The sequence below is a fragment of the Sylvia atricapilla genome, chromosome 2, assembly GCF_009819655.1.
Source record: "Sylvia atricapilla isolate bSylAtr1 chromosome 2, bSylAtr1.pri, whole genome shotgun sequence".
NCBI lineage: Eukaryota > Metazoa > Chordata > Aves > Passeriformes > Sylviidae > Sylvia > Sylvia atricapilla.
Genome location: NC_089141.1, coordinates 2,287,351 through 2,359,439, shown reverse-complemented (window position 1 = coordinate 2,359,439; position 72,089 = coordinate 2,287,351). Strand labels below are relative to the sequence as shown.

The 72,089-nt window shown below is 40.3% G+C and overlaps 1 protein-coding gene across 2 annotated transcripts; it reads left to right on the top strand.

The window, feature by feature from the left end:
* Positions 1–31,958: 31,958 nt before the first annotated feature.
* Positions 31,959–66,776, top strand: LOC136375258 (SAM domain-containing protein SAMSN-1-like). Of its 2 annotated transcripts, none has more exons than XM_066340659.1 (8): positions 31,959–32,146; positions 48,271–48,342; positions 48,932–49,087; positions 51,103–51,223; positions 52,439–52,590; positions 55,137–55,343; positions 56,874–57,024; positions 65,497–66,776. In XM_066340659.1, exons 1-8 carry the CDS (start codon positions 32,090–32,092, stop codon positions 65,700–65,702), a joined length of 1,122 nt encoding a protein of 373 aa, XP_066196756.1. In that variant the 5' UTR covers positions 31,959–32,089; the 3' UTR covers positions 65,703–66,776. The 2 variants fall into 2 exon arrangements, with proteins under 2 accessions (XP_066196756.1, XP_066196757.1); XM_066340660.1 differs by lacking the exon at positions 31,959–32,146 and adding an exon at positions 45,879–45,897.
* The last annotated feature ends 5,313 nt before the right edge of the window (positions 66,777–72,089 follow it).

Genomic DNA, 72,089 nt, shown 5'->3' with positions numbered 1-72,089 from the left:
AGGGTTTTTTCGGTTTTTTTTTTTTTTTCCTGTTTATGTTTTTAATCCAAGTTAAAAATTCGTTTGCAAAATGATTTGGATAAAGCAGGTCAGGCATAATTTTATGAATATTTTTTTGTGATGGCAGCATGTATTGATTCCATTCATGAAGACAGTGCTATGGTTTGGGCTGATGATCAATATTTCTTAGCAAGCAGAGTAATTTATTTTGAAAATTCCTTTTTTTTTTGGCTTCATGTTGAAGGTTATTTCATTACTGAAGTGGACCCCTTCAAATGAGATCTGAAATCCTGCCTAATGGAAAGATACAGACAGATCTTATCTGTCTGCTGTGACAGACATGAAAATCCCTGGAGGTTTTGTTGATTTTTGTTTTTTTTTTTCATTTGAAGGTGGGGCTCCACTAAATTAAGAACATCAATGTTACCTCTGTTGCTAAAATTCTCAAAATGGGTAAAGATTTCTAAGAAAATGAAGAGACATGAGCACTCACCTGTGAGATCTCAACTCTGTGTCACCACTCAGGGCTCTGTGAAACTCTGCCCAAAATTTCATTAATTAAAATATAGACGTAACTCTATTGCTCATGGATTCCTCATCATTCTTTTTCATTTTAAAAGAAGTCAAACTACTGTGTAGGCCTTACCAAATTCTACCAAATATGATGAAATTACCTGGATGCCTTAAAGTGTTCTGCTCAAATCAGAACCAAATCTGCCCCAGAAAAAAAAAATAGCAGTCTGTAGCAAAAATGTCAAATTTTACAATGCCAATAAAACTATTCTCTTTGTAACCACCTCATCCTATTCTAAAAAATTATCAGAATTTAGATGCATTGCTGATATCATTTGACTGATCAATTAGAAAAAAAAAAAGTGAGCTGGAAGAAAAGAGTTTGAATCAACATGAAAAAATTTTGTATTGAAAATTATTTCATCATCTCTACCTATCACTATCCTGGCATGGCATTGCCAGTAGAATTCCCAGATAATGTGGAAATTTTCCCATTGACCTTTCATGTAGATATGGATGAAGTGAATGAGCAATTAATCATTCTCTGTTCCCAACAATGAAACACCAAATTATATGGAGTAGCAGAAATGACATAAGTGTTCCTTGTTTAGACAATAAAATCTTTATTCAAAGATTTTTTTTTCCTCTGTTAAGTTAGACTATTCTTCAAGTTGTCCTCTGTGAACTACTGGCCCCAGATGGAAGCATGAATTAGGACTAATCCTGGATGTAAATGTGCAAAAAGCTCCAGTTTTATTTGGGCAATAAAATGTCACTCAGGGTCCCTGGGATGGAATGTTCATGTGTAGCTCTTTGGTTCAATCCATCACCACGTCACCAAACTTAAGGCAATGGTTCTGAAAGTCACAGGACACTCCAGACCATGTCTAAAGGAAAGTATCTCTTCTTTTTTCCTGATGAGTTCCCCAGATTCCAGCAGGAATTCTTCATTTCAGAGAGAAACTTGCAGGATGGAATCTCAGATGTTTTGGAGCTTTTTGTGGCGTGTGGGAGCAGATGATTGGGTGAATGAGACAAGTAACTCCAATTAAAACCAGTGGCAATAACACAGCTAAATCCCTGTGCCCTGCTTGGAAGAATTAGTTTGAAAATACCCATATTTGATTAAAGCACGCTTTAATTTTTCTCTTTCTGACTTTCAGCTAACGTTAAATTCTTTTAATTCTTTTAGATCCATCCAGAAGTCCATGTCTGAAAATGAAGCATTTGGTTAGTAGCTGCTTAAATTATTTGCTGTTTACTTGCTAATCTCAGAGACCCAACTTTAATTAAGGGTCTGATTTGTTTTACAGCTGTTGGAGCAAATGCAAAGGAAAGGAAAAAAAATAGAATGAAGCTTTCAATATAATCTCCCCTCTTCCTTGCTTTCCACACATGCTTTTGTAGCTAGATATTGAAAACAAATTAATTAAATATAGAAACCACATTGAGATGAAGAACCTGTTATGGGACAACATTAGAAATATCCAGCAAGTCCAGCATTTCTTTTAATCATTTCAATAAAACCATGAAATGTCTCTGATCTAAGAAAATTTAGGTCCCTTCCCTTTCCCATTTTAAACTACTTTGTGAGAATTTTCACGGACATGTTCACCAGAAAGGAAATTCAGGGGTTTTGTTAAACCCACCCTGACACTGTATTGTTATCTGCAATTGTGTTTCAATGGGTTCTGTCTTGTAAATACTCTATAGGAAATAATCATCAGCTTATTAAAAGTAAAATTTCTTGGATTTTTTTTTTTTTCAGTGAGGGCTTCCTGCTGTCCTGCTTTCATTAATTCTTTGGAGTTTTGCTTTAGTTGTTGTATCCAGTCCTTGCTGAGTATAAAGGGGATTGAATGTGGCTGCAATGATGTGGCTCCATTTCACAACCTGCTTCAGAGAGATGAAAGCTCCTCTGTGTTAAGGCTTCACTCTGCAGCCCTGCACTGGGAACATTTTCCTGCAGGACGCTGTCATTTGCTCTGCAGCAAACAGGCTGTAATGAATTCCCAGTAACCTGACAGCATCAACAACAGCTTTCACAAAGAAAAATGTTCTGAGTGAAACCTGGCATGAAATAAAACTCAACAAAATGAAACCAAACAAACGCAGAAAGCACAAACCCTGAATAGTTATCTACATGTTGTGAAGCACAAGGTCTTTGAAGAGCACTGAGGGAGCAGGAGAATGGCCCATCTCCTTCTCAAAGCCAACTTCAGCCATCCAGACTGAGACAGTCCAAGCCTTGGAGTCCATGAGGAATCCTCTGGGAATCTATTGGTGCTATTCCTTGCAAATACTCGAGTTCAGTAAGGGCAGCCTTCAAAAAACCTCTAAAACCCAAAATAATAATAATAATAATAATAATAATAATAATAATCCAATTCCTAGAGGCAAAACAAAGGTACAAATGTTCTATGGGATCCTAGGTCTTAAATCCAGGGTCAAGATAACAATCATTCTAATCGTGTGTTAACAGTGTTAAATGAGGTGTTAGAGCACAACAAAAGGTAATAAAGTGGAAGTCTGGTAATAATAATAAATATTATCCATCCATCCATCCATCCATCCATCCATCCATCCATGCATCCATCCCAATTCCCATACTGCAAAATCATGGGTTCATGTCCATGTCTGAGCAGATGCTCCAGTGTTCTGCCACCTTGTTTGATTTGCATTCTGATGCTATTTTTTATATAATTTCCTGTTATTTCCCAGGTCTGCTATGAATTCAGGTGACTGCTCTCTGTGCTTTTACTTTAGACAGGAAAAATGGGACTGGCGCACTTGGGCAGGGCTCCAGGAAGCCGGAGAACGATTCGTACATCAGAAGGCACTGCCAGCTTGAAGGTAATTGCTAAACATATTTCAGCTGATTTTGCATTTTCAACAAAGTGTTTAAGAGGGCACCTAGGAAAATTTTTTCGTTTTTCACCAGTAATCCAGCTAACTAATTTGTCAGGTCTTTTAGAGATTTATTTTGTCCTCAGGGCGGGTAAAAGTAGTTAAAATAAAGCTCATCTTAAAACTAGGAAGCTAAGGACACACTCCATGGCAAATTCACTCTGCAGTCCACGGGCCAAAGGAAACTTTCCCTACAGTAAATTGCCATAATTGTGTTGTGTAGGGCTTGCCAGCTGTAGTAATCCATGTTTCCTGGATATTTTACACAGACATCCAACATGGAAAAGGTGCAACTTTACTCAGAGGGAACTTTTTGTAGCAGGTGCAAAAGAGAGTTGGCACAATTTTAGATGCAAATTGTCTGATTCTCTTTCTAAACCTGTTCTGACTAAATTTATTAAAACAACTTCACAATTAATGCATGGGAAGTCACTAATGACACTGCCTAATAGTGTACCAGTATAAATTCATTAAAATAACACTGAGTATTAAGAAGTGAGCAGTCACCTTACCTATTTAAGCACAAACTGGACTTCAAAAATCAAAAGGCTTTGGTGATCAGCTTGATGCTGCTTCCAGGAATGGCATTTATATATTTGTACTTTTCAAAGTTGAGGTAGATCTCTTACTGTTGCTTAATCAACAAACAGAAAAGTTCGTTAAAAAACCAAAAAAAAAAAAAAAAAAAAAAAAGAATTCAGCAAAAAGAACAAACCAGACAAAGCTCAGCAGAATCAGAAACCAAGATATGTGAGATTAACATGGAAGTATGTCTTGTTCTCAATTTAAACCAAAAAAAGTGGGAATATCTCCTGCACAAATGGTCTAGAGATCATCCACTGATAGGAGATTCCACTGTAAGCTGGATATGTCAAAGAAAGCAAAGGACAGGGCACCAACTTTTCTTCTGGATTTCCTTCAGTTCATCACTTGAAGTTAAACTCTTAGGTGTTTGGAAACAGATCTGAAAATGTATACATATGGCATTTGCCCATCTATGGGCAAAGTTGGTTTCTTGAACCAGAACCAGACAAAAAAAAAAAAAGAGAAGACAGGAAGATTTAGAGGAATTCTTGTACTGAAGTAGTGAGGGAAAAAGGGAACTTCAGTGTCATTGGAATGCAAGGAACAGGTTCTAATGGTAGGTGAAAGAAATATTAGGCATTTCTCTCCTGACAAGTCAGACTTTTAACCAAAACCATTCTGGAATGATTCTTCCAATGATAATCCAGAGGTTGCCAAATTGGAGGTGGGAAGAGGCTGAATGAGAAAGCAGAACTTTTTGACCTTCCTCCAAAGTCTTTTCTACTCCAGGCATTTTTTTACCCTTTTAAATATCCAAAGCATGCAAAAGAAGCTGTGCACATTTTAAAAGCTGACAAGTGTTGTAATTGAAGGGCAGGGGCCCAGAGGGAACAGGAAGCAAAGCTGGCAGCTAAATAAAAATCTCCCTTTCCCCTCCTGCAGTAAAATAATTTCAAGGGAAGTCCCCTTCACACACAGTGGTGAGAACCTTTGCAAGGAGATTTACAGTGTATCACTATCGATCAAGATAATTCGTCACTATTGATCAAACTTTTCTCTTAGCAGAGATAATCCTTCAAGGTCTGCAGGTCTTTTTGCATAAACTGAATTTCTGTTAGATTTAAAAAGCCGTGTGTGGTGGTCACCACAGACTTCTCTGCTTACTTCTGAGCTGTACCCACAGACAAATCTCCCTGAAATGTTCACAGAGACATCCACAGACACTGGTGGCCTTTGGAGGAAGCCCTGGATGACAGCATGGGTATTATTACATCTACAACCCCAAGTTTTCCAGGGTGAAAATGCAGGGAACACACAGAGATAGATCCCACAGGCACAATAGAGGCTTTTGCTCATGAATCCAAACCCAAATCATCAGCATGAGACCTGCCAGCCTCAATCCCCACTGTGGAAAAAGTTGACTGTGGATGTTAGACCACTGGGCTTCCATGAAAGATTCTGGAGACAAACAGGGAAGAGCTGACATCCCAGTGGATGGAATTCTCCACTGCTCATTCCACAGGAGGGTGGCTGGTACCTGTTGCCAGACTAGGAAGACAAGAACACTTCAGCTCTAGTTGAAGTTCATTTATGTCTTTTGCATAGGTTTTTTTTTGTTGGTTGGTTTTTTGTTTTGGTGTTTTTTGTTTTGGTGGGGTTTTGGGGGGGTTTTTTGTGTGGTTTTTTTTTGTTTGTTTGTTTTTTGGGGGGGTGTTTTTATTCTGTTGGGTTTTTTGTTGTTGTTGTTTTTTGTTTTGTTTTGGGGTTTTTTGGTTTGTTTTGGTTTTGTTTTTTGTTAGTTTGTTTTGGGGGTTTTTTGGTTTGGTTGGTTGTTGTTGTTGGGTTGTTTTCTACATAAATACCCTATTCCATAATTCAGTGGGGCTGGAGGAGCTGATCTAAGCAGGGTGTAAGAGCACTGTTGGTGCAGGTGATGATGGCTAACATAAGACATTGTGGTTGGGCAGCACCACTAAGGTTGGCTTTAATAACTCGCAGTTTTAATTTGCTTTTGGACAGTATTATGTCAAAAGCAGTGTCACTGGATGCAGTTTTTAAGTTAACTTCCCCACAATCGTTTGTGATTCAGTTACAAACAGCTACTCAATATTTTGGATTAGCCTAGATTTTTGGATTTTGGGGTAAAGAGCAAGATTTAATTCCCAGAGTAAGCTCACAGAGTGTCAGGATGTGGTGTACAGGAGACGAAAACAAGTTATCCTGAGGACCAGAAAGAACCCGGTCCTGTTAATCTGCTGCTGCATGAGCACTGCTTGAGCTGTGACTTGAGTTGTGACATGAGTTGTGGTGCTCCTGGAAGTCCAGCTAGCTGTATAATGAAATAAAGAACCAGATTGTCAGACACCAGGCCCTCAGTGACTTCAGGCAGATTTGTAGGTGCTTAAGGCAAAATCTGGACCAGGATCTTATGTGCCTCTTTGAACATAAATTGTAATGCTCACGTTCAGACACTTCTTCCACGTGATAGCTAAAGAATCTAAGTCACTCAGAATTATTCCCTCAATTAAGGAATTTCCTGTTAATTGTAGGGAATGCAGTGCAATTGGTCTCGCCTGCCTACAGTTAGTTTTTGTGGATCTATATTTTAAGGAAGCTGTCCTTTTGCAAACAGGAGAACTACTGATGCTGTAAGGTACTCCACAGAAGCAATAAAGATGCCAAATTAGGATTAATGAGAAAAACAAAAACGAAAAAAAAACAAAAAACAAAACAAAACAAAAAACCATATTCCTACTGTTTTCTAGTGACTTTAGAAAACGTAGTGTGATTTGCAGATATTTTCCTTCAAGGCTTTTTTTTTTTTCTCTCTGGAAAATATCTGAGTGATCCTGATAACTGTTCTGATGGAATCTCATCACTAGGGCTGTCCTTCAGCTGTACAGTGAGTGGGGTGCTTTGCCTTAAGATTGGGAGTTAAAGTAGATCTTTCAAAGTAAACATGCTTAAAATACTTTTTTCACACTTATTTGACCTATTGTTGCTCATTGTTGCAGTGAAGGTTAATACCCTTCCCATCTAAACATTTCTTTATGTTTAAATATGTTTAAAGAGATGGGAGGATGTTCATCCTTTGAAAGCAATTTCAAATCCAATCTAAGAGAAACAGATGCCAGTCGAAAAGATCATTTTTTCCCTTCATTTTTCATATGAATATTCTAGACTTTGCTGCTGTAAATTTGCAGGGCAAGAGGAGTCACAGTGGGGTTCTGGGTTAGTAAACTGAGGACTGAGTACAAAAGAAGAAATGAGCACAAATAAGTTTTCTTTCTGTGAGTCAGTTTGCCAATTTTTTCTGCAGTCTCACTTCAAAGCAGTTTAAGATAAAAATGTGTGCTTAAGTGATATAAGATTAACTTCAGAGAGTCAAAATGTCAGCTCAAAGCATCGAGTGCAATTCAAATAATATTCCTCATAAAAACATAAAGCAGGACATTTTAAAGCATGTTTTCTCTCTTTTGGTCATAATTCACAGAAGATAATATTATTGCTGATGGAATACATTTGCTCCAAGGAAAGAAGATAGAAGAAACAACATGTCAGGTGAAACAACTACTCTTTTTTATCAGAACCTAAATTTTCATTCAAATAAAATTTCATTTCTTGTTTCCATTCAGCATTTGCCCAGCCCAAACTTCATACTCAGTATTCCTCTGTATTTTAGAAGCTGATTTAAAAAGAAGACTCTGGTGACTTCCATGATATCTCTTATGCAGGCCATATGGATTTCATTGCCTAGAAAACCTTTTCCTCCCCTGAGTGAATACATTTCTCCTAAATTGATGTGCTAGAACTGTGTCTGGTGAGATCTAGACTGAGTGTTTGCATCTGTCTTGCATGATCCATATTGGCATGTGTATCCTAATGCTTTCTGAATTTCTACAAGCATATATCATACCTCTTCTTCCTAAATCTGTATTGGTCATCCCACTGGCACGAGAAATTAATGAATTCCAGCCCCTGGGTTTGCATCATCATGGCAACAACATTAAAGTAGGCAACAACCCATCAGCTGGTGAACAGCAGACGGGAGGAGAAAGACTTGTAAGCTCTGGAATTGGAATGACTGCTGTTTGGGTTTTATTTCACTTCCAGCCCAGTGTTTGCTCTGACAGTGTTTTACTTCAGTGCCCATCTGTGGCCAACCAGTCCAAGTCTGGGACTAAAAATGTGTCACACCCTTGTATATATGTGTGTCACATCCCTGTACATATATGTGTGTGTTCCCAAATGAGAAATTAATGCAATACAATTATATTTAGAAGCTGAAAATCTATTAAATTTTCCTCCGCAGAAAAGTTTTAAATTCAAGGTGAACAACAAACTTTGGAAAAAAGCTCCGAGCTGAGCTTCCTCTGTTGTTTCTATACAATGTCAGGAGTCCTTTCAGATGTTTAGGTTAAAACCAAGAAAAAAATGCAAATTCATCACCCTCAAGGCATCTGAGATAAGACAGAGAGCTGTGAGGACCCAATGTTTAGGCAGGGCTCAGCTCCAGTGTAGGTCAAAATCGAGATCTGGGTTAAAAAAAAAAAAAAAAAAAAAAAGAGTCAAATGATCTGCATATCAGGGGACAGACAACCTTATTGGAAACTAGTGCCTGGAAAGTCAGTGTGTCCCAGGTTTCTCCTGCTTTCCCTCAGGGTTTTCTCTGTCTCTGCACCGTTAGTTTGTTCCCATGATTATCTCCTCTCCCAGCTGACAAAAGAGTATCTGAGGACGAAGGAAAGGAGAAAAGAAACTCTTTCTTTTTCTTTTGCATCTCTCATTTCCCTTTCTCTGATTTCTTTCTGTCATTTTCTAAATGTTCTGGAGAAAGATGATGCTTTGATTTCCTACAATAATCCTTCCCTACAATGATCCCTTAGTGTGAGGGATCTCTGGCTCTGTCCCTGCCGTCACAGCTTTTGGGGTGGCTCCTGGTAAAGATCCTGGAGGTCATTCCTCAGGCAGGGCAGGCCATGGAGGGAAAAAAAGGAACTTGTTTCCTTTAAGTTCCCATAAAATCCCTTAAAAGTTTTCCCTATTAACTATTTGCCCCATTTTAGAATCTAAGTCTTTTTTTTTTTTTTTTTTTTTTTCTTCTCAGAACATTGAAGATTTTTTTTTCAGGTGCATGAATGATAAACTATTGGGGCTGGGTCCCTCCAATCTTTGGTATCAGTTTAAGACCTGTTGCACTTGCTTTTTTTTTTTAAAAAAATCAAGTTAAACGGCATTATTTTGAATTTTAGTGATTGTTACCTCTTGTATTCATTATCATCAAGGTAGCACTGATATAATTCTCTTTTGAGCTTCCAAAATAGTCTGATTGTATCTGTACTCATTTGCTGCACTACATTATGCACTCCAACAAGGAAATGAGAGAACAGCATTATGGGGGAAGCTCTTTTTCTGCAAAATCAGCATAAATGAATGTCCTGATGAAGTGCCTGCCTGCTGATGCACACAGAATTGGGGAACAGACAGGAGGAATGAGAAGTCTGCATGCAATTCCACCACTGCAGCCTCGAGATGACAATACTGGGTGGGATAACTTACACAACAGAGCTGTCCCAGAAAGGCCAGGGAATTACAGGCAGCTACTCCCAGGAATGTGATGAAGCCTTGGGCACAAACTGAGATACAGAAAATTTCACATGACATAAAGAAAGCACTTCTTTTAGTACAAGAGGTGGTCAGATATTGATGGAGCTTCCTAGAGAGGACATGAGGAGTTTCATCTTTGGAGATGTTCCTGCCAGGGGATGGACCTATGCCACTTGCTCTGGTGACCAGATCTGATCAGGGAGCTGAACTAGACAATTCCCAAAAGTGCATTCCTACCTCAGCTGGTCTGTTTGGGATTCTGTGAGCCATGGAAAAGGCAAATTTACAAGCAGGAGTAAATACCACAGATGAACACCTTAGATTTTTTTTCCTCTTGTGGAAGAAAAAAAAAATAAAAATAAAAGAGAAAGCAAATAAGTTTCCCTGAGTGCTTCACACAAAAGCTTTAATCCTTCTCCATTTCCTAAATTGACATTCATTCCTTCCACTCATTCTGTAAGTGTTGGAAAATGGGGCTTGAAACAGAAGTACAGGCTGAGGGATATAGCAAGAGCACTACTGCAATAATTGTACCTTACCATAAAAGTGCCTTTACATTCTGCATTTATTTTTCATACCTTTGTTCTTATTTACTCACGTCTAGTGGGGCTCCCCTGATGGCTTGAAGCCTTTGCAGCATATTGGGAAGGACATAAAATATCAAGCAACGCAGTCTTTGGGCTAATACATTTTCAAAAATGTTTCATGCTTCATTTCTCACGTAAATTCTTAGGTTGCATTCAGCCTTCAACGTGTCATTCATATTCATGAAGGAAAAAGGCCAGTGCTCATGACTTTCCTGCTGAGCTGTAGGCACTGTCAGGCTTGTCCCTAGGGACCAAGGAAAGTGTGTTCCCCTGGTGTTCCTCTCCTGAGGATCAACAAATGGCTCATATTCAAAAGTGGGAATAGTCTTGTCTTAGTTCTGAGGATCGTCCCATTTTCTCCACGTTGTTAATCCACTTCAAACCCTTTCCAAACCCCTGGTGCTCAACATCCCAGGAAAAAGGAGGTGAACTAACTTTTTAGAGCTGTGTCAGGGATGCTCCTCAGCTGGGGGATTGCTGCTGAGGGAAGTCTTCTCTGTTTATTGAGCAAGGAAAGCCAAAATCTAGGACGAGATCCAAGGATCCCATTCTGTAATGCACAGTTCTGCCATGGCACCACTGTCACTGTAATGTCTCCAAGATGTTACTGAGTCCCAGATAAATGAGCAAATCAAGATACTTCAATACCAAAATAATTTCAGTGGTGGCACCTGGTGTATATCAGTCTTCTACTTTACTGTCCACACAGTGCTAGGCTGAAAAACAGTTGAGCTCCTGTCTATATTTAATTACATGATGCTAATTATGCTTATTCATCTTATGTAAGTTGTATTTTTTTATTTTACTTTTTTTTTTTACTGCCTAGGTGATAAACTATGAGCAATGGATCCCACCACGAGTTCACAATCCAGGTGTGCCTGCTAACAGTGAAATGGTGAGTTGCCATGAAAATTTTTTATTGTTTTTCACCAGCAGCTGGGAAGAACAGGCTGGTTTTCCTGTGCTATATGTTCCTTCTCCAAAAGCTGAAACATCTTTATCCATATCCATGTTATTAATCATGATATCTCTTTGTCTTCTGTAGAATACCCTCTTATTGCTCTGCTATTAATTATTATATTTCTTTATCATTCATAGAATATTGTATTACTGCTGTGATTCCCAGGACACAATCTCCCTATTATCCCAGGCTGCTTAGTCTGACTCTGCACTTATTTTAAGCTAGTTGGAGTACCAGGAAAACATCACGGGAGTATTTAAAGGCCAGATATAGATGGGCAGGAGCACATGAAAGAAGTCTGCACAGTGTTTCTCTGTACACCAGCTGGCCATGGCCCTATCGACATTTTTTAACAGAAAATTTATCCAAATTTGGTTCTTTTTACAGAACTCTTTCAAACAGAGCAAGAAGCTGTCTATCATAATGTATTATTTTAATATTAATGATGTACAGCCATGTTATTACTAAAACTTTTCGAACATTTTTATGGTACCATAAAAATTAGCACGATGGACACAGCAAACACACACTATTAATTACACTGCACTCTGGATTTAGGTGCACTTGTAGCCATGATTAAATCATTGCACTTCTTTGGGAAAGGCAAAGCAGCTGAAGAAAAATCACAGAGATTAGACTGTGCCGTGAGTAAATTCTTTATGCTGAGAAGTGACATGCTGTGCAAGTAGTTTTATTGAAATTAATACAGTTAGACCCAGGAAAAGAGAGTTGCAGCAGTCTGACCAGCAGTGTTTTACACTTAGCTTGCAAATTGCTGCATTTCTGTCACCAGGTTAATCCTCATAACATCTCACTCTGCAAAGATTTCTAAGGTGTTTAAAACACCTTTGTATAAACTGGAAGCAGTTTATCAGACACAATTTAGGGTTGTTTTTTTTTTTCTGTAATGCATTTTTTAAATGTCTATTTTTTGTGCTTAAGTATCGCGGCACATTTCATGCAGATTATTTGCAGCTAAAGGACGGCCTGTGATTTATTTTTTTAAGCAATTCATTTTGATTTGTGATGTGAGATGATTTTTCATCACTAAAACCCATTAAGTAGGGAAATCAATAATATTCTTGGTTCTTGTTCGTGCGGGAATTCTTTCCTTATGGATAGCTTTGCTTATGGATTGGGGCAAAGCCCAGTTCCCCTGATTGTCTTGTTTCTACATCAAAGAATGTTTGGATAAGCAGATCAATTTCCATATTTGAATGGTAAGCCAAAATAAAATGCTGTAAATTTAAAAGGTGTCTCGCCACCAGCTGATACTGCATTAGCCTTTTTCTCCATGAAAGAGAGTTGCTGCATTTATTATTTAAGCACTTATGACATTTCCCTGACAATAGACTCCACGAAATGAGTGCTTTTAAGGAAAAGAGGATTACAGTTTGCCATTAATGAAATTATCTGAATAGATTATCTTCCATTTCTCTTGATATCTCCATGATGGAAATCCCCGATCATAAATCAAAGTCATCATGTTGCTTTTGTGTCGTTACTTATCAGCGAACAAATTATTATTGCTGCAAGAGATCTAATACGAGACAAATATCAGCATTTTAAACCACCGTGATTTATTTTGCAAAGACATCTCGGAATGAGAGACAGAAAAATTGCACCTCATTAGCTGAGATGAAAGTGCATTCCTGCTCTCTTGAATTTGGAAGAGGACAGAAACCTACACACAGGTGGAGGACAGAAAAAGCACGGCAGAAAGTTGGTGCTGAGGAGCTGATGTCCACTCTGTGTCCTGTGGGGGTGTAGAACACTGCTGGTATTCAGTAATGCTCAGGTGTTCAAGAAAAAACACATGTGAACAGCAATGTGAATGCTGACCTAAGCTTGATGTCCTTGTGAGTGGCCTTTTCCCCTTTTTTCACCTGTTACTCCAAAGCAAGGAAAAGCCTACCTTTTAAAGCACGGTGTCAATGATCAGTTCTTTAAATCTAACACTTTGTCATCCTCAAGATAAACACCACGTTACCCTTAGTTTTTATTTTTAGGGTTTGAGTGATGTTAATGTCTTTTTGTTTTGTTTTGTTTGGTTGGTTTGGTTTTTTTTGGGTTTTTTTCTTTTGGCAGGGTACAGAACCAGACAATAAAGCCGAGTCCAGGGGGACATTAAAAAGATTGCAAAAATTGGTCCGAACCAAGAAAACAAGCACACAAAGCTTGGAAGATGTTAAGCACGTTCTGGTTCCCCTCAGTAAGTACAGCATCACATCAGCATTCTTTCCAACATTTGGCAGATGACACTGGATTGAACATGACAGTAAACAATCCTGTCCTGGTCTGTCATTCACCACCCACGATTTGCAACCCCCAAGTGAGATGTTACTGTGATATCACTCCAGTTCTGACTTCCTCAGAGTGTGAAAACCTGTTTCCTGTCACACTAAGCTGGAGTTTTGTAACAGTATATCTCGCAAGTGGGGATTCTGGATAAATAGAATTGTCTAACAGCGGGGCCTCCCTGCTGGGGACACTTTGGGTTTCCTAGTTTGGTGTCACATGGGGAGTGAAAAAGGCAGAATTCCCAAAGAGGAAGATGATTTCCTGTGCTAATCCGTGGGGCAGTAACATCTGGAAGGTCTGAGGTATGATAAGCAAGTCAGTCTCTCATCATACCTGAGTGCCCAGGGCTGTAAGACCCAGGAATTCTGAACTCATTCTGGCCTCAGCTGATTTTCTGGAGTTTCCTATACATCTCTGATCTGACTGTGCAACTTCCTCTGAACTTGTTTTGCCAACATTATTTTACATTTGTTGCACAATGCACTTTTTTATATGATTATTTGTAACCCAGTATTAGCAAAACAAGTTTAAACTGTGTGTTGAGCCACTGCTCCATCCAAACCACCACTTGGGTTGAAACACATGAGGAAATAGGGATTTTAGGAACTACTTTGTAGTTACATCATACATACAAGGGATGGGAGAGCAATAGTTCAGAAAGATTCCTGAATTTTTCCAGCTCAAATCCTGCCCTCTGAAACTATCAGCAATATGACATTCAGTTGGCAAATTTTCATGGGAAGAACTAATAAAATTTTCCGCACCTTTGAGGGAACAAGACAAATATATCAAATGGAGAATAGATCTCACTTTTGGCTCAGAATGCCTGATCCAACATACAAAATCCTTTCCATCTCCCTAATTATCATAATTATTTGGGTTTGGTTTTGTTGGTTGTCTGTTCGTTTTCGTGCGAGTTTTTTGTTGTTTTCAATTTTTTTAGCAGAAACCTTGGCTGTTTCATTACATAGAGTGAAAAACAGCTATTAAACTAGAAATAAAAAAATAAACGTGCTACTTTCTTTATGAATTTCAGCATACTGTAACAAGTATTTCAATTTTTAAAGATACCTTAGAAGATGCTTATCTCTGTGAAGAGGATGAAGAAGCGTTAACTTCTTGCATGAAGCTGACAAAACTTCAGGAAAAGAAGACCTGGAAAGATAGCACAAGGAGAAAAGAGGAGGCTGAGACCAGGACAGATTTTATTTCTGCATCTCTGGGCCGCTCATACACTTCCAGACTTAATAACTTGGGAACGATTTCAATTCATTCCGAAACAGAATTTCACTTGTGGAGTGACTGGAAGCCTTTTCCTGACAACCAACTCTGTCCTTGTGATTTTTTAATTTCCAAAATAGAAGAATGGGAGAACTGTACTTGCTCTTCTCATCAGCCACATCTTACATATTCCCTAACTGATATGGATCTACAGTACTCCTGGGTGAGTGGAAGTGGTTTCTTTTGTGCTGATATGCATAAAAATTGGAAACTTTTTTTGCTCTGATTCAGCATCAGAGAGATTCTGTCATCTTCCACGTGGTTATGAAATGCAATAAACCAAATTTAGGTTTCAGGTAAATGGATGTGAATGCATTGTTCAGGCTAACACCAGGAGTTCGTGTAGCCCTAGGTAGTTCATTTTTAACCATGCAGACATCAGCAGCTTAGAGATGGAAGGCTCTAGGCTATTCTGTTTCTCATCAGCACACTCATGGGATTTTTTTTTTTTTTTTTGGGTTTCTTTTTTTTTTTCATCTGCACTATACTCATCCTTCCAGACTTAGAAAGCTTTCTGGAAATCTGGGCTAAGTCAGTAAGGGACAATGAGATCACTGCCACACTAGTAAAGGACACTGGAGTTATTTAGGCAAATGTCAGAGATTGCAGAGGTTATCTGTGTCTGTGTCTTCTTGGTCAGCTTGGCAAGTTTTCTGCAATTTCTGTTTTCTGCAATTACCTGTGTGGCAGCAAGAAGATTCTAGGGACAGAAACAAAGAAGCAGAGTTTAATCTTGGTCTGAAATTACCTTCCTGGATAGATCTCCGGAGGAGGTTTTCGTATTTTTGTTGCTGGCTTTTTTTTAAAAGGGATATTCAGAAGTAGAAGAACAAAACCAAGAGAAACTCTTTTTTTGGTGAGATATAGACACTGCAACAAGGCTTTTCTCCCTGTCCTCACTGGGCACAGCAGGTCTTCTGGCACTCCACAGAGTGGTGAGCACATGGGGAGGGTGACTGTGTGAAAAACAAGATTCATTTTTTGGTAGATTTTAAGAAATAGGTTTTAATAAAAAGATAAGACAATTAGGAGATAAGGAAAAAAAACAAAGTACGGTCGGTCGGGTGACTTGGCATTTAGCCAAGTCCACAAATTGCTGTTTCATAGGCTTTTTTTTAAATACCTTTTTTGTTGTATCAGTTTGTTGAATATTCATATTTTTCCATAAACTAGTTTCCATATTTTAGGGATTGTTTTGTATGGTTTTTCTTTGGGTTCGCCTTTTTAGAGCTGTGTGTTTCTGGGCTGTGTCTTCATTATCACCTCCAGCTCGGGCCTTGGTCTGTGCTTTCTTCAGATGGGAGATGCTGATAGTTGGTGTATCAATAGCAGAGTCTTTACATGTTCACTGGATGTTATCCCAGCCACACAGACAGTTTAAGCAATTACTATATCACTATTACCACTGTGCCTAATTTTCTTTACTAACAGCAGAAATAAAAACTTACATCCTTACCACAAAGTTATTAATCATCTGGCACACATCTTGCGAAAAGCCAACTTTATAATAGTCATTTATAACAAACTGTAGAGTGAAACACATCAGGGAAGCAGTAAAAAGTAGCCACTTTTCCCTTTATGCCTGTTCCCTCCACAGTGCTCCAGGGGCAGAGCCGTCCCTCACTGTGAAATAAGCCCAGCTCCCAGGAAAGTGCACCTAAACCACAGGACACCTGCAGAAACCTGAGCCAGCTGAGTGCTCAAAGGCAGGCCTGAGCAAGCACAGCCTTAAACCAGAGAGTGTCCTGCTGAGAACAGCATGGTCTGTGACAGGTGCCCATAGAGCACTGGAAAGGTAATAGGTGTGGGTCCTTACAGCAGCCATAATTCTGAGCTCCTGGAGGAGGTGATTCAGTTCCTCTTCCATGACACAGTAGCTGACATACCAGGCAGGACCTGAGATGTGGGATTTGCCCAGATGTAAGTTTTCGTGGGATTTGATGTAGAAAACAGAGCCTGAAACTTTCAATTGATGGATAATTAGAAGAAGAAAGAAAGGAAACTACCCCTGAAAAAAAAAAAAAAAAAAAAGCACCTGCAGATGGACCTGTGGGACAGAGAGTTGGCAGAAATGGGCTGAGAGCTGTGACCAAAGGCTCTCAGAGGAGTCCCCCTGCATGCCAGGAAATAGGAATCTCTGCAGAAAGTGAATTGTGGCAGGGATGCTGGGCTCCATCTTATGCCTGGCTCCTTTGGGGAAGCAGCTTCCAGCATCCCAAGCAAAGGCTGAAGTACCAGGTTAAAACAGTAACTGAGGTGTCAGCCAGATTTATGAGAATATAAGTGTCAACTCCAATAATTTTATTTCATTTTGTCACAAGCAGGCTGTTAATGTTCCCTACCCCGGTGAGGTTTGTCCTACCCATGTTACTATTAAGTGCCAGCAAGAGGTTTAGTGCTTTTTTTTTCCCCCCCAAATTGTTTCTTTTGCCATCTGCTTTCCTGAAGGGCTCTCTGACTTTAATGTAGCTCTGTGGGCTTAGTGTCTGTAGATTTAGATTACAGCCAGTGGCAAGACATCTCATTCTTTGCATCTGCATTCAACCAACTGGCTCAGCTGAAGATTACAAAGGCTGGATTTTCAGTTGTGCTGCTCAAGGATCAAAAAGCAGACATTGGTGGTTTTGCTGTGAGAGGATCAGACAGAGAGGGTGGTGCAGATGTTCTTCCTGATGTTGATTGACTTATTAGAGTAAGATGAATATATTCCATAATGCTCTTCCCTATTCTGTGAGAAAGGAGGTATGGTTTCATTTTCTTGACCTGGGGGAGATAGCTGAAGATGAATTATCAAAAAGCTTGTTGGTATGTCCTGAATTGAGACTAGACTGGTGGACAAATACCCAAGACTCCACTATTCCATCAGCAAACTGCTGCTCATCTGGGGTGCAGACAAGTGTCCAGATCAGACAAATATTATCCAGACCATATCTCAGCAATGCACACAAAGCTGATCAGGCCTGGCCTTTATTAATAAAGCTTGAATGGCAGACAGTAAATTAAATAGTGCTCTCCTGTAATCACGAGGAAAGACATGAATCTCTCCATGACAGATTGCTGTTTAGAGAGACAAAATATGAGTAATCCTAATTCTCTTCCTCCAGTTTCTTCCTCTGACACCTTTCTTCCTTTCCTCTTCCTTTCTTCTGCCTCAGCACTTGACACAGCCTCCCTTATTGGGCTTCATATTGCCAGGTTTTGTCACCTAAACCAGTAAAAAGGCTCACAGAGGTTATCTAGACAAGGACTGTGAGAAAAGACTCCAAAAATTATATCCATCTTCAGCTCCAAAAGCCTTCAGCCTCCCTCATTTAAGCCCTCAGTAACCACCTGCATTATATGGACAGCCTCTGGCACAGGGATATTTCAGACCACTCACATTTCACCCATCCTGCCATGGTGCCACCAAATCAGATTCTTTGTGCAGAGTTAAATTAACCACAGGTCCATATATATAGATATATAGATATATAGATAAAAAAATCAGCTTTTTAAAATATAATTAGTGGTTGGTCAAATTTTTTGCTAAGGGCAACAGAAAGCAAAATGCTTTTCTTGGTGTGTCAAGCTTGCCATGTGAAATTATTGTTAGTGGTATTCTTTCCAGAGAGATGTCATTTATAAATAGTTCTTCCTTAGAAAATGGAGGGACTATATTTTAAAAAATACAGAGTACTTGAGGGGGAAAAAAAAAAAAAGAAAAATATTCTTGTGTGCTTGGATAAAATAACTACTATGCTGCATATTTTTCTATTATCACAAGGTATATTGGGGAGATCTGGGCTGATGTTTGTGATGTTATGAATCAGCTGAAAAGCAGACAGGGCATGGAAGAAAAGATTGTCCAGACACCACTTTAACAACCACTTGACCCCGATGGGAAAGGTTATTGGGTTTTTATACTTATTTTTATTCCTCAGGCTTAGCCCTGCAGAAAACAGTTAAGCTGTCTGTCTCAGACTAGCTTTTTCTCTTTTTTTTTTTTTTTTTCCTGTTTATTAAAAGCTGCCCTTCTGTCATTTGTATGCTAAAATACTCACTACCCTCACAAAGTGGTATACTTAGAAATGCCATGTCCATATGACTTTTATACAAGCTCTTTCAGCCTTCTGTTGTTTTTGGTGTTTTTTTTTTCTCAATCTGTGCAACTGCATACGACTTTTGCAACCTCTTAAGGCAGGAAAAAATTTACATTCAGAAGGTTGTAAACTACAGGAGCTTGCTAGGCTTGAATAGACCTGAAAAGCACAGTGAGGTCATAACTGAGCTCCTCCTCTCAAAAGGGTTCCCAGACCACCCTGGACAGTCTGAGACAAAGAGAAGAGAAGCAGATGAGCCCTTTTCTCCTCCCCCTCAGTACTTTGACATGCTACATCACTGGGTGACCCTGCCACACTCCTAACAGCTGCCAAAAATGCAAGATGTGCTCGTAGAATCACACAGGGCTCCTTTACAGGAGAGGGAGAGGAGACAACATCCTCTACTGGAGACAAATCAGCAGACAGTTCCTGGAAGTGGGTTTCTCTTCTCCACACATTGTAAAGTTTTACAGGAGAAGGATTTAGTCATTAAATGGGATTTTGATGAGGAGAAAGAAAAAAATCTAAAGGTATTGCAGAGGGGGATGTGTTTTTTCTCCCATTTTCAGGTTAAGAGGAGATTAGAAAGCTTTGAAAGATTGTTTTCTATCTGATATGAATGTATTACATTGTGGTGGAATGAACAGTAAGTTTGGGGATGCTGCAAAAGACTTTATGCCAATTCCTTTGTCCATTCTCTCCATATTCCTTTCAGTAAAGTGTTATGGTCTTATCAGGGTTATGTTTGTCTTGCAGTTTCTGCCCATGGTTCTCTGCCATTTCAGTGACCTTGTGGCCCTTTCCTTTCCTTTCCTCTTTCCTCTTTCTTTTTCCTCTTTCCCCTTTCTTTTTCCTCTTTCCCCTTTCCCTTTCCCTTCCCTTTTCTTTCCCCTTTCCTCTTTCCCCTTTCCCCTTTCCCCTTTCCTCTTTCCTCTTTCCTCTTTCCCTTTTCCCCTTTCCCCTTTTCCTCTTTCCCCTTTCCCTTTTCCCTTTTCCCTTTTCCCTTTTCCCTTTTCTTTCCTCCTTTCCAAGCCTGGTCTGGCTTGTTTCCATTTCTCATCATCTCCCCTAGGAGACATGACTAGTTTGACCCTCTTTTTTGTTGTTATTGTTGAAAAAAAAACACCCCAATCATCAACCCTGGCTTTGTGCATTTCCTTAATCTAACTTTTCCTGACAAAATTCTGGTTGCTCCACAGCAGCCTTGTTTCCTTGCTGTGGCTGCTCTTACCCTGCCCTCTGCACCTCCTCTGCTGCTCCTGATCATTCTGATTCTCAAAAAACATGCTGCATATTGGAGGTTTATGCAGACCTTGGGGACCTGTGGTAGCAGTGGCTGGTCACTGCTCCCTGGACTGGTGAGGAAGAGTATGGACAGCAGGGGATGAGCAAAATGATGTTCTTCTCCAGCAAAACGTGCTCCAAAGCTCAAAGTCGTATTTGTGTTGCCTGGAGAATTGCTGGGGGAAGATTTCTGCTCCGTTTTCAGCCAGCAGTTTCTGCTGCACACCAGAATGCTCTGGGCTTTAATGGACTTTCTGACTGCTCAATTTTCTTAAGCAATTTGACTTTTTTTTTTTTCCTGCAGTTTTTTCCTTTCTTCAGCTAATATCTTTCTGTTGAGAGACACCTGAACATGCCTTAGAAGACCTTTCCCAACTGCATTTTGAATCCTCATTTGGCGCAGATACAGCACTAAAAAAGAATGCCTGGAAATCCCCAAATCACTTCTCTGAGACGCCAATTTTCAGCTGCTCTGCTCACTCTGGCTGCTTCACTGTCAGTAATAAGTGATCCTTTTAAAAGCTCTTTGTTCCTATTTCAGTGACAAGGTAGGAAGCCAGATCCTCACCAAGGATAAATCTATTTTCTCTGGGTGTTAGAGAGTCCTGCTCAGCTGTAGCCAAGCTGAGACCCAAAGTCTTTGCCCAGGGAAGAGATAAAGGGCAGCTGAAAGGCAGCAAACAAAACCCATCAAGACCATGATATGCACGCTCAGGTGACAAGCTGTGGCTAAGACCTGAAAACAGGATTTGTTTCCTAAGATACACAACTGTCCCCAGCTGCTTCTCCTTCATCCTGCCGTATCTTCATTTACAAGGCCCCTCAACAGGTTTCCTGTTGCTGTTTATAACATTTTAGATAATTTCAGTGGTTGCTTTGCTCTCCCCATTGGTCCACAAGCTCAGCCCTTCTCCCTCTGTATTCAGCATTCCTCTTACAATTACAGAATTTCTTACAAGGTAAAGAGACAGCTATAAAGACCCCCATGGTGCCCAGACTGCAGACAAGGGATATGCAGGAATTGATAGACAAAAAAGGAACAGTGCTACAAAGACATTAACTTTTCCCCCCTTCAAACCCCATTCCAGAACCTTGTTAAAACTTATTTTGAATTTTTAGATTTATGAGTGGGCAGGGATTGAGATTTATGCAAATCAAGTTGTAGTGAAGTGCTGGTGACATCTGAATGGTTTTGTTTTATAAACTGATGGAAAGCCAAGAGCCACAACTTAATTTTCAGCGTTTACTTTTACCATGAATAAAAATACAGGCTTAGAAAAAAATGCTAGTGAACTTTAGGCTGGTGAACTTCAGAACACTCATTTTCTTGATGCTTCAGAGTCTGTAGAGTTTTGCTTTTTCTACTGTCACAGGGACCTTTATTCAAGAAATTTGGTAAACAGTATAGGGCTTGCTTCTGTTAAATACAAAAAGTGGGAGAAAATCACCTCTGAAAGTGCAAGGATTCTTCTCTCAAGCTTTGTGCTGGGAAGACACAAAACTGGGAGTGTGTCCAGCCTCTCTAAAGATGCACCATTGCACGGTGCTGATAGCAAATATCTGCCACTACCATTTTACTTCTTACAGTGATTTTTTGCTATTTCTTGCATAGTAACATGAAAAAAATTGGTGTCCTCATCTGTGATGACTTCGACCATGCAGTCTTAAAGCAGGTTTTAAAAAATGTGAAAAAAATCTGATGCTGTTATTCTTCACTATGGTAACTCTTGTCCTATTTTTTATTTTTAATACCTGACTAGAATTTTCATAGCTATATAGGGAATGATATCATATTTTCCATTAACCTGAGAGGCATGGGTACCTAAATCTACCAAAAATCTTCCCAAACTTTTTCTGCCACAAACTTCTGGGCTGTTTTGTGAAGTTGGCTTGCAAGCACTTGCTAGAACCACAATGAAGTGAATTTATTTGCCCTAAAAGATATTTTAGAATACCTCATTTTTAATATGGTTACAGATAACTCCAGAAAAACATTGCAATTCACCTCAGCAGATTTCAGGGGTTTGCTTCTGACATAGCTGCAAGGTCCTTCAGAGCTACAGCTAGAGAGAGAAATGAAAGATTTTGGATTACTGTCATGAATGTAGTATGAAGGGCAATATGATGGTTGAAATTTCAGGGAAAAAAATGTGCACTTTGTAGACTTATCATTTTTAAATGGCATATGAATTCTCAGTAGAAAAAGAGGAGTGCTACCTGCTTCCTGAAACACGATTAAGAGTGAAAATATAATTAAGCTAAGTGAAGCTGCTGGTAACAAACTGTCTGGTGAAGGGATGACTTCCTGCTAGTCTACCTTAGAATTGCCAAAATGATGCACTTTTGCATAGTGAAGGAAATAGATTGCATTACCTGTCTGCTGCTTTATTTACCTGCTCTGTGACACAATTGTCCTTATGGGGATCTGATGTCAGCCCAGTAGAAAAGACATTCTTCTTGTTTTTGGTTTGGTTTGGTTTTCTTTTTTTGGTTTTTTGGTGGGGTTTTTTTTTTTTTTTGGGGGGGGGGGGGGGGGGGGTGTTTGCTTGTGGGGGTTTTTTTGGGGGGTTGTTTTTTATTTATTTTTTATTGAAAAAAAAAATTAAGGCTATCATTTCCTCTTATACACCATACAAAGAAAAAAAAAAGACACATTACTCTGCTCAATTAGTGCTCCTGCTGAATGAGTCAGCTAATACAGATTGTGTTTTCATGCTGTGTTGTGCTCGTGCAAAAACTCCTGCTGCTGGCAGGGACATTTTGACCAATGAATCTATCAGGCAACTTTTAAAATTGTTACCACGCAATTTATCTCCTCACACAAAGGGATGCAGTTTTACTTCTGTGTAGATTCCCTTTTGAAATCTAGATATTTTCTAGATCTTGTGCTTGTTGAGGTGGTGGCAAGTTTTCCATTTGTTGAATCCTCACTGTGCTCACAAGTGAGCTGGTGTGTGCTCATCTTCATGAGCAGGCTTAGCTTCTGATTTCCTCAGAATCCCTGATGAAACTCTAATTAAAGTGCTACCCACGAGGCTAATTAGGTAAGGATTTTGAGGCTGTGGTGAGGAAGGCACGACTGAAGATGACTCAAGGATCCTTTCTAACCTTAAGTAACAAGAAGAGCTAAGTGGTGGCCAGCAGTGCATGCCACAATGCCTGATGCTGCTTGTCTTCTCCTCTAGCTGATTCAAATTGTTCTTTCAGGGACACCAATTTTCTGGAAGTTCTGAGATGGTTGATGATGTTTGCTTGCTTCTTTTGTGAGTGTAGATTAAGCTGGTTATTCTCTTTGCTAAGTCACTTTTGGATACTTTATAGTCCTCCCTAAAGCCTATTTCTGAAATAAGCTTTTAAAAAAAATCAGAAGAAATTAGTTCTGTTTTCCTCTCCCTCACACAGAAATGAAGGGAAAAATCACATGATATCACTGCTTAGCAATGGCACAAATGGAAGAGGGAGGATTTGCAGTGCCAGAAAGGTACTAAGGTTTGCAGGGCTGCAGCATTATTATAATGAATGTGTTTCAAAGCCCTTCAAAAGAAGCCCTTCTGTTGTGACATTCTCCAAAACCAGGGCATGTCTTGCATAACTCCAGACTTGTTTTTTAGAAACTGAAAATTTAATGTGAAAAAGCGTGTGTTCGTCCAACTTGGAAAAAATACATGTGGGTGAAATGACCAAGAATGGGGCCTGAGAAATAAGACTGGAAAGGAAATAATGAACAGAGTGGACACAGCTGTAATTCTGCCATTTAAATATTTTCAGATGTATGGACAGATCACTGGAAGACAAAGACCAGAAATTTTCAGAGAGAAAAAAAAAAAAACAAAACTATTTGTATCTGATTATTCACTTTTATTTTGAAAGGAATTCACCTATGGTAATGAAATCTCTGGACCGTTTTTCTGTAGACATTTAATTGACTGAGTTTAAACTTTTAATTTAAAGTTCACCTTCCCTAATACATAAGGAAAGTAAATTGGAAACTTGAAAATAACATAATTTTTTTGCTTACACACCAATCCATTTGAAGACATCTGGCTGAATAATTTTTGCAAACGAACCAAATTAATTAAGTTAAATGACATGAAATTTCTTGTTCACTTCTACATGCAACTTATCTTTGATATCATAGGACAAGAAATGATGACAAACAATGCGTGGGAGGTAGGAAAATCAAGAGTTCAGACAGTTTAGGATTATGAGACAGAAACTTTTGCAGATATCTTGAGGGTTTCTATATTTAGTTCTAGATTGCGTAAGTATTTTAATACCTAGATTTCCTTCTTCACTTTTATGCTTTGACATAATTCCCCTAAAAATTATGGCGGGATGATATTCAGATTTTCCAGTCTGAAAGACATGAAATCAAACTCCCTAAACTTTGCTTGCAGCTATTTTTGCTCAGATTTTCTGCATATCTAACCACAGGGTCACACCCTGAGAATCGCTCGCAGTCAATTCTCAATTGCAAAGTAAATAATTTTTAACACAACTTCTTTAGTGCTCCCCTGAACTAAAATGGCAAAATAAATCCTTACTCTAGTTCCTTATGGCAGCACAGCTTCTTTAAGCCCATGGATCATGATCCAGTGATTCAGGATGATGCAGATAATGCAGATCCAACTCCCTGCACTACTACAGACAACTTGTGTGAAATCAGACAAATAATTTCTCCTGCCTGCCTCAGGCTTCATTTGCAAAACAGGGATAAAGTGTTCTTGTACACATCAGAGGGTTGCTGCACGAGCAAAGCTACGCATTCCAACTTTTGCCCTGTAAAGGCAGCAGTTCAAACAGTTTATTTGCAAGCTCTGACCCTGTCATTCAGATTCGTGGTTTGCACTAAACTGGACATTCAGTAGAGAAAAGTTAGCAAATGTTAAAGCTGGCTTATTAAAACTGCACCTGAAACACACACGTGTAGGGGTGAGAATCAGGGATCACAGATAGCAATAATTCTGCCTTTGCTTGGCTCCAAAATTTTGTTTTCTTCCTCTAATGAGTTTGGGGGTGTATGGCATATAAAGGTGCTGATATTTTAGGGGTTTATGTATTATTCTTTCAGCCTCTAGGGGTGTTGAACTCAAAGATATTTCAAAGGCTCTTGTGAACTTTCCCCTCACAAACCAGAGGAGCATAACACTAAAGTTCCTCTCCAACAATTTGTGCATATATTAAAAACCCAAAAAACTTGTTGTAAGGTAGGATGTCTAAATTCATCTTTCAGAGTTTCCTCCTAGAGTGAGGATCCTCTCCAGTTTGCTGCCTGTAGCTCAGCAGAACTTTTAGCAGATCATGAAGCTGTTTCCAGGAAATGTTTTGTTGCCTTTTCATCAGCTTCTGCTTTCTTGTGGCAAGTGGCAAGGCAAAGAAACAGAAACCACACAAAATTCTACATGTCACAGAAGAAAAAAGTTTCACGTAGATGAGAATAGATGGTAAAAAAAACATTCTCAAGTGAAGAGGTATGCCAGGTATGAGTCAAAGGCTCATACAATTTATGAGAAGTGAGAGGGGAAGGAGTTTTACAATAGAATGAAAAAAGGTGAAGGTTGGTGGAAGGAATGTGGGAGAAAAGGGGGATGTTTGTGAAGAGGCAAAGCATCACTCTCTACAAAGCACAGTTTTGGAGACAGCCTTCCATCTCCATCCCTTTGCCTCCCCAAAGACAAGCTCCTGACACAGAAGTAATTACCTTAAACACACTGAGCTCTGTGCCTGTCCCTGTGAGTGCCTTTAGCCTACAGCCCGAGATAAAACATGTTATCTCAAACCCTTAACGAAATAAAGTCGTGTAACTGTGCCTCACTTCATCTTATTGATGGGCTGAGAGCAAGTCCCCACCCTGTCACCTGGCCTGGGGCAGCTCAGTCACTTGTGACCATTCAGCCACAGCCTGGAGCATCCCATGAAATCCTGACTGAGGCCAGAGGGTGCAGCAATCTCCTTGGCACTCCTCAGTGCCCAAATCCAGCAGGAAAAGCATCTCCTCTTCTTTTTTCAGGCAGCTCAGAGTGGCTGTAGCTTTCCCACTCTCCCTCACTCCTTCCCTGGAGCAAGGATGGATCCAGGTCACCTCCTACAGCTGCCAGACAAGCACAGAGCATGAGCCATGAGCTCACACTACCCTGAGCTTCAGACCTGGAAGTAAAAGAAAATCAGGCTCTCAAGCCTCATTCCCAGCATGTGGAGCTGGTTTCACCCACCTCCTGACAGATTTTGAAGGTATTGCCATGAATGTTAGCACCTGAATTAAGTTTTGCTGCAGTAAACCCACGGTTCTGGTATAGAGTGTGGACAGGAGGGGAGGAAAAAAGCAGATTAAAGTTGCAAATAACCACATTTTTTCCATGATGAAGACTCTTAGTGTTTTTGCTGGCTATCAGTCAGGTATCATACGATTGAAATGGGTAGAAACAGATTTTTAAAACCAATTACAAATCTTGTCCCTCTCTATCACTTTCCAATTATGATTTTCACCCTGTTAAAGGAAAAAGGGAGAACACCATTTTCCTGTGGAATTGGTAGGAAATCCAAGCCTTTCAAGGGAATGAATGAGCAGTGTTACTCCTTTTCCTGTTAGTCTTTGCACAGCAGTCCTGACGCTGTGATGGCACAGCAATATGACACTCTGACACCAGGGAAGAAATTCAGCAGGAGATGTTTACTGGGAGAAGATGGGTCAAACTGCAGAGTTTTCTGACAGCAGGCTGGCATTAAAGCTAATCAGAATTTACTTCTGTTGATCTTGATTCTAATCAGAGATAGGCTGGCAGACATCATGTACATACCTTGAAAAAAATCCCCTGCTGCACTGTCAGTGCTGCTGTGTTAAGCTGGCCTTCTAAACACCAAATGAAGCCTGTCAGGTTTTGTGTATGAGATTAAAACAGAGAGCCTAAATTTATTTTTATATCAATTTCTTTTATTGAAAATCTCCTATCTGAGCTTTTTAAATAGATGCACAAGGCAACCATCACTAATTTATTTGTAAATGCATTCCTGGGAGGCTGAGCTTTGGCTGGACGAGTATAAAACAAGTCACACAAACCTGCAAATTGTGTGGGATAAAACGCCCTTGCAGCTGATTAGCAATCACAGCGTTCACTGAGAGAGTCCACTGAGATGTTCCAGGTATGAACACTGCAGTGTAACCTCAATATTAACATTCACTCTGAGAAGGGCTGCTCCCCTGCACGTCTGGGCTCCCAGCAGCAGCATCCTGCCAGTTGCCTTCTGTCGTTCATCACAGGCTGTAACTTGTTCTGTGCTGCAGAGTCCAGGAATTGTACAGGAAAACCACAAGTGACGCACGTTTCTGCAGCAAATCCTCAAAAGGATGCTGGGTGAGGCTGTGGCTTCTGCTTTATGAGACATCAACCTTGCTGCCTTTGAGTTTTCTCACCAGGAACACCCGGGTTATAGAGACACAGCTTTGGCTCTTACACTTCAAGCTAATAGGAAAGGGATTTGTTCAACGGGTGAGAGCCAATCTCCTTGAGAATCCTGATGTCACAGTAGTATAGGTTTTTATTAGTGTCACTGCTGACCTGACATAGTGTAGGTATGACTGATCTGCTCATCTGCTGCTAATGCAAGAGAATGGGTTAGGATCAAAGCTGGAGATAAGTTCCTGGTGCTTCAATCTCCCTTCAGGCCAGGTGGTGTTGGGAACACGCCAAGGGCACAGTCTGAGGGCCTGGCAAGGAGACACTTTTTCTTACTCATGGAGCATCAACCACTCTCTTGGACCAGACACCTCTTTAAACTCTGGTAGTGGTGTTGCTATAGCCTGTCCCTGCCATAATTCTTCCTGACTCCACTGACCTTAAAGGCAAAGGATAAGCATAAAAGAAGGAAGAATCACAGCAACATTTTTTTCAGGAAGAAAAGGGAGCCCAGTAGTGTGAGAGGCCAAAATCACCTTTCCTGGGACCTGGCATGATAAGGGTATTCCTGCTGCTCTGCACCTGGTGGTTGCTTAAAACAGCTTAAATTCCCACTCTTTGTGTGTGTATGTCATTAAAACCACCCAAAATAAATGATTGAGCAAAAATTAAGTTTTTGAAGCGCAGTCTTGGTGCTAGTTATTCCCTTTGCTGCATAACCAGGTTTCATAAGTATTATACTTTGTATGGGATAAGAGTCTTCTTGATGTAGGGTTAACAGAGCCACATATCAAAACTGTAAGCATCAAATATTCTTTAATCATGTTCTGAGTCTCTAAGACCCTTAGCTTCTTCATTTTCTGTTCCTGATGAGAAAAGCACGTGGGAGCCTATTCAATAGGAAATCATACACTTTGTTGTGAGAAAATATTCCTAAATATTTTGGCCCAATTTTCAGTGCTAAGTTCTGGATGAGGAGTTTTCAGAGAACGTGACAGTCTTAAAGATGAGGCTTTAAGCATCCAGTTCCAGTCCCCAGCATCCCAGTGGAAAAATCACAGCCTTAATCTTTGGCATTAAAATTAAAGTGACTGTTGTTTAAATAGTTACAGCCCAGATTTCAACCTCTGTCCTCTTTTGTGGGTTGTGGTCAGGGGAGAGAGGGTTTGGCTTCACTTTTCCACACTTGTTCTGTTTAGTTTTTGAAGAATCTTTGCTTATGGAGAGAGGGTTAGTAGACTGTAGCTGTGGCTGGCTCAAATCAGACCAGGAGAGGGAAGTATCTAGCTAAATTCTGGCCCATAATTAATACATTTGAGGAAATTGTGTTCAGCTCATGAACATTCCTGGAGGAAATAAAGATTAAATTTGTTGAGTAAATTATTCACTGCGAATTATTCACTCAGCTTCACTTGCTGTTCTGAGATTTCTGCACTATCTAAGTGAGTTTGATGGCACGGGGAGATGCATGGCCAGAAAATCACAGGCTGAAGGCAGGAGTCCATTCTTGTTCAAAATATGCCTTCTTTTAATTAAAATGAACAGACTAAGAAACTCTGGGCTTGTTTGGTATTAGGGAAAGCAATATCGAGCCCCAGGGCTGGATCCTCCAGTTAAACTTGGACCAGTTTTGTCTGACAGACAATGAAAAACGAGTTACTAATACAGAGAAAGTCTCATTTCATTTGCTTTTTGACAGGTGGCCAGTGTGCTAAGCCCTTCAATCTACTTCATTCCCTCCTTTCTAGTTTTATCAGAACAATCCAGTGTTGAAGGGATAAGTTTACTCCCGCAGTTCAGTCTGGGAGTGATCTCTCCTCTCAGGGAAGGTAACTGGATGGGGCCCCTGAGGGAATTTGATACCGTGTGGGAGGGAAGCACATAAAGCTCTTGAACATCCAGGACCATTCATCAAGGCCCATTCATTAAAAGTGAGTAATGATAATAATAAGCTGTAAGGGATGTTGCCTTTTATAAATATAATGACGGTGGGAATCATTCTCATGGGGTCATCTTAATTATTCTTAAGTGGATAGCCTTTTTGCCCATATGACTTTCCAGATAAAAGGGTGACATTGCCTGGTTGTTTCAGGATAGAGGAATCAGTCCAAGCCCCATAAAAATCACCTGAATAAAAACTTCTATTGATTTCACTGGGATTTGGATCAGATTCAAAGCCCAGCAAGGAAATGGAATAAGTTACATGCAGAAATGTCCAACAGAAAACTTAAGCATAAGAATTTTTCTTTTAATTTTACACAGGTACTAATCTCCCTTTGAAAAATTACCTTCAAATGCAGAGGATAAGAGCACCCAGCTTATTATTAATTTTTAATTCAAAAGAGCTCCTTTTGAAACTTAATAGTTAACTAAATTAAATGAACTTAATGTTATATATGTTTGATTTTCTTCACTTTGTTACTTTTTAAAACTGGTGGGTCAGCCTTCCAAGGGCAAGAACATAATCAGGTCAGCCTTCAAGCTGCTATAATTTTTCTGATATGTGGATGAGGAAAGGAAATAGATATGGGTGGGTACTATATCTCTTGAAATAGCCTCTTTCTTCCTGTTTAACAATAAATATTCTACAGAAAGGAAGCTCATATATTACTCTTCAGCTGAGTTCCCATTTTATTAATCATGAAGATTTTAACAGTGGCCTGAGACAGGAAATCACAGTCTAATGATCAGCAGAGTCTGATTTAATCCTCACGTTTGGATTAGGTTAAAAAGAAAACCAATATACTGCAATGTAAATCTATGGAGATAAGAATCAAGTTTAATTACTATTAAACATATATACAGCTTTTGGAACAACTTGTGGCCCGACTGAATTTCTGAGGCTGATTAAATGTCCATGGTAAAACCTCCTTCTGCTTAAGAACTTAAACTGATGTTTCAGGTGGTCTTTTCAAATATAGGGGAAAATATCTCTGAGTTAACCGTTATTATTAATTAATGATTATTAATAATCTCGATTATTAGGAACTTTGGCAGATATGTTTTTTTCAACAATAAAACCCTCACATTCAACTTTGGTTTAAATTACTGTTGTTCTGATTAAAATGGGAAGTGAAGCATCATGGGCTGAGGTTCAAAACATCATCCACTGCAAAAACTAGAGAGTTTTTGGGCCATATTTGACACAATTTTGGTACCTTACCTGGAATTCTTCCTTCTCTTCTTATCAATCCCATCTTAGAAGGCTTGGAAAGGAAAAACCTGGAAAGGAAAACCTCATAATGCCAGCAGTGTATAACAATCATTACTTCGTCAGTCAGGCTCAGTCCACACATCTCCCCACCCACCAGAACCCAAAAAACCCTCCAGAACTTCTCTTAGACATTTAAAGAGAAGTCCAAATAGCAAACCAAAATGGGAATGATGAGCATGTCTTGTCCCTACTTGGAATATTCATATGGTAGAGGAGAAAGAAGAGTATTTTAAAAAGATATTTTATTTATGCCAAAATTATGAGTTAAGGCTGCTTGGAATACATTTGCTTGGAAAAAAAATCTAAAGTTTTTTTCCTTGACAGTTAATTCTGAGCCTTTTTCTTGCAACTTACTAAAATAATTTCTTTTACGTTCGTATTAATCTTAAATTAAGATTTAATTGAAGCTCTGTGGGGAGCCTGGAAATTTTGGGGTTTGAAACTGAGAATTTGCCTCCATTGCTCAGCAAAAAGTTAGGAATATTTAATAACTTCAAGTTTTTGGCCTATGATTCACAACAAATAAGTTTTACTTATTATTTTTTTTACTTTTATTTTTTCTCTAAGGTAAAAGGATTTCAAGCAAAATGAAGCAGGAATTTAAGCTTTTTTAATAGTGCCACTTTCTTTCAGCTTTTGCACTGGTTTTCAAGATGTTGTAGAGAACCTCTGCCATTTCCCTGTGCCTCTTTGTTTAAAATCTTCTGTAAGACTTGCCTTTTCTCTCTGTGAATTTTTCAGCAAATCAAGGAGAATGGAGGAGTGAAAAGTGCTGTTTCAGGGAGTCCCAGTTCTGTGATGAATGGCAAAAAAAAAAAAAAAAAAATCACCATGCAAAAGAGAAAGATTCCCTTCTCTACCAAACAGCAACCTTTAATCTCATTGTTTTCTTGCATTGCTGGAGAGCCAAGAGAAGGATGGAGGAGTTTGGGGCCAGTTACACCCACAGTGTAGCTCACATCTGATATCAACCATATCTCTTGGTGCTCTGAATATCAGCACACCTTCTTCACACACAAATCCCAGCACAGGAGGAAAATAAAGGTGCACTTAGGGCCATAAGGATGAGAGGGAAATATTTTGAGTGGAAAAAAGAATGATTTTCTTGAGGTTGTCCAACGTCTTACTGAGGCCTGATGGGGACACAGATAAGATTTAAGGCAACTCTCACTTTGACCCCTACCCTAATTTTCACCTCCTTGGTGCACCTCTCTCTTTCTTGTCCCCATCACTTCCTCCCCTCCCTCCTCATCCCCTCCCCAAAGGGAGAATTCAGTTTCCTCCCCCATGCAACAAGGCAGCTGTGTGAAGTCACATCCTGGTCGAACAGGGAACTGCATAACCGATGTTCACAGCTGGAGTGCCCTCCCTTGCACTTAGTTTGGTCACCAATTCGTAGCAGTTTGCACATCCAGTGGATTAACTTGAGTTAAAACATGTTGAAGAGAAAGCCATCTAATGCCTCTGACAAGGAGAAAAGTCAAAAGCCAAAGGTAAGGATGTCTCATCTTTGTCATAAATTAATAATAATGACGGGAATTCTTAACAATTTTTAATACAAGGGTTTCCTCTTAAATCCCAGCTTCAGGTTTTTGTTATGTGCTTGCAAGAGTCTCAGTGCTATAATCTCAGGGATCTGTTTGCATATACTCACTTTATAACAGTTAAGATCCAATTCAAGGAATCATCATTGTGAAGTTGCTCTAGCCGTGCTAAAGAATTCTGGTGCTGGACTTGGTCTGCTGTTTGATGCTCTGCATCAGTCTTTTAGCAAAAAATCCCACACAAAACCCCCTTTCTCTATTCCATCTCTGATAAACCAATGATGTCCCAGAAAGGAGTGTGAGAATCAGTAAAGAATTAGAAAAGCCATTCAATTTGTTCCTTGTTTTAATAAATTTGCTTTTGCATCACCATAACCAAAGGAGCAGAAGAGGGTACTCATCAATCAGTGTTTGTCATCTTAATTTCTTTGGGAATCATTAAAATATCAGCTTGAAAGAAATACTGTAAACAAACTGATTTTGTGCTGCACTGGACACTTGCCACAATCTGGTATTGTAAGAAGGGAAGTGAGAGTTTTGCAAGATGCACAAGGATGTGTCCAATGCTCTAAATTCATTTTCAGTCCCTGGGCTGAGTGCAAAATGACCTCTGTTCATGATATTGTACAAGTATTATAGAGTGTTGTGAGGCTGCAGTGCAAGACCTACTGCACAACCTGAGTACTTCAGTCTCCATTTCTGCCTCAGTTTATCCGTGCTGAAAATTTAACAGAGAGATTAGAAAAACCTTTTAGTGTTTCTCTGCTCTCAGCAACTGGTGTCTCCCAGTTTACAGATCCACCTTCTCATTGTTTGGGAATAGACCTCCCTTAGTGATTTCTGTTTCAGCAAGTGTGCCTTCTGCTTCTACACAGTATTGGCTTTTGTGGATTGTGCTGGCAATTTTAGACTATGAGTCATTGATAGTTAAAATTAACACCTTTTTCCATGGATTTGAAGTGGTTTTAATACCATTTTCCTCCACATTAAAATTTTTAATGTTTTTTTAAGCATTGTGCTGGTTGGTTGGTATCCTGCTTTTTTTTGTTTGGTTGGTTGGTTGGGTTTTTTTCCTCATTAATTATACTGAGTTTTAATGGCAGGGAAGAATTATATTTTATACCTAATTACATTATCAATCAAACAAGAAATGCCCATGACAGACTTTGGGGATGGGCTTTGTTTCCCTGTCTATAAAATACTTTTGAAAGCTGGTTTTTGGCCACTCCCTTCTTCCAGAATCAGTCTTTCCTTAGCAATAGTCTGATTTTTAGTTTTTAAGGCCCCACTTTGCACAGAGCAAGCTCTCAGTCAGGGCAGGGAGCAGAGAGCCCCACGTTGCACAGAACAGGAATTTTGGTTTGTTGTGTCACGTTTCGAAACTTGTCCAAGGGAAGCGGCGTCAATACTCCAGTTGCTTCATGCTGAGTTGGGTAAGATGGGACATGGACCCTCAGCTCTTGGAGAAGTTACACAAGTGACCTCTGTAGGTCCTGTGCTGGCTGACCCTGCTCTGTGCTGGCAACATTTGGTACCTGGTCGTGCTCACAGCATCATTGCCACTGGGCACATCCTGGGCTACCTCACCTTGCCTTTGGGCCACCTGGACACCCCACTGTGCCCAAGACACCCACACAGACCCGTGGCCTATTTCTCATTTAAAATGAAAAAGTTTGCAGCCTTAGATCCTCAAAGGGAACACCAAAAAGATCTTTCTAGGTAATTGAATCTTTACCGTGGTGACTACTTTGTCTTTTTCACAACCCTATGGATTTCTGGGCCTTAATTAGAGTGTTTCAAAGATACCTTCTTTTTAACCCTTTTGGTTTTATTACTTTCTAATGTGAAGAATATTTTTAATAATAATAAACCATTTTATTTTGTGATATATTTTATATATATATTCTATTATATAATATTTAATATATATTAATATATAGGCATGGATTGATGCCTTTCGATGAAGATTAATTATTATCACAGAAGGCTGGTGTTAAAGCCTTTCTAGAGGCAATTTGCTGTCCCCGTATAAAACCCCTCACAGTGGTGGGCAATTCAGTGACCAACTCAAGAGTTTCAGTATCAGAATTCGGATGCTGTTTCTCACTGATCACTGCTTGCAGTGCATTTACCTTATTTATTACTGGGTGTGTAAGGGATTTCTGCAGATATGTTGGATGCTGCAAAGACAAAAATCTATTTTAACACTCTCAGTGTATGCTATGAAAAAGTTGATTTATGCCACAAAAGAATAGTTTTGCAGGTTTTTTTTTTTTTTGTCATGCAGCAAGATTTTAGTAGTGTTGCAGCCACGCTAATAACTTCTTTGAATGTCTGGCAGCTTTGTGTATTCATGGATATGCACATAACTACAGAATGTATTTATATAAATAAGCGTTCATTTTTAGGCAGAAAGACATTGAAACCAGGTTAAGGAGAACTGGGACAGAAACGAGAGAGAAACGCTTTCGAAGGAGGTACTGGAAGGATTCTGATCCTTACCAAATGTTTATCACTGTAGCTGCACATCCTAGTGCACATTTATACATTGCATAACAGCTGAGGAAGCTGAATTATGAAGGGAAAATCCTAAAGGTTAAAAATACCCTGCTTGATGTTGAAGAAATTCAAGTAATTGAAGGGCTCAGTTCTCTATTCCGAGCCCATCTAATGTAACCTATCTGTCTATGCAGGACCTTAAATGACTTTCTATCACAGCAGAAGCTGTGCATCTCCCATCCCTTCCTTCAGGGATTCCTTACCTGCCCTCCTTTCATTTCTGCCAGATGAGGCACGGCTTGGTTTACACGGTGAAGCAGCTCAGGGCTGCAGAATTATTAGTGGGCAGGTGAGGTCAGATAAAGCAGGTCTTGCACAAAGCCCTGAGGTGGCTGATGGCTGGAGTGGCTCACTGCAGGGACAGAGTGTGGCTCCTGCATTCCTGGAGCACTGCAGAGTGGGAGAGCAAGTGGGGAAGGGTGTCCTAGATGTGTTTCAGCTCTGGGTGTGTGCAGCCTGTCCCACCACCCCTCAGAGGGCTGGGCAGGAGGAGAGCAGCTGACTTGGAGGATGAAGGAGAGAGCCCTGAAATCATCTGGATTTCAGCTTCTTTGAGCCTTATGATGCGACAGATGTCAGTGCATCTGGGGAGTGGAACGAAGCAGATTGAGAATAATGGCAAGAAAAGCCACTCTAACAAATATTACAGGTTCTAGTCTTCTCTTTTGTGCACAATTCAGGCAGCGTTGTATACATAAAAACCCATTAAAGCACTTCACAGCTATTCTGCTTTGCACTGCTTTACACATTCACCCAGGTGCAAATAAATCTGTAAAACATCCCTGCATTGTCTTGCCCACTTGCCAACACATGTAATGCGCTGGGCAGAACCTGCTCCTTTCTCTCTCTCTCTTTTCCCAATTCCTCCGGACACAGCAAACTTGAGAACTGCCTGATGATCCTTGGCTTTGCTTCAACATGAAGCAAAGACGACTTTGTGCCGTTTTTTCTGGCGTGACTGAAGAAAGTCTTGTGTCATTACTCCACATGACAGTTGATCTATGTTTATGCTAAAGGTTTGAGACGTTTTTGTTTCCTTATTCTGCTTCCCAATGCTCTTGGTGCTTTAAACTCAGCGTACTTCTGGTGTGTAAGACAATTCAGGGTCAATGCCTCTACATTTAGTTCAGGCAAAAAGATGTCCAGGCTTCTAATTAAATCAATATTCGTTTACTTAGGTGATAAACCATTATTTGTTTTCGGGGTTATGAGGAAAGAGTGGCAAATCCAATGGGAGGAGACATTTTGATATGCAAATTTATTCCCTAGTACAATTTCATGCCAGTAATTTTACTTTTTATAGGCTTAAAATGAAACTCTGACATTGCAGAAATCGATGCGTGTTTTTGCCATAGACTTGAGGGCCAGAACTTCATCTTTTTATATATTCTTTACAGAAGGCCTGATCCTGATTGTGACTTAAATGAATAAATTAGCTGTGATCCCATTGATTTGAGCAGGATTATCTCAGTAAAGTTTATTGCTTGCCTAAGTGTTTGGAGCCTATGATGCAGACAGATGCTATAAGCAAATTTTTTGGTGCCACATTTTTCTCAGAGAGTGGCTCGTGCCTCTCTGATGGGGAATACTTATTCAAGGAAAGAAAATAGAAAATAGGTACAGCAAACCTAAACACCCAAAAATAATTCAAGACATAATTAGATCTTCTGTAGGACAAGATCTGTGGTGAAGAGATTGCTCGGTGTCAATGAATATTAACTAGGATTTATCCTTGAGTGGGGAAAGCTGAAGGATTTAATTTCATTTCAAAGGTAAAGACTGGTAGAGTTACCAAGTTTTACATTCTTTTCTTTCCCCCCGAAATTTCCTGTGCATAACAAATGAGCCATTGCTAATGCCACAAGATGCTAATTCTCACAACCAGGGCTGAAGTGATGTTCGTTTCCATTTGCATTTCATCCTAACAATGATGAGAGGCGATGAGTTGATGATAAGCTGTTTTCACCGTCCTGCCCGCTGTGCAAATTTATGCTTATAGGCAAAGATGACACATAGTTCTGTCATTAAAGGCCTTTGCTGCATTGCCTCCTGAAGAAAGGCTGTTTGTCAAAACCCATTTGATCTCTGGTAAATAAGCAGGAACGGATGACAACATCTGGGAAGCATTTTTTAAGAACCTGGTTTATGGTGTAAATACCTGTGGGCCTTTAGTGGGGTGGGGCTCAGAGAAAGAAATAATGATACTTGTAAAAACCATGTGTGTGTAGATGGGGAAAGGAGGGATTGCAGGTGACACTTCAGAAGGTGTTTTCTGTCTGCCCTAGGCTTCATAAAATACTGGAACAAGGTTACAGTGAACCTTGGGTTGTTTTCCTCTTGTGAGTGGGAGGTTCTACAATTGTATTACAACTCCTCTTCCTTCTGCTCTTTTTTCTTTCTTCATATTATCATCATGCTTCTCTCAACCATCAGTTAATTAACCCTTTATTTCCAAGATCAGCTTTCAGAAAGTTTTGTTTTAACATATGCTAACATATCTCTTCTAGAAAGCAATTGAAATTTGGGGAATTCTGTTTTCTCAGTAGGAAATAAAGTTCCAGAGTGTTTGTGGGGAAAGAGCAGCCACCTCTCCCTTGGCCCTTGGCAGGAGGCTGATTAGGATGACCAGACTCCCCAATTTGATGCTCACATCAAGACACAGTCTCACTGAGCACTCTCACAACTCTTGGCTAGATTTTGTTACAAAGGAAAAATTATATCTGTTCCAGTGCTGGTGCATTTTGTGCATCCCCTTGATTTAAGCATCTTTTACATTTTTGTCAACTTTGCACAACACTCATTTAATTTCTTGCTTTGTCCCTGTCTTGGTTTCCTTCACTAGCCACGTTAAGTCCTTAAGAGCAGAATATTTTTTTAAAACAAGTGAGAGCAATCTTCTGAAGAGAATATTTGCACATTAATATTCATTTTGCTTACAGTATCAAATCCAGGGTTTTGTTTGTTTTCTTAAGCGAGTAGGAGCATTTCAAGAAGTCTGCCTAAACCCCCTCATCCAGGCCTTTTTAAAAACCAGACTATCATCCACAGCATTTATAACTGTGCTCTCTGATAAAGAACACAGCACAACTACCAAAGTGACATAAATCAGCATTAGTTGCCTCCTAATTCTTTAAGAGTTGTTTAAGAGCAGTTGACTTACTCAACTGTGTTTCTAGGAAAACCAAAATACCCCAACTTAAACATTGGTCAGGATATCTGTCATTGCTGGGAAAAAAGCAGTTGCAATGTATGGGCAGGACTGGCAGGGGATGTGGCCTTCAGTTTCCTGTACTTCAATATTTGTCTAGTAATCTGTGCCGTGGCATAAATTCAGACAAAAAGCTGTTATAAAGCCATCACTTGGCAGCTGTAAAAGCACTTTCTGGGTGGTTACAAACACTGCAGCCAGAAGAATAATCAGCCCTGTGCTATGTGGGCAGAACCTGCTGGGAATACCTGCTCCTGAGAAGGGGAAAAAAGTCTTCTGGGTCTCTGTATTCCTTTAATCTTTCTCATCTGAAAGGCTGCAACAAAGACAGCAGAGTTAACTCCAGTTGTTGGAAACACTTAGCCTCTGTTCCACAAATTGGCAGAATCGGTGGTTTTGGTCAACATTTGCTGCTTGGCACCAGGCTATAGATTATAGATGCTCTGAATATTTAGCATATCATATATCCTTTAAACCATCCTAATGGAAAACTTTGTTTTGTGAATCAGATGGAGGTGTGCTGTATGTGTGTTGTTATTCCACAAGAAGATGAACGACCGTTTATCTTTTTTCCTAAGTGAAATCTCCTCTGTATTCCAGCTTACTCTTACCCTTGTCACTTTTTAAGAATTTTATTCCACTGACTGTGAACCCGAGAGCATGTTCTTATTATTTTTCTTCTTAAACTTGAGAGTGAAATTCCAGCCTGGAGAAAAGTTTGGAGACTTCTTCAGGGAAGCTGCTTCTTTGACTATGCAAAATATATACCTTTCTGCCCCTTTTCCTCTCCGTAGTTCCTTTGGTTTATTCCATGGATACACAGAAATCTGGATAATGGCTTCACCTGTACAGAGTCTTAAGGCTGCTCAATTGCCAGTCCTAACATCTTCTGGCCCCTTTCTGGAAAGCTGAAGGTCAAGAGCAAAGGATCTTGTATCTCATCACCCAGCACTGAAGCTGACAAGTTCTCTCTGGCAAGAAGCTCTAGTGACCTTCTGTTTTGCACCATTAGGTCTTCTGGGTGGAGTTTTAGCCCTTTTCCTACCCTTCTATGTCTTCATCTCTTTTATCACTTTCACAAGGACAACCATGCAGCCAAACACTGCACAACCTGATTTCCATGAAATGCTGAATGGTCGCTTTCCTTGAGAACTGTAAGAAGTGAGAACTCCTCTATTTGTCCACGCTGACCTCATCAGAAGGTGTGGTAGGTTTGCTGCTCTTCCAGCTATGTTGAAAGACAAGTGGGACATGAGTCTCTGAATAATTGAGTACTTGGCTTTCAGTTTTTCTGCAGTGTTCCTCACGGCTTCTTCAGGGCAAAGATAAATACTAGAACTAGAGGAGTTCTAGGAGTACTAGAACTAGAACTAGAGGAGTTCTGCTCAACCAGAAAACACGGTGCAGTTTCACATCTTCCCTCTACCATTATGTTTGAGATGGAGATGGAGACGTGTCACTGACAGGCTGCAGCCATGAGATAAAGAAATCAGCTTCCCTTAGTGACAGCACAGCCAAAAGCAGATGCGTGAAGAGGAGACAACACAGGGGCAGAGACAGCTGAGTGAGCTCACTTGGCTGCTCTGCTGCCTCCACCTGTGCAGAGGGGCTGCTCAGCTCTGCTGCTCCTGAGCTGTTTCGCTCTCCACAGCTGTGTGGTTTTGCTCTTACACTTCTGTCTGTCTACCTCCTCCTTTAAGAGCAGATGTAAAGCTGAAAACCCACTTCAAAAAGCTGGAAAGGGGGACATGGTTCACTGATGGATAAGCAGCTCAGAAGCTGTGGAGAAGGTGCATGAAATGACTGATGATGGTAGAGCAGGCATTCGGCTCTAACAGAAGCATCAGGGCTCTTCTGATGTTGTCTACTGCCATGTTTGCATTATTTTCTTCCTGCCTCTGTGACGGAGTTTATATCTGCTCCACTAATATATCTTGGGAATTGTGGTGAAACGTTTGAAAATGTCTGTGTTTGCGATTTTAGCCAGCATCAGAAGGAATGGGAAGAGGCACCATCTTCCTACCCCTTCGTGATAGCTTAAAATCATGTAGTTGGCACAGCTCCCTTTGCAGTGATGGGGCTGACTGCAGCAGGGTTTGGAGTAGGTCCTTAAATCTGGGGCTCAACTCCTCAAAGCCCTTGCTGCTGTTGTTTCCTCAGAGGCAGCACCTCACTGCTGAGTGTCTCTCCACTGGTCTCGTGGAGGCTGCAGGAGCAGGGGAAGGGGAAAATGCCCAGTCTCACTCTTCTCATGTGTCAGAATGAAAATCCACGTCTGGTTCACTTGTGTTTCATGAAATGAAGCTGTAGTTTTCCACTGAGCTGGGATCAAAACAACCCTTAAACACAGAGAAAATCAAATGGGGAGAAGGGAATTGATGTGCCCTTACTGGTACCCTGGCAGCTGTTGATTGTATTCATCCCTTTCCTGGAGTGACCTGAACAGAATCAGGATAATATCTTCAGATTCTTAGATTTTTTTTTTACCTTGAATTACAATTACAGAGCTTACACTACAAAGCAAACATGGAATGTAATACATTATAACTTGTGCACTAAGAATTCTTGTACTCCCAAATCATATGGAAACCCTGAGCTGGCAACCTTCTTTCAGCTTCCATACAAAACCAAAACTGAATTTATGAGTTAAAAATTTCAAGGAGCATATTTAGGATTCCCAAGCATAAACTGTGTGAGCATGTTCAGTTTTTGAAGCCTGAGAAGCTGCAATGAAGTGTCACGTGGGCTTTCTTTAGCTGGACAACTTTGGCCTGTGGATGACAATAAGCCAAAGTTGGAACACAGCCATTTCACCAGGGAGGACACAAGCAAGAGAAAAAATGGGGACCCTAGTCTACATTTCAAAGGAGTCAAAAGTTAACCCACTCTAATGAGACTAGTATTTTATTTCTTTGTTGAGTTTTGTTTTGTTTTCCAACATAAAAAGTTATTTAAATAAATGGGCATATAGATCTGATGAAGCACTCAAATTCACAGTGACTGATGATGGATACTGCGCTGAATTTTGCTTCTCTACTGTAGTGCATCTCCATTAAGGCAATTTCAGCTAATCTCACTGTGGATTCATTAATCAAGTGTAGTCAGGATGTCTGAAGGGAGATAATGAGGGGGAAAAACGGCCCATTGTTTGGATCTTATTCTTCAGCTAGTTATTTTGTTGATCATGCTCCATAATATTTGTACCCCGATAAATAAGTTCCACTTGCAATTAGTTATCATAACAGATGACTGGGACATCTTCACTTACAAATTCAGAATCATTCCATAATTAGATCAGTTAATTTTGTGTTCTCTTTACATTGCATGCCTGTACAGGATCAGTTAGCAGTGAAATGGAACCAAGGTGGACCAGTGCATTTTAAAATTTCCTCCCTTTATCCAAAGATGCAAGAATCCATGGAGACAAAGTCCCTAATCCCACATCTTTTTTCTCTAAGCACTAACATCTTGCAGTATCAGCAGTCCTTAGTATCTTCCAAATTTTTTTCCTCTAAAATGCCCAAGAAAAGATTTGTTCATTTTTTACTTACTTTTTACTCATTTAGGATTACATACTGTATATCTGCCCCACATAAAGCTGTCACTATATTACTTTTTAAAAAAAAAAAAAAGTGTTGAGGTTCTAAGAGCCCGGTGGGTTTGGAGACTGCTGAAGATGGGAATGTTTATAAGCTCTGTGATATTAACTGCAGCACTCAACCTCAGGTGACATAAAGCATGCAAAAAAGAACTTTCTGTCAGTTTTATTATTTCTAAAAAGGTTCCCCTTGAAAGAGAAGAGTGACCTTGCTCTGCTGAGCTGACATATGCCACTGAATTAATGGCTGGGCTTTGCTGTAGGGAAGCTTGCAGAAACATTACAACTCCAATGGCTGAGTTTGCTGCGAACATTAATCAGGGGAACCAAGATGATGTATCAAACACTCATTTAAAAGTAATAAAAACGAACTCTCTTTCTGCCCCCCTCCCCCAAGTTTCTTAGAATTAGCTTATTGTTGGTCATTACCTGTTGTCAAGGGTAAGACTGCAGCAGGGCAGTAAAACTCCTGTAAGGGCTTTCTGAAGTTTGCTTACTCTTCAGAAAAAGAACAAACGAGTTTTGGGGATGGTCAGACTCGACCGTGACTTGGAGGTTATTTTTTTAATCTTATTTTTATGGGGAAGGTCACTTGAAGGAACACCTTCCACTGAACAGCCACACTCTCATCTCCTCAGAGCACGCTGGTTGCCCCATTTGTGGGTGTGCTGGCCAGGAGTGGGGGTCCCTGTAAAACTGAACCTTTGGCCATATGAATTTTTGTCTTCACTTGAAGCAAACACACTTGTGAGTAATTTCTCCCCCCAGAGGAAATCCAGCAAAACCCCAGCAAGGTCAGGACCTAGAGAAGGCACGGCGTTATTAAAATTGTGCTGTATAAGTAAGCAGGGAAAGGGCTTTAATTGAAGCTGCTAGGTGATTTGGTTTTAAAATGCGAGAATTCATCTGTGAACTCGGCTGGTTTGAAGAGGAGGAAGTTTCAGGAGAGGAAAAGATGTTGGTATTTAAGGGATTAAAGATCAAAGCCCTCAGTGTTCACGTAGTGTTTAAGCAGCCTTTACTCAGGCAACGCTCGCCTCTGCTGCAGTGATGGTTTTTGTGGAGGGTGGATGTCAAGGCTCATCCCTCGGTGTTTTTCCCCTGTGCAAATGAAGGGTAAAAAAAGGATAGCGGGGAGGTGGAAGTGCACATCATGCCAAATCCTTAACTGTCATTTTCATAGCTCCTCTGAGTTTGTCACACATCCTTAACCTTCTTTTAAAGTCATTTTCTTTTTCATGGTTTTGTGTGCCACTGAAAGTCACTTTTAATTAAATGTCATATAAATAATAAAGTCTTAATTACATAATTATTGCAAATACCTGTGTGCACACTCCCAGAATTGGACAGACTGCCAGAAGAGCACTTTTCTCACGGGGAACTGAGAGTTGCTCTGCAGCAACTGGGCAGCAACGACGGTGCTCAAAATTCAGGGTCAACGTGCGTTTAAAGAAAGTGGAGTCAGATCCCTTCCCCCCCTTTGCACATTTTGCAATACTCACTTGCACAAATCTTTTAAGACTGGCGTTTCCTAAATTGCTTCCTTATTTAGCCCCTCACAAAGTTGTTTAATGGCATTCTTTTTCCAGACCAAACTGCCTCTTTGCTCAGACATCCTGCACGTCCAGGGGAAACTTTACAGACCTTTGCCAACAATCCCACCCTGGTTTAACCTGAGGAACAGCAGCTCTGCCCTTGCTCTCAGCTGCCCCAGTGTCTGCCCAAGGCAGGGTGCCCCTTGGAGACTGGGTTTTCCAGTGGTGACTCTTGACTGGCTTTTTGGGAACTCCTGTCAGCAGGGATTTAAGCTTGGGAGATGGAGGCTGGTCCCAGTTAGAGGCACTGATAAAACAGCTGCTCTGTGTTTACTTTGGAGAGTTCAGTTTGTTCACCTGGAGGAGTGTTAAGTAGGATTAACTCCTTTTTTTTTTTTTTTTTTTTTTTAATTCAGCTTGGTTTTTCCCATCGTTTTCCACTGTTAAAATCAGGGTGTTTGAGCTGAGGCTGCGTGGTGGCAGTTCTGCTCAAAGTCCACTTTGGTCCCCTCTCTCCCCCCTCTCCATGCAGCTGCTGAACACCAGCCCACGATAACAACCAGTCTTTTATAGAGTCATTTTTAAGCCAGTTAAAAATGCCATTTCAGTAGATTGCTCTATTTGAGTTAGCAGGAACAAGCTGTATCTTTTTTTATTGCTTTTGACTGGTGAAGTGGAAGGTTTAGGCCGTGTTTCATGTGGGCTATAAAGTTATATTAATGTGTTGGTTAGTGGTCAGAAGTTCTGTGTGTGTAACTAATGTGTAAATAGGAAAAATTCCCCGTGGCAGAGAGGTCATGATGTGTTCTCCTTTGTTGCTTCCCTTCCCTTTGGAGAGTTGCTTAATCTTTTATGCAAATCCTCATTTTTTTTAACACAAAATTCAGTATTTTTTTTGGTGGTGTTTGGGGTTTTTTTTGTTTGTTTGTTTGTTGGTTTTTTTTCCACAGAACATCCAAAAAAGCTATAAATCGCTATCTTGCCATCTGGGAAAATGGGAGACAATTCTTATATCATCTATGCAATAAGATAAGCTAGCAGAGTGGAAATATTCATCCCTACTTGGTAACTTTTTTCATTCTCAGAGTGTTCTCCTCCTTCTGAAGGACTAGAACCAGCAGAAATTAGAATGAATGAATCAAATCCTGATCTCCACTTATCTCCATCAATCAGAGCAGCAAGAACAGGCTGTTCTCTTGAGGGCTGCTGTGTCTGCTTTCAAAAAAGAGGGAAGAAGACAAGTGTCTGTGGCAGGCAAGGAAATTGAGCAACATGCTGAGCTCCCTTTTTATTACTTCCAGTGTCCACGTTTGCCTCTATACACCTTACAAGGTTTGGGCAGTCTAAGGATGAATGGAAGCTAAAAATTAAAATGCATGGAGGAATTTGAAGAGATTTACTTGTGTGAGAGGGTCAGTACAAAGCCTTTGACCCATGTGGGACTTAAAAGATATTTTGAATAGGACTTGAAGCAAAAAAATATAATAGGCCAGAATTTCTGACAGCAGGCGACCAGATTGCTGAGCAGTGTGAATTGTCCAGAGAAAAATATGGGATGAATATCTCCCATAATGATTATTTAGCAGGAAAACTGCAGTCAGTTTTGGCTCAAAGGTTGTTTTTAGACACGGGGAAGCTCTGACTAATTTGTCACAGATGAGAACTTGCTTCTCCTGTGATATGTCCTTCAAGGGAAAGATGTTTTATAACAGAAAGACATGGATTAGAGAACCTGTTGTTTGTCTTACTATTTGCATATCATACCATATTATTTTCTAGGCAAAATTCTAGGCTATTTACAGACAAACCAGACAATCAACTGCAGACTGTCCAAATTAAAATAAGCAACTATTACGTAGCACTTATCCCTTTAAAAACATGATTTAAAGTTCCTGGATTTCAGGGAATAAATTACACAGGAGAAGATGGAAGAAGGCTTTCAAGCATCTTTGATATTTTCCATTATGTTAGTTTGGAGTACTGAATGGGAAGGGATGAAAGTTAATGCAGTGATTTATAGAAATTATTTGATCAGCCCTTGTGTGGGAAAACACAGTTGGTTCTCCCTGTGCCCATACCTCCATTAGATTTTACTGAGCAAATTCCTATTTGCTTAACATATCCCTGAGTAACTCTTGCATGAATTGAGCCAGAAAAACCACTTAACTTTATAGGATGCTGAATCCTGGTATCAAAAGTCAATAGCGTATTTTCTCTTAGTAGCTTTGCATTTACTTTAAAAGCTTCCCTTCACCTGGAAATAAGGGCTGTCCATATCTTCACAGAGGAGGTGTTCCCTGACACTAATGCAGTGACTGACACTACTGAAAGTAATAGTCCCATTCCCTTTGCAGCCAGCAGCTCCTAAATCTGCTTTTCCTTATCAGTATAATGGGGTTGGATACATTTTTAAAAGGTGGTGCCTATTGATTACTTAATGGAAAAAGTTAGTATAGAGAAGTGCTGAAGCAGCCCTATTCAGTGCTCTCCAGTGCAGCAAGACCATTATCTAGAACACTGGAAATCATCCTGTAACCCTTATTAATATTTAATAAGGATGAAGCAACACTGAAGTACACTAGCAAATAGCCCAAGGCTCCTGCACATGCAGGATATAAGGTTGTTTCAGGGGTCAGAACAAGAATGACTGATTTCCCTGTGCTCAAGCTGTTTATAGGTAAGACCAACACTAAACAACGTTTTCCCCTCTTGTTCCTTTTAAACTGCTTCCAGCACATCTGCACTTTAATATACACTTATTCCTACCAGACATATCGAAGTGTTGGAGTGCAACTGAAAGGTCAGTGTATGTTTAGAGGTTGCTGAGACAATTTTATACTTTCTCTTCCTGGCATTGCTGTGAATCCCAGGCTCCCTTCTCCCTCCTGTTCTGTGCTGCAGGGCACATTTGGCTGGGTTGACGAGCTAGTGAAAGGTGTTAATCCTGTCTAATAGAACCATAATCCTCATGGCTGTGTTTTTATATCATACCATTGAGCTAACCCCTTGTTCATCTGCTTCATAGAGAAGCTCTTTATGGGAATTTTAGACAAAATTAAATGTACAATTCAAATGGTCATATTCAATTTCACAACGTAAAAGCAAACAAACAAACTACAGTGTTTAGACAACAGAGATTTTACAGTCAATTAAGAGGAGAGCGGTGTGATTTTTGTCCTTTTTTTTTTTTTTTTTTTTTCCCTCAGTGAATAGTAAGCATCATTATAGCTGTCCAAAGATATTCACAAATCTGGTTCAGTTTCTTCAAATAACCTTTGGCTGGAAATATTTTTCAGGTTAAATGTGCCCAGAAATACAGGGAGAGGGTGGAGAGGGGTGGAGCAAGAGGATGTTACCATTCTTTTAAACTGCACTGCTTAGAATTTGGAGTCAAAATATGGGTAGGCTTTTCTCTTCTGTCTCACTCTGCTCAGGCTCCCACTGCTATGTCCACATTCAATTTTTAAGGGGAGGTGGCAGAACTAGTTAATAAATAAGTTTGGGAAAAGAGGGAAATACATCAAGGAGGGATTTCTCCATAACTTTGGAAGCAGGTCCAGCATTAAATGTGCCTGCAGCTGAAGGCAGCCAAAGGCACTGGCCCCCAAACAAATCCTCTGCTCCTCCTCTTTTGCTGCCCAAAGGATGTTCTACCTCTGTTGTTTCTGAGGCTGCCTCGTGACAATCCTTGCCTGGTGGAGAAGATTAGAACTCTGTAACGGGAAAGCCTTTTGAGGCTTGTGAAATTCCTGGACTGACAGGAAAAAGAGGGAGCTGGAGCTGCCAGGTGAAGAGTGCACAGTGGGTGCTTTAGAAACCTAGAGGAGATGAAAATATGAGTCATGCGCCTGGGGGTGGGGGAAGAAAGCAAACAGGGAAGTAGTTTGGCTGAAATCACATAGGCAAGGCAAAAGGATGAATAAGTACAGGAAAAACTGTAGTCCAGATCGTCTGAAATCACTTATTAAATCAGACAGAATGTATTTATTTCGTGGGTTCCTATTTTAGTTCAGTGGGTTTTTTTCCTCCAGAGGGAATTTTGAATACTCAAAAATAGATTGAGATTATATTGCCTCATATATAATAGTGAACCCTGCTCAAGAACTCTCATACTGCATTAAAAATTTTAATTTCGTATGGAAGAGGGAAGTATTTAAAAAACCTGCAGCATTCTAGATTTACCTGTGAGTATTGGTGAAGAAGTAAAAAAAAAGCTCTTAAAGACACTGTAGGGTGGCTAGATGTCCAAATTCTGGCTGTTTCTAGGGCCACACTTAAAGGGACTCCCAATTTGACATCAAGGCAAATTTTATGCCACCATGGTAGTGTCAGGCAGCTCTGCCTGAGGGTGTCTGACAGGTATTTCTGTATGATCCCAGTCCTCAACATCTGCTCTGCCACTTCCCTCCTTTCCATTTATCCACGTGCAGGAAGAGTAAAAACTAAAAGGAAATCAGAGCTATTCATCCCCTGTCTCTTAATGCACAGCTCAGGTGATGCAGCTTTTCTAAGCCAAGTAAAGCTGTGGTGTGGCAGAAAATAGTCCCCATTTATGTTTAAAAATCAGAAACTCTAACTGGAAAATTGGGAAGAAAAGCACGAAGCCTGCCTGGCTTTTCTGTTCCTTACCCCCCTCTTCAATGTGTGGATTTTGTACACGATGCGTTCATAATCCTCAGCAGTCCTTGCTCATTCCTGATGGTAAAGAACCATAAATTGTCTCCCCAGCTGTGAAAATACATTGTATAAATTGCCACAATTCACGCCACCAAACCAAGTCTGTTGCTTGTGTCATATTTATGATAGAGGCAATCAACTTGGGTTTTCTGAAACTTATAGACAAGTCGTTCTTACCTGCAAATAATGCCTGACTCTTTATACACATAAATACAGTGAAACAGATGTACAAGACCTTGTAATCACATCCATTACCTAATTAGGATTTGAAGCAGTATTGTTTCTCTTGCTTATTTTTCTACTTCTGCCTGTGTCACAATTTTTTCCCCCTGCAGTCACCTCGTATTTTGTTTCTAGATGGATGTAGCAGTTCATGTAGATACAGGAGGGATTTTTTTTTTATTCCAACAGGTGGCTTGACAGTTTTATTTAAGTCTTAATAACAGGGCAGAGCAAAACCCCAGCAGTGAGCCCAGTTTTGTCTTTTTTTTTACAGCGCACCAGCAGCTTTGGGAGCTTCGACCGCTTCAGGCACCACTCAATATCGAAGGCAGAGGATTCAGCTGAGGTCTGTAGGACACAAAGTTTAAATTTCTGCAGTGCTCTTCCCCATAACACTTACCAAAAAAGAAAAAAAAATTAAAAAAAAAAAAAAAGGGAATCTATTGTGTAAATTTTACAGCGGTGAGAACTTGGCTTGTGTACCTGCATCTGTCTGAGAGGCTGTGGCCTTGACAAAAGAAACAAGAGAATCACACCTAAACTTTGGCACTTTGATGTGAAAAGAGAAACAATTTAAAAAAAAAAAATACACTTCACATTGGTGCATGGCCAAAGTAACTAGCTCTTTACAAGTAACCCACAGATGTCTCACTTTTGTTTTCAAGACCTCTGCAAAAATTCCCTTAGTTCTTATTGATATTAGTGACAACAAAGAATGGGAAAAAACATTACCTACCATAAAATATATTTTCTTTCTGTCATTCATGCATAGAATATTGTGTTGCAAACCTGTTTAGGTACACAGTTTGCAAGGAAAATGAATTTTGTCATGCTAACTGTTTTAGTGTCCTAAATATTTCTCCTCAATTCCTGCTTCAGTATGCTGCCTTTTATTTTCGTGGTGAGTTATTGCTTACTTTTTGATTCCAAAACAGATATCTGAGCTGGAGACTATAAGTGACATTGGGGAAGCAGTACAAATCAAAGCAACAAATAATGGAGGAAGTCTGAGTAAGAAGATGAGAGCCATTTCACTTACCATGAAGAAAAAGATGGGTAAAAAATACATCAAGACACTCTCCGAGGAGATGGTAAATACAGCCTAAGAGCCCTGTGTTTGTTGGAAATACATGTGAAGTAAAAATATTACATGCCTTTTTTTTTCTGTTCACGTTTCAACTGTCCTCAGTTGTGACAAACCATAAAATCAGGGTAACAACACATACTGAATTAAGCCAGCTTTTGGTATGTTCCTGTCCTTTCATGTGCGCTTTAGTGTACACGCAAATCACGCAGTAAGAGAGTCATAAGGGTTTTACATCATTTAATTTTGCTTTTTCATCAAGGAAAAAGCAAAATTTGCTTTTTCATCATTTGGATGAGCATGTGTGTATGAGCACAAAAAAAAACCAACACAACCCTCCTCATGTGGACTCAGGGGAGTGTTGGTTGAACCCCAATGTCAGTCTGATGCTCAGTTTGTACAAAAGGCTTCATTAGAAGAGTTCATCTCCCCACACAATTATTATTTCTGAAGTCTATTTTGTAAAGGTCAGCCAGCATCCTAGAGAATTCCAACTCATCTGCCTTGTCACCTTTTCCCTTATCGTATCTTCTTTTAGTGAAACTGTCTTTATTAAACATAAAGACCATAATCTTGTGCATACTGCAAGCCCTGTTTTCTCAGTACTTTGTGTCAGTAAGTTCCCAAATTTAAAAACATAAGGAAAAAACTTGTGACACTTAACAATTCTAAAAAATGTAGCTAGTCTGCATCCTATCTCACATGTCAATAACAAGTAAGTAAGGAAAAGAAATTAGGAATCTCGCAAGTAGAAAATAATTTTTCACAGGATATCTTCAAATAGTTTCTGGAGGACCAAGACAATGATCCATATTTCATTAGTTTAGTTTTCTCTTTTTTTTTTTTTTTTTTTTTTTTTTTTTTCTAAAATGTAATCTACGGTCTTTATATTTTGTTTGTTATATTTCCTTTCTGCACATTTAAAGCAACAATTCCCGTGACAGAAATTCAATGGATTATGTGGTTGGACACACATGTAGCATGATCTTCATTCCTGCAGGAGATGATGACAATCAATATCAGCCTCCTGGTAAATCTGTAATGCTGCTGGCTGATGTAACAAGCACAGTTCTTGTTGAAAACCAGTTTAAATCTTCATTTCAGTGCTCTGCCTGATCTGTACCTCTATGGGTCTCTACTTCACACATGCACTAGCATCTTTGCATCATCACCTAACTGGTGAATAACTAAACTAATTTTTTCCCCAAATACAGTGTGCTGAATGAAGTTTCAGTTGCATCAGGGTATCACATGCATTAGCAACATGATGAATTCTGCTGAAAAATCCCTCCATTTGAAAGATCATCCCTATTTAATTTATCTGTTACATCGTCTCTAACTTAACTGCGACTGAAATACGGATCTTATTGTTTTGAACAGGCTGTGATTCCTGAGGTGTGATTTATGGGCATAAACTCGAGGGGCCAATTTCATACACCATTAGACTTTGTGAGGGAAACATGTACCTGTTAATTCTGAAATGCACTGGATTTGCAGGACAGGGAGAACGTTGGGCAGCGTGATGAGAACACACCAGTGCCCTACGTGCGTGCAAGCTGTCCCCAGCTTGTCACCAAGCAGCCACCACCTTCAGAAGTTCAGAAGTATAAAGCACAGCTGTGTCAGCCAGCTCCTCACCACCTGCTTTCAGAGCTGGGCTTTGTATTTCCTTTTCTGAGACAAGCAGACAAAATCTTATCACGCTGTCTACAAATTTCCTGTTGCGAGCTTTCAGCTCTGCCGTGGTGTGTTGCAATCTTCCTGGCTTAGCTGGCTGAGCAGGGATGGGGTGAGGTGAGTGGGGCAGAAACAAGACAGGGAATTTCTCCAGGATCATAAAATACTAGGGGTGATTGTTTGGCACGGTTAGTACCAAGTATCAATTTCTAAAAGGCCTTCTCTCACAAAGGAGTTCTCAATAAAGTGCAATGATCAGCTATCTCCAACGATGCTTTAAAACAAACAAAATTTATCTACAATACATTTCTTGGGGGTTAACATTTCTTTTTTTGTGTGTTAAAGAATGAAGAGGGAAAAGATGACAGTGATCCTGGTGGTGGAACACACACTGAGAAGGTCTCCCTAAAAACCAGTGACTCTTTGGAAAGTCTCTATAGTCTGAACAGTGGCCAGAGCTCATCTAGTAAGTACAAGACACCTACACTTCTTATTCAGTCACTGGATCAATACAGTTATTGCTTATGTCTGTGGAGTCAGAGCTGGTGATCAAAAATGTGATGGTAGAGAGCTCTTCGTTTTGGCAGACAAAAGTGTAATTTGGTTAAATGCGTAGCAGCTAGGGTAGATACGCATCTACCCAGAAATAAGTCAAGTGTTTTTAAGAGTGGAAATACTAACTGAAGACAAAAAAAACACCAAAAAACATGAATTGTAAAACATATTGCTGGTATATAGGCCATAAGTTTTTGAGGGATGACCTGGCAGCTTTGGGACATGAGAGACACAGCCCAGTGAAAACCCTCCTCCATCAGAAGTAGGACCCTCTGATGAGAAATGTGCCTCCACCTCTCTGGGTGTTGCTCTGCTGGGGATATTTGCTGTGTGGCAGGCCACAGCTATCCCTGGTGACACTGCTGTGCCACCCTGCAGGCACTGCCCGAGCCCTGAGTGCAGACTGGACCATTTGCACTTAGAGTTAATCTGGCCCCCAGATGGAACTGTGCACTTAAGCAATCACCTCGAACAAAACCATTTTTATGATCATTTTCTGTGATGTGATTTGTGAAAATCGTATATGGGAGTTTACTTCCAACACACCGCTGCTCTTATCTAAAAACATATTTGGATGGGATATTGCAGAGCTTGCTCAAATTTGCTTGAATTACTCTGCTGATATTTTATTGCTCAACTTGGATAAAATGACAGGCAGAAATGTTGATAAGATTAAAATTTCCCTCTGCAATGCAGGTTCCTTTGATGTTTCAGCTAGCTCTGGAATGAAATAAAATAACTTCTACAGTACTTGTTTTCATTTCGCTGAATAAACAGGAGAAGTTCAGCAGAATTAATTCCCTAAATTGCACTTTTAGGGTACATTTTATTAATCTGCAGAGGTAATATTTCAAGAAGTCTGTAAATAAAATGTGTAGTCTATTAGTATGATCACCAGAAAAAGATGACTTTAGGGGAGATATTAATGAAAGATCTCCTACCCATTTCCTTCTGCCTCTTGTAGCATGATTTTTATGGAATGTAGTTATTCTGGAACGTGTCAAACCCACACAGAACGCACTCCATCTCTGGTTCTGTGGCTTCCAGCCCTTTCCTTTGGGCTGCTGTGCAGAGTTGCATGTCTGGGATTTTGGTGCAGGGGTGTCTCAAGCTGCCTCTCTCCCAGGTGGGGTGACCAGCTGCTCCGATGGCACCAGCAACAGGGACAGCCTGAGGTTTGAGGACGAGGTGCCCTACAACGGCCCCTTCTGCGGCCGAGCCAAGGTGCACACCGACTTCACCCCCAGCCCTTATGACACTGACTCGCTGAAAATCAAGGTAAGACAGCCACCAGGGATGCCTTGAGCCTTAGCTGTAATATTTTCAGATACTGGGCTGCCTAGAGATGTAGTTCTGAGCCTCGTATTAAGTGCGACCATTCAGCTTTGGGGGATTCGTCCGGGATAAACTGACCTGAAAGAGAGAGTGGACAGAGCTAAAGTAGGTATTCATTGAAAGGCCTCCAGGATCCACCTTGGGCAGGGCAGAGCCTGACCAGGGATAAACCCAGGGTGGACTAAGAATGGTCACAAAATGGCTGATTGGTCACGAGGTCTCACATGTTTATAAGTTTTGGTCCATTTGCATATTGGGGTTTAATTGTCCAGTTACAGCCTCAGGTTGTGAGGTCTCATCCTTCTTGTTTTCTCTCTTCAGCCCACGGTTGTTTGTGCTTCTGGGCCTGAAAGTTGTCCTTGATCTTCAGCAGGAAAGGATTTATTTTGTCTCCCTACTCTGTGAAGAGAACTTACTAACACTTTGTATGAAGCTCAGAACTACACCCCTAGACAGTACAGAATCTGAAAATATGAACGCTAAAACCTAAGGCATCACCATGGTTCCTTCTTTCCCACTAACAGTGCCAGGGGGACCATTTTTTACATGTAAATAATACACTTAATAATGAATTTTTAACCACTAAGCATGTGGAACACTAAAAGCAAGGCTGATTTGGCTTCAGAATGCTTCTATAAGGACTTAGCTCAGACAAAGCTGCAAAGCCAAGTGCTGCTAAAGGCTTTTTAAAGCACAGATTCCAGGTAGGAACCTCTTCATGGCATCTCCCAACATTCCCCAGCCTTCCTCAGAGCAAAACACGTGTTGCTTCCCACAAACATGGTCTTGAGTAAGAAAAAGTGAAGTTGTCTCCCCAAGCTTTCCCAGTCACAACTAGGATATATCCAAAGCTCAGTGTCACTGATCTCCTTGAATAAAAACAGTTTGCCTTTCCAATAAACTTTTCTTTAAGCCTGTGTTTGAACTGTGAACATTCTTCAGCCCAGACATGGCGAGAGGTGTGTGGGCTGTGTGAGGAAGAGGAGTAACAAACAGGGGCCCAGTTGAGCATTACTAAAAAACCCAGTCCTTCAGACTCTTTTCTTCTTCACAGCTGCTTCTTTTTGCCAAATCCTGTATCTCACACAGACTCCTTCTCCTCCTCTCTGGCCAACATGAGAACTGTTACTCTGCTGGTACTTGCAGTCTTCAGCACTTGTCCTCTACTTCCATCCACATCTAGGGCATTTTGTTCAATACAGTCAAACTGTTTCAACTATTTAACTGGTCTTGAAATAGCCAATATCTGCTGGCTCATACAGGTTTCTTTTTTAGTCACTAGGGTGGTGTATTTTGGAATTGCAAACTAATACTTAAGGTTGAAATCCTCTATATTTATCACACAGAATTTCAGTACCCTGAATCTGAATTCCAGGTGCACCTGCAGCTTGGCTTGGAGCCACTGCCTAATCCTGACCTGCATCCACATCTGAAGCCCCTGAGCCTGCAAGAATTTGTAGAATAGCATGTGCTTATAGAGCTTGAAATAAATGTTGGTTTAGTTTCCATTTCAAGTGTGCTCACAGCTCTGAGCCCTATGCTCTGACTAAACCAGGCCACCAACCCACACTCAGTTTTGTACTTGGGTTTGTACCAAAACTATGGGGTGACCTCTTGACTTGTTGTCTTGACAAGACCAGAAAAGATGTAAGTCTTGGAGCTCTGGATACATCTTAACAAACTGAGTTTTGTTTCTAGCTTTGTAACAGAACTCCAAATGAAGTAGGCATTTGTTGGATGACCCTTCAAAGGCTTTCAACAATTTTCTGTGATATGTGCCGAGAAGAGAGGGCTCATTTCTGAGGTCCTTGGGAGCAAGTTGTGTAGGGTGTATAACTTTGTCAGAGCCATTTTACTACAAGAATTACTCAGAATGACTCTTTTTCCTGAGCTGAGACCTTGGTTCCCACAGTGTGGCTGTGAACACCTTTACCAAAAAGCCCTCTTGAAAGAGCTGTGTTTTCATCCTTTTAAACACTCGTATGTGTTAGGGGAGTTTATTATCTTTGAGAAATGTAGCCAGTATTTTTAACTGTAAAATGGGTAGGAGTCCACCTTTCACATAGACCAGCTATCTGTTTTTGAAGACCCTTGAGAGGCTAGATAATAAGATCATTCTGTGAATGCTATGGCACATATTTTGAAAATAACCTTACAGTAATCCCTTGCTTTTTGCCCAAACTATGCCTACTGCCCATGACAAAAGTTAATTGCTGATGAAACCCTATCCCTTTTCAGGGACCAAGTGGAGCACAAAAATAGTGAAAGGGGCTGCTTATGCTCACCTCTCCTTTGCAAAGGTTTGGAGATAAGGACTAGCTCCGCTTTCTATAATTATTTTCCTGGGATTTTATAAAAGCAAAGGCACTAAATCTAGGTAATTTAAAAAGTTACTTCACGCTGACAAGTGTTGGTTTTGGTCCACAGAGGAAAAGCTACATATAACAAGCCAGAGGTGTAAGCAGTGGTGTGCCTTTTTATTGTTCCAGAAAGGAGACATCATAGACATCATCTGCAAGACTCCCATGGGCATATGGACAGGCATGCTGAACAACAAAGTAGGAAATTTCAAGTTCATTTATGTGGATATTATCTTGGAAGAAGAAGCTGCGCCCAGAAAGACGAACCCACAGAGAGGAAGCAAAAGGAACAAGCCTAAAACATTGCAAGAGCTCCTGGAATGTGTCCACCTGCAGGTCAGCCAAGGCATTTCCCAGCTCTGTTTGAAACGTTCCCTTTCTGTGCACTGGGGTTTGAATGTCATTTACAGGCAGGAGGAGAAAGGCAGGTTTCAGCAGTTTTTATGTCAGCAAAGCAAAGCAAAGCAGCCTCATGTCTGTCTTTTATCTGATGTGATGCCAAGATGATTTTTTGTCTTTTATTTTACGTTCCCTTTATATAACTTCTGTGTAGCTTCAGTATTCTTAGCATGCATACTTGTAATTCCTTAAATCTGATAATTTAGCATAATCTTAGTATTCTGTTAGGCCAGGAGACCAAACATCCTAAAGGCCTCATAGTAGGAGGCCAGAAAACCCTACAATATCTTGGGAAACCAAGGGCTCCTCTAGAACATATCCTATAAACTAGAGATATGGCCCATCCAGGGGGGAATTCCACAGATGGGGGAATATCACACCATTCATCCAAGCTACTCATTGGGGCATCCTTGTTAGATATTTTAGTAGCTATTGCTAATAAAATAAGCTAATTTGTGAGGTCTATAAACTGTATACATGATCTGTCATGTGTGTGCATTGCAGCACATTGCACTTTGGTGAAGTGGTGCACCAATAAAAAGCTCAATTAAAATACTGAGGCAAAACCCCCTTATCCCTTAACTGTGTCTGGCTCTCAATTTTTAAGACCAGGAAAGGCATCACGAGTGGCTTACAGAACTGCATTTTACCCCATCATGTAAAATGTGGCTGGGCTAGGAGACTCCACTCAGAGAGGGACACTGGTGACTTTATCAGGTCAGCCTGACTGCAGTTGTGTGCTTAAGTCCAGGAGGTGTGTGGCTGCGGACATTTCAGGGACAGGGCTGCAGCCTGGCTCCAGCACCAAATCTGAGAATTTGTGTTGCTATTTTCTCGTGGTCTTTAGGGAGCAATAGTGGTTTTGCACTGTGCTCATGTTGTGCCTCTCCACAACCCGAGATCTTGACTGAGTGTCCAAGTGTAATGAGGCCATGATTTACAAGTAACATTTTTAATAAGGGTAATTGCTTTGCTGCTGATGCAAACACTCCTTTCCCTGGAGCATGCACAGAGCTTTGTACTGGGTCGAGACACAGCTCAAGGGGGACCTTGTGTGACACAGCAGAGCTGAGGGCTCCCTCTGCTTCTCCCCTTGCTTGTATCGAGGGGTTCCTCCTGTGAAAAGGCAGAGCACTCCTTTCCTCAGAGGGCCTCAGCATGGGAGACACTCACAAAAGTCCAGACATTCTGCAGGTTAAGTAATTTCTGACAGAGCTCTGCCTTGGTCCTCTCTGCTGCTGGACTGTGCTGTGGAGTTCAGGCACAGATCCATGGCCAGGAGGGTTCCCAGGCATCTCTACCCCTGTTCCCTCTTGCTTTTCACCTCTCCAGTCAATTGGACTGGAGAACCGAGCCCATTTCAACCTGGCCAAAACAAAAAAAGTGAAATTGGGTGAAACTGTGCCTATTCCTCTACTAAACATAGTGCTTGTTTCCATGAGAGGATTTGCTTGTTTCCTTTCATAGGAATATGCCTCAACCCTCCTGCTGAATGGCTACGAAACTCTAGAGGACTTAAAGGATCTACAGGAAAGCCACCTCATTGAATTAAATATTTCAAACCCAGAAGACAGGGCAAGATTGTTATCAGCAATTGAAAATCTCCAGGATTGTGACAGTAAGTGTTTAAGATTCATTAAGAGTATATTTACTGGTATCTTAACCAAAAGAGAGCTTAGTTCAAACAGCTCCGGTAAAGAATTTTCTTTAATTTTTTTAAAACATTCTGCAGATAAATACAATCTTTTTTCTTCCCTTGCTTCATTCCACACTTAAATCCTTATCCAAAATTTATTTTGTAGGAAAGTATTGTAAAAAAAAAAAGAAAAACATACACTAATAGCTGGTTTGCATTCTTCTCTCAAAATTAATCCAACTCGTGTTTATGGTGAGCTTCCAAGAGCTGAACATATGGGGTGTGTATGGGCACGTGTATTGATCACCATTTTGTTTTCTTCTCTTGTTCCTTTCGTGGGGAGTGGGGAAGGCAGGATACAAAACAGAAAAAACTTTTCTCATATTTTAATCATATTTCCAGTCTGACTTTGAATTGTAAATAATTCATGTCAATTTTGTAGGAACTACAGCTAAGCAGCTATTTAATTAGACACTCAGCCAAAAGAGGAGGTGTTTTTCTCTTCATTACTATTGGTGCATACTCCAATTGAGAAGCACAGGAAAGAGAGAGAAGGATAAACAATATCTTCCTGGGATAGTTACATATCAATTTTTGTCAGGCATCCACTTATTATCTCCTCAGTATGTAGGCTGTTTTCTTTTTTTGGCTGAATGTTTGGGCTTTTTTTTTTTTTTTTTTTTTTTTTGGAATCCCATTTGTACATGAAGTCGTTCCTGTTCTTATTCAGCTTCCAGAAAAAGGCTCTTGCAGACATGTTGGAGTGGCATTAGAAAGGTTTTCTTTGCCCTCCAGGTTCAGAAGTTCTTTCTGGTCTATAGCTTTTTGAGATGACAGGTTTGAAAAGAGCTCTTGAAGGGTTGTCTATGTAGAAGCAACGACTGAAGGAGTGAATCCAGAAAGAAAAAGGGGTTATATTTTGCAGAAGTTTTATTGCAGGGATCTGCCAGGAAGCCACCTGAAAATGTATATACTGATTATAGTGTGGTTTTTTTGGCAAACCAGCCTCGCTGCGCTTTCTGCACCTTATATTGTGAATGTTTTCTCATATCTGACACCAGAAAAAAACAGTAAAAAAAAAAAAAAAAAAACTAGATTGTAATTTTGCAGTTTTGCACCAGTGTGAAAGCCATACTGAAACATGATGGTTTCTACAGACCACACGAGTGCCAAACTGCTCCGTAGTGGTGAGGAGTATGGTTTGTTATTTATATTTGCTGGGCAGCAAAAAGCAGAGCAAAGAGCTTTCAGTACTGAAGGTTTCTTAACATTTAATGTTCTACATGCACCTGTGCAGGAACCAAACCTAACAAGGTCCTTACACATTCCATGTACTGAAAATGAATATATTCACCTTTATTATCTAAATTGGATTCTTCCTACATCAGCAGCATAGGATTAAGTCCCTTTTCCAGGCAAAACAGTGTTCCTGATGTTATATGCACGGTAACCTAATAGTTCAAATTCTTGTAACAGCTCTGGGAATAATAACATTAAATCTTATAAAGTGGTCCATGCTTCAGAATCAGTGACGACACTGTAGTCATATTTCAAAAGATGAAATGAGTATTTGTTTCACATTTATCTAGGTACAGCAAATCTGACCAGTATTCAAATTCAGTCAAATAAGTTTCCCAGAATTTATGAATGCTCACAAGGACCAGAACCACAACATCTTTGAGTGTCATGCCTGCTATAAGCATTCATTTAAGTCTAGTTAAATTTTGTAAGAGTGGTGTATATTTTAAGGTAAGCCATGAGTAAACACTGTCCTAGTTTGATTTTTGAATCCTTGCCTTGTCTGCTTGCAAAGGGATCAGAGCATTTGTCACGTGACTGGTGGGGACAAAACTGAACAACCTGTTCCAGAAAGAAGGATACTAAAGACCAAAATGGATAGAAGCTCCCTGTTAAGTTGTTATAACAAGAGACAGGGCGTCAAGATGATCTTGGGGATAAGCTCTGCATGAGTCTGACGTTGTACAAATCATTTGACCTCTTTGTTCTTCTGTCAATCAGATTGGAAAATTGGGTTGAAAGAGCTGGGTGCTACTGTGAAAGTGAATTCTGCATCTGGACTGAACTTTCCTGGGTCAATATTTTATTTTTTTTTTCCTAAATGGGCATGGCTCGGTCCAGCATAAATGATTTTTTAATTAAAATTGATTCTGTGCATTGCTTAGAAGTGAGCTGCATAATTACCCACAGCTATAATGCAATCAGTTTACTGGCCAAGAGAATTCTAGATAGAATTTCAGCACTTTCCAGGTAAAAACTTCACTTTTTTAAAAACAAACTTTATGAAAAAATAAGCTAAGGCCGTAGACTGTATTTACTCTTCTAGGCCCATCTTTCTCACAGAGCTTGGAAGAGTTCCATGTCTCTGCATTCCATTCATGTTTCCATGAAGCATGTGTTTGATTAATGGCTGGAGAGTCAGGTATGGCCCAGAGTTGAAATACAAGGGCTTCTGAGTTTTTGTGACACTGCTATTACTCAGAACAGCCAAGTGTGCTGGAACACAGCCTCATTTTCCTAGACCCTCCTATAAATGTAGTTAAAACAAGATTTCATATTTCTTTAATGAGAAAATCTGATCTTGTGAGATGTCCAGCAGTTTTTACAAGGCTTTTAATTTCTTTGTCATTTCTTGGCTTTTTCTTGACATTTATTGTATGTTGTACTAAGTAATTTTTTTTCATGACACATACTCATGGTGTATAATTCATTTTGCAGAATAAACATTTATTGAGTTTTCTAACCAAAAGACCTGCAGCAGCAGTTTCCACATTATATGCTACTTAAAACCATGCAAAATATAGAATTTTTGGCAGTGACCTTTTTTTAATCTTACATTTGATTTAGACCTGAATGAATTTGAAAAAAATAATTTTTTTCCTATCTTATACCATGACTTTAAAAAAGTAAGTTTTATTTAGAAAATGCTACCACACAGTGGTTTTTAAGATTTTTCTTTCTAGTACTGCACTATCTTCTTTCTCCCTTTCCTGGGAGTCCAGACCCAAATTCATTATCTTCAAGTACTTTATAAAGCAAGGCTATCCTAGAACTGTAAGGATTTGTAAGCTCCTCATGACCTTCTCCCACCCTTCTCAGATATCTTTTTGGATTTTCTACAAGTTAGTCAGACCTATATATTCGGGGTAAAAGTCTTGGATTCCATGAATTCATGGCTGTAAGGACAAAAAAGGGCTTTTGCATAAAGTATTTCTTAATAGCTTTCCACTCTTCTCCCAGATGGCTTCTGGACAGAAGATGGATGTCTGTGCTTTTGTAAGATGCTATTTTTAAAGTGAAGCAGTTGCTGGATGGTTAATGAATAAAGTAATAAAAGAAGTTTGGAACTTCTTTTCTTGACCGCTTCCCAGGACACATGTTTTTGTATGTGCAAAATGGGCTTGATTCTCTTCTCACATTGATGATTTAAATCAAGAGGTTCATCCCTGAAATCCACCAGTTTCCACTAGTAATTAGTAATAGTCCAAAGCTATTCTGAGCTAAAAAAAAAAAAAATAGACTTCATTGGATATCTGCATACAGTTCATTTTATGGAAAAACCCCAAAAGGTGAATATGTGCAATTTGGGAGATAATATTTTACACTTATCTCCCCAAATCCATTTCCTTAGCTTACTTTTCATATTTAAGTGCAGATCATACCTTAAATTCCACTACTAATACCAAATAAGGTTTATTCTTTATTTATTGTTCTTGGAGAGCAAGGTGGGAGATAGATAAGGACACGACTTTCAGTTCTCAGTGACATTCCTTACATGAGAATCAGGCACCAGGAGTTCCATTTTACACTGGGCAGCCTCTTTCAATACATGGGATCACACAGTATCCTGTCAAGGTCAAATAGTGCTCAAAGACAATCTCCCCTTCTGTACCATGGCACAACTCATTGGCTTGAACATAATATTGCCAGATTTCCCAAGGAAGCTCATCCTTCCATGAGCATTAGTATTTTTCACCTTTTTTTTTTTCAGGCACATCTGTTTGCTTCCAGATTTTAGATTAAAAAAAATGAGAAGCTTCTCATTTCTGTTTTCACAAGTTCTCACATCAGTTCAACAACTTTTCCCTCCCACAAAAGCTATGCCACTCAATGAGTGAATGCAATATTTCAAGTTGTGCATCTGTAAATATCCCCAAAATATTTGATCTTTTGAACGCCCGAAGTATTGCACAAACCACTTCAGGTTTCTCTGCGGCTTTTCCAAGAATTCCTGCCCTTTACTGCTCCAATATGATCCTTTCTGAGTTGGATGCTTTGCGAATTCTCATTTCATTTTCACATTTAGATGGTCTAAGTGGCACAGGTGACACACAGCCTGTGTACATACGCAGGAGGTCTGCCTTCATCCTCCAAAACCCACTTGGGGCCCAGTGACAGGGCGAGGAGCAATGGCCATCAACTAAAACACAAGAAGTTTCATCTCAACATGAAGAACTTTACACTGAGGGTGGCAGAGCACTGGAACAGCTGCCCAGGGAGTGTGGAGTCTCCAAACACTCCAAACCCACTTGGACACGTTCCTGTGTCACCTGCCTCAGCAGGGGGGTTGGACCAGGTGATCTCCAGAGGTCATCCAGATCTCCAAAGTTCTGTGGCTTTGATTCTTCAGCTATTGAAAGGTGCTGCTGAGTAGGGCACCACCCAGGAGGGCAGGCGAGTCATTCAGCCTAAAGCACAGTGCTCCTGCCTCGTTCTCCTGGACACAACTCTCAAAGGAAAACTCAGACAGCACACTCATGAGGTTTGGTTTGCTCTTGGGTGATCTTTTTTTTTGTCCAAGACAAAATCCAAGCCTCCTGCCACTCATCTAGTTTAAACTGACATAACTGCACAAGTGTCAGAGTGACCTCTGTGCATTCTTGAGTAGAATTCCCTTAAACCCAAGATTAAAGTGCTTCTCTAATCAGGACTTTAACCTCATTAGAAAGGGGAAAAGCGCTGGTGAACGAAAAAAGAAATCTAACCTTGTGTGTGTGTCATGCTCATCTAAGTCATTGAATAACAAAAACTCATTTTAAAGGTCTAAATAGTGAGGAAGATAAAGGATGCATCACACATCTCTTACCAAGGCTAAAGGCCTCACATTTTTTTCAGAAGTCTGAATATAATCCCACTGTCTAAAGGAGTACTGGAATATATGTGTCAAAATGATGCATATCTTGGGCTCTTCTGGCCATATCATAGACAACAGTGACTGAGAGCCATTTATCTTGTGTGAAACTGCTTCACTGTAGAAAAATGATAGGACTTCCATTTGTTGATAAGATAGTTATTTCTGATGATTCCGCAACATCTAACGGCAGTTTAATTTTATCAATTCCTGCTTTCTGTGCACCGTGGCTTTCTTCTGATGTCCAAAAGATTAAGGCAGCAAACCTACCTTTCCTGATGTAGAACTTGAGCATGTATATGTTAGAGAAAGGACTTAAGCAGAATGGAACAGAAGAGCCAAAAGCTTAAAAAAAAAAAAAAAAAAGAAAGAGCAAAAGTTGTTTTTCTCATGAAGCAACTTCTCAAATTGCATGCTATGTGTTTTTATAATACTCAGCATCCTGTTCAAGTGGTTTAGTAGTTACTGCATAATATTTAAGACTGCTTTGAAGAGAAAAAAAAGGCACCAAAGTTTGCTTTCAGTCTTTTCGTTATAAAAATGGAGGGGGAGGGGTGTTCTTCCTCCTTTTTCTGCTTAGAATGAAAAACAGAAAATATAAAACTTTTACTGTCTCAAACACCTGGATATTTTCAGTTTTCCGTTTATGTAAGAAAATTCAACTAGTTGTACAAGACATTTTACATATATCTATGTCTTCTAAATTTCTCATTTTCCTAATTGATCTAAATTCAGGTTAAAAAAAAAAATTCTCAGTTCCAAGCTTGTCTGTGCATTTTTCCCTGAAACACAGCAGGGAAATATAAAAAAGTTGATAAAAAAAAAAAAATTAGGATCTGTTGTTCACAAAGGAACTGCTCAGATTATCTAGACAACCGAGTCACGAGGCACTAATACAGTGACTGAGACGGCATTTTCCTTTTAATCCACTGGTTCCTCGGTCTTCTTTCCATTGTAAAACAAACAAAGTGGATGGGGGGCTCCTCTCTGACCTTGAGGATGTAAACAGGATTAACACTTTTTAGGTCAGTGCTGGCCAGGGCAGCAGATGATGCGGGGATGAAAAGGCAGCATTATGCAGCCGAGGGGATTACGGAGGAGGCAGCAGGGCAGGAGGGCTCCCAGTGCTGCACAAGACTCCCAAAGCTTCCCTTTGCCCTGGTGGAATGATGCTGCAAGGAGCTGGAGACACACTCAGGGCAAAGCTTTGCTGGGGTTATTATTTGTGCTGGACTCCTTCAGTCGCTGCGGGAATACCTTCACCTTTGTAATTCCTCCCCGACTTCAATCAGAAATCAATTGCACCCTACACGATCAAATATTTTCCTTGCAAAGAGAGAGAGAGATAACATTTGACATGACAAACTGTGTTCTGTAAAGTGAGAAGGAGATAAAACAGTTACAGATATCAATTAAATCTGCTGCGACGTGTACTCTTTCACGCAAGCGCAATTAACCATTAATTTATTTGGGAACAAGGTGGAACTTTTTACTCCTTGGAAAATATTTAAAGTCATTTTTTTATTATTCTTCTAAATACACCAGGTTATGCCTGTACCCTCAGACTTTACTGAAAAAATAACTAAGTTGAGACTTTGGATTATTTTAAAAAAATCATCTTAGTTTTTCAATTTATTAGCAATTGGAAGTTAGAAGATATTAAGCAGATTTAATCAGGCCAAACAAATCTATAAGACTTCCATCAATATGGAGGAAGACCTCAAAATGTTTCTCAATAAACCAAAATGCTTTGTGAAATAAGCTGGTTGAAATCTCACACAATGAAAAATGGTCTCCAAAGAAACTCTCTCATTGTTCCATTTCAGTCTAAAAAAGTGAAAATTTTCATTCTTTCATTTCTAATTTATTCTGTGTTATTCCATGCAAGATAGAAAAAAAAGGTAAAATTTAAAATCTTCCCTATTTTACCAAATGTTATAATTTCCAACAATTGAAATAAAAGTCAGTACAAATGTTCTTTGTGGAAATTTTAAAATTCGAGGAACTAAAATAGATTTAGATTTTGACACAGCATGAAATCCTTCATATCTTTGGACTTCCATTCTGCCTGAACTTGAATTGAGACAGTTTAAATATGACTAAAGATCCAGAAGTGATTGTTTAACCAAAGAGTAACAAATCAAGTGGAAGAAGGGAACTTGCTTTGCAAAAGCAAAAAGGTACCATTTTTCTGAAGGGCTAAAATTATGAGCAAAACCATCTGTTTCCTCTGAGATGTGTCCCCTCTACTTTGTTCAGAAATCCAGCCACAGTTTGAAGTAAAACTCCAGCTACAGGAGGTTGAAACAGCACAAGAAAAAACGTAGGAAATGGAAAGATTTATATCTTACAGTTCATTTTCTTAAGAAATTTACTGTGAGTAAACATGTACGTCACAGCCAGAGAACAGGAAGAGGAAATTTAAAACTAGCACATGTAAGAGTCAATATATACTGATATGTCCTGTCTTGTTGAGCTTTTCTTGAGAGGTCTGTTGATACTGCTACTGAGCTCCAGATTTTTGAATTTGAACAGATTAGTCAACCAGCTACTAAAAAAAGGGCAAATTATTTGCAAGATAATTTGCTTCTACTTAGTTTTAGAGCAGTGTTCAAAAAACCATACAGCAGAAATTCGGCATCTTCGCTTCCTCTGAGGTTTCTGTGTTTTGGAAAATAACCTTGTGGATATCAAGCTAAGCTTAGGAAGTTTCCATCAGCCACCCACTCCTGCTTGCTGTAAAGCTCAGCGCTTTAGAAAAGCTGGTTATCACATCTTTGTGCCAGGCACTTCTGAAGGCCAGGGCATGGTCTCTGCCTGCAGAGAGCACATCAGGTGCTGGAGGTTGCACTCAAAAAGGCACAGATCTGTAGGGCAGTGTGCTATAAACAAGGCACAGCGTGCTCTGTGGGTAATGCAGTATCCCACTGTGGGACACACGAGCAGGGAGGAGGAAAATTCCCTCTCTGCTGTGGGCACGGTGACTGTTGCACTGTGCACAGCCTGAAGGACCTCAGCATCAAGGATCAGGCCAAAGCCTGCAGCATTCACCTCTGAGAAACCTCCAGAGGAGAAAAGACAAACCTCAATGTCAGCTCAGATGTTGTCACACTTGTGTAATCACACTTTGAACCCTCGGATGCTGAGGTTTCTGTTTCTGATGGAGAAACGATATTGATGTCGTTGTGTGTAGATTACCAGCTCTGTTTCCAAAGTTCTTCAAGATAAGTCACGCTGCTCTCTCAGCTCTTTCCCAAGGTACTTGTATTGACTTTTTTTTTTTCCTCCTTTTTCTTTCTTCCCAGTTGAAGAACAGCAGAAGAGTGAGGATGGTCAGGAGACGCAGAACTTAAGCCTTCACCAGAGTTTTGACAAATCCCAGTTAAATGACTGTCCAAGAGATTCTGGCTGTTACATCTCATCAGAAAATTCAGATAATGGTAAAGAAGAAGCAGACCCAGAAGCCCTGTCTGACATGGTGCAGTCAATAACGATCAGTGAGTCAAACTGATTGGGTCCTGCTGCTTTTCTGCAGGTTTTCAGAAAATGCAATCACATTGGTCAGTGTGACGGCACAGAAGCAGAACACCAAATATTCTAACACTGAAAATCTACTTCTTTCTGATTCATGATGCTCTAAACTGTTTCATATGTGAACACTTGATAGCGAAATGTTAGTCGATAATAAGAATTTCTCATGTTTTTCTTTTCAATGAATCCACGGGTATTCCCCCCAAAAGGTTTATATAAAAATATTTATAAATATTTGTACAGCAAATGCATTTTCTATAATAGTAAAAGATTTTTTTTTTTTTAGGTAGTGGTTCATAATCTGGAGAAATTAATTTCTGGAACTGTCCAGAATGTAAATATTGTATATACTTATTTTAAAAATATGTGGATTAATCACACTGTCTCTATTTTCAACTGTGTTTTGCTGATTTGTGTACATAATTGATTTTCATTGATATATCATCATGATAAAAAGGTGGATACTGTCACATGCTACTTTGAAAAGCACCAAGCCGATTCTCACTCATATTAAAGCTGTTTCACTCCACTTGCCTCCAAAATGAGCTCTAAAGCATACTGTTATTTCCTGTACTCTTTCCTGGAGGCACGAGAGAACCGCAGGGTGGATCTGAATTCAGCTCTCTGTGGTCCTCACCTTGTCATAAAACTGAGCCATCCAAATGGCTTTCTGCAGTGGCATTTTTTTTATGGTTCTTTTCACACCCATCCTCGTTTGTCCCAAGCATTATACAGAGAACTCAAACTCGGGGAAAAAACCCCATCAGGATCAGTGCTATGTTTTTTTATGATCAGTGCTATGGTTTTTTATGATACCGTTTCGTGAAGATACTGCCTTTTGTGTGTGGTGTGAAGTTTGTTTCTAGAGTATTTGTTTGTACACAGAACTGGGAAGCTAACATGGTTATTGTACCTCCCTGTCTTTCACATGAGATTTTATTGTCTTTTTCCCAGTTTATTTCACACTGGAATACACATTTGAACAGCCTGTTTTATTTTAGAGTAATTCCTTTCAATAATAAACAGAATCATGTGTTTAAGCGCTTTAAAAATACTTGATTTTTAATGTGGTCATTGCATTTCACACACTGCTCTCTTCTAAGACTAACACAGTAAATGGTAATTCCACTGAGCATCTTTAGCATCCATAAGAATCTGTGTATCAATCAGTAGAGAGACTTTTTGCTCAGTCATTAGTCGCAGGATTTTTATAATTGAAGGCATTTTGCATTTATGTTAAAAAGCTTCCACATATTGCTGACAACCTGAAAGAAAATCACCTTCAGAAGAGATGAAACTCAAAAAGTTCCACCCCAAAAAGTGTATTTCTGAAGAAGCTATAAACAAATGGAAATCTTTTCTCCCTTTCTTTTTCTTTCCCTCAATGTGTTTTCTGTATTTTTCATGACTTCTAAAAAGACTACTGCTGTCAGACTCCTAATACACAAATCTGCTTTGAAGGCTGTAGTATAAAAATTGCAATTTTAGAAAACTCCATTAACAAGCTTTCAAAGAGTTGGAATAAATAAACTCTATTTAGAAAAGAAAAAATACACCAGAAAGGGAGCTACTATGATTTGCTTCTGGTTTTAACTTACTTTTCAGAAGAGCAACAAATGTCATTGTTTAGCAGCAATGAGCCCACACTGCCAGGCGTGGTGGAGAGGCAGAACCCTTGGAGGGATGAAGGATGTGAGAGCTCGTATCAAACAGCTATATTTGTTTCTTAATGCTTTTCCTGTCAGTGGTGTATCCTGACATGCAGTACTGACATTACTTAATATGAGTTAACTTCTAGAAGAATGGGTTTGAATTGGCTTTTATCATCTCCTCATTCTAGAAAAGGACTCAATTCAGCTGGAATTCCTCTCAGAGGGGTTTATCTTTTGGCTTTTGTGGCAGAGGTTCTGAAGACATCTGCAAAATTGCTGAACCTGTCAAAATATGTTGAGGTGAGCTTAAATATGACTGTGACTGTCAAGAAGCAGCTAAGTTAGCTGGGTCAAGGACTAACAACCACAGAGCTGTGCCCTGATCTAAATACACTGAGAAATGTTAATTGGCACAGGTTTGCAAATGAAACTAGGCCTCCCATGCCACTTGCAGTGAGACAGGCAAAGCTTTCAACAGAGCAAAAGACCCAACAGCTGCTCTATTTTACAGGAATTAAACTCTGCCTGTTGGGCTGATGGCAAGGGGATACAGGTGTAAGGTTAAATAGCTGGGAACAAAGGGCATGAGCTGCAACCGCTCTGATCTCTGAGCAGTGAGGCTTTGTCCAAAGGGCTTCTTATTTAGGAAAATGCATCAGCTGAAAGCCTGTTTGAGACTTTTATAGTGAAGGCAGAGATTAGATTAGATCTCAAACTGAGACACTTCCGCTCTCTCACACAGTTCTGAGAAAAAGAATGAGGAAATTTTGTGCCACAAAAGAAAAAAAAAAATGTGTTCCCTACAAGAAGCAGATCCAATTTGCTTTCTTCTCTTGGTGGTCTCGCTAATCACATGGATCATGGATTAAACTGTTTGGAATAGCAGATGCATTTCTCCAACTGGTTTAGGTGCTGGGAAATCTGAATAAAAGGTTATTCTAGAAACTCTTGGAAAAAGTCTGGTGGGGATCTGAGTGACTTTCAAGTAATCCTTAAAATGTCCCTGAGACAGGGAAGAGAAGAGAGCAGTAGAGGTTCTGTTCCTCTGTCACTTGCTTAAGAGTGTCCCATCCCTTTTCATTTTATCTACCTCCCTCTACATTTAAGGGCAATTAAAACATTTGCAAGTCTCTTATTTGCAGCCTGTTTCCTGCAGTTACAGAGATACAAAACCAGTCAGTAACAACAGAGGCAAAGCTAAGGAGGGCAGCCCTTGTAGCCTTTAGGCAGTGGGGATTTCCTGGCTGCATAGGGCTGTGCTGCAGGTGCAGCACACTGCCCCAGGGCTGACCACTGAAGTGTGTGCTGCTGCTGCCCACAGCAGAAAGCCACAACTCAGAAAGACCACAAAAATTCAAGTGGTATCAGGCCTCCTCCTTCCCAAAGCAAAGCCACCTCTGGTCAAAGTTAGCAGTGTTTAACAGCGCTGCCCCACACTCAGCCCCATGTGGCAGCCATCCACAGCTGGCATTCCGTGAAAGAAGGGCTGCTCTACCAAAGAGAGGAGCTGAGGAGCCCTGTGACCCATGTGGACTAGCCTGCAGATCCCAGGAGGCAGCATCCTGCTCTCCAGAGCTGGTAACAACACTTCTAAAAGTCACAGTGTGTGAATGCAGCAGCATAAGGGCTACCAGCAAGGAAGGGTTTGCTTTCCTGTTGCTGAGGTGCCCATGAGCACAGGAAGCACGAAGAAGAATGTGGGTAGTTCTGAAAAATATCTGGAGAAGATCAATCTCTGAGGGGCTCAACCAACTGCAGGCTGCCAGCTACAAACTGGCCTCTTTTGCATCACTCACACAACCCTGAGCCCAGCCAATTTTCCACCCACCTTACCACTCGGTTTTCCATCCCACACCTCACCAGTTCTACCCCTGAGTGTCTGCTCTGTGATGTGCAGAAGCCCACAGCTCATCAGCTGTGATATAAAGGGTGCCTTTATACCATGGCCCTTTCTCCCACGTAGTGGCAATTGAAGTAATTTCTGGCATTGTCATGGAGCTGCATCGTGCTGCCAGACCCGTTTGTAAAGAAGGCTGGCGCACAGATAACAAGGCAATATTGAAAGAATAAATGGGTGCTGTGAAAGAGACAGGACAGTTTATAGATGTCACAGTGTTCACAGGGTGAGTACAACCTGCCCCTTGCCTGGAAATCAGCTTTTCCATAAAGTCAAGGCCAGCACAGTTCTTTCTGCCCACACAAACACGCACAGATTTGTGGTCAACAGGTAAGGGAAGATGTGCCACAGACTGATCCAGTGCCTTGGGTCACAATGGCACCTTGGTATCTGTCCTAAGGCAGCTTTGATGGCAGTTGTGCAACTGAGTCATAGTGTCACAGATGCCTGAGCCTTTAGTCATGTCAGAGAGAAGCAGTCTCAACATGTCTAGCAACGGCACAGCAAGCACTCTGCCTTTTTCACAGCTCAAAGATGAGGTTCTGGGCTATGTTAGCTTCTGAATAGATTATCTGCATCACGCTCTGTCTGCTTGCTGCATATGTTGTAGTACTGCTTTGTGCAATGACACTCTTTGTGCAGGTCCAGGAACAGGTGACATGGGATGTCACAGAGTTTGATATACAAGTATATCCCTTTGGTTTAATAGTTCCTGCATGAAATGTTCATCTGTGTCCCTGATCCTCAGTTCCTGGTAGGCAACGAGCAGATTTTTGCCTACAACTGAGGAGAACGTGGAGGAGGCTACAAATGGCTGTATGCAGCATTCAGTTTTTATGTCCCCAGTACTACCTGATGAAACCACCAGCCTGCTGCTCCTCACCTGTGATTTCCTGAGGATTGGCCAGAGGACTCACACAGGCAGGAATCCTTGCTGTAGGACCTTAAACTAAACCCAGTTTTTGGGTTCCCAGCACAGGAAGGACCTGTTGGAGCCAGTCCAGAGGAGGCCACCAAGGTGATCAGAGGGATGGAGCAGCTCTGCTGTGAGGAAAGGCTGAGAGAATTGGGATTGTTCAGCCTGGAAAAGAGAAGGCTTTGGGGTTATCTAATTGTGGCCTTTTAGTACCTGAAGGGAGCCCAAAGCAAAGATGGAGAGAGACTATTTACAAGGGCCTGGAGTGACAGGACAAGGGTGAATGGCTTCAAACTGAAAGTAGGTTTGCATCAGAGATTAGGAAAAAGTTATTTGCAGTGAGGGTGGTGAGGCTCTGGAACAGGTTTCTCAGAGAAGCTGAGGATGCCCCATCCCCAGAAGTGTTTAAAGCCAGGTGAGATGGAGCTCTGAGCAACCTGGTCCTCTGAAAAGTGTCCCTGACCATGGTAGAGTGATGTTTTGATTTTTTTTCAGCCTTCTGATGTTTACATTTTTGTAAAGGAGTGGTTTACAGATTGTGCCATAAACAAAGTGGTTGTTTTTTGCTTTTTTCTTCGGAGGAAGGACAATTGATGGACTTCTAGTTTGACCATCGGGGTCAGAAAGGTGTCAACGTCATTGCCCAATCTCTGGTTAAACTCCAAAAAACTATATAAACTCAAGAGAAAAAGAAACCACCTCTCTCTTTTTGCTTTGACAAACTGAGTGTGTGAGTGTCCTTCATTTCATGTCCTCCAGTGACAGTAGGGGATTGGAATAGATGATCTGTGAGGTTCCTTTCAACCCAGACCATTCTATGTTTCTATAATTCTATGATTGTATGATTAACTGATCCTAGAGGAAGGGCTGGTCTGTTCACTGCAAAACCAATACAAGTGGTTTCAAACTCCCCATTTTCTCCTGGCTGGGAGAGGCCAACAAATGCCACTACAGACACATGGGCAAAAGGTGTTGGAGAACTGTAATAAATTCAGGGAAACACAGCTGTTGAATCTACAGAGTTGCATGATGTGTGCATAAAGAACAGTCATTGCAATGAACACAAATTATGTATTCAGGGAAATAAGTATTTGCTAGAAGGAGGACATTGGTGACAGGAGGCCCATGATCTGCTCAGAGGGTCTGAGAGGATCATTTTATATTTTGTGGCTGGGCAGAATTAGGTCTGACATGCTCAGAAATCTCTGCTACGCATGAGAACTGTCTGCTGACAGGAGGAGCACAGAAAACCTGCCTGTGCTAAAAAGTCACAAAAATGAGGGACAAGAGGGCTGGAGGGCAAGTGGTGCTCCTTAATAGTTCACATACCTTAGCTGCTTAATTTAAGCCTGGCCAGTGTCCCACAAAGTGCCTGTTTCCTGGGCAGAGCACACATGTCCTCAGCTCCCAAATCCCTTTCCCCAGGTCAGTCCAGAATATTTCTCTGGAGGACCTCTTCCCCTGTGTCCCATACACAGGTTTTTAGGGTGGAACATCAAAGGTGTAGCCATGTTGTGCAGCTCAGCACTAGGACATGAAGAATGAAGACAGGTCAGGACTGTGCAGGGCCATCAGGGAAATTTTGACAGACTGTGGCCAAGCTGGTTGACACCCTCTGGCTACCACTCGTGTCCATATGGCTGAGGAAGGGAGGGCCTCAACCTGAATCATTCCCAAGCCTCAGCTTTCCTGCAGAGGGAACCAAACTGTGTGAATCCAAAATGTGGATACCCTGAATGCAAACAAACATAAAAGTATTGAGGGTTGCTCAGTGACTCGGGGTGGAGTTTGCATGCAGTCTGTACTCTGCCACCAGGACAGACAGCCTGTGCTGCTTCTATTCCCATCTTCTGAAGCACTTCATCCAGACAACACTGACCTGCTTTGCTCTGATGCCCAGGA

What these genes read in the sequence shown, in the direction of transcription:
- LOC136375258 (XM_066340659.1), top strand. Translation starts at nt 32,090, where the DNA reads ATGTTGAAGAGAAAGCCATCTAATGCCTCTGACAAGGAGAAAAGTCAA. An exon ending in AGACACTCTCCGAGGAGATG is followed by an intron (nt 49,088 to 51,102) that starts GTAAATACAGCC and finishes TGTGTGTTAAAG; the next exon opens with AATGAAGAGGGAAAAGATGA. An exon ending in CAGTGGCCAGAGCTCATCTA is followed by an intron (nt 51,224 to 52,438) that starts GTAAGTACAAGA and finishes CCTCTCTCCCAG; the next exon opens with GTGGGGTGACCAGCTGCTCC.